Raw genomic sequence first — 72,089 nt, 5'->3', positions numbered from 1 at the left:
CAATTTGGGGAAGGTGTTGGATATTAAGAGGGTGAAACTTACTTTTTCCACTCCAATATAAATCAGCTCAGGGAAGGTGTTGGACACTAAAAGGGTGACATTTACTATTCCCACTCCAATCTAAACCAATTTGAGGAAGGTGTTGTACCCTAAAGGGGTGAAATGTACTATTCCCACTCCAATCTAAATCAATTTAGGGAACTTTCTTGACACTAAAGGGGTGACATTGTAATATTTCCAATCCAACCTAAACCACTTTGGAGAAGGTGTTGGACACTAAAAGGGTGAAACTTACTATTCTCACTCCAATTTGGGGAAGGTGTTGGACACTAAAGGGGTGGCATTTACTGTTCCTACTCCAATCTAAACCCACTTGGGGAAGGTGTGGGGCACTAAAGGTGTGACATTTACTACCCCCACTCCAATTTATACCAATTTGGGGAATGTGTTGACACTATAAGGGTGAAATGCACTATTCCTAGTCCAATAGAAATCAACTAAGGTATGGTGTTAAACAGTAAAGGGGTGACATTTCAAATAACAGGTGAAATATACATTATATAAATATGTATAAAATCTGATTTATTTCTGTTTTTGAACAATAAAAACGAAAATATTTTATTTACTTCACTTTAAAATTATTATTTGTATTTTTAAAATATATTTGACAAAATGTAAAAGTATACAATACAATAAATTGTCAAAAAATAAAGGTCCTTATCACAATGTTGGGAGGACCGTTGCAGGAAGGAACCGCCCGACCTCAGGTTGACGATTCCGGCTGCAGTATTTTGATGCAAACGCCCATGGTGCGGTGGCAAACATCCATTTGTGAATGGCAGCATGTGCATCAGGCGGAAAGGGCCCGCAGCAAAGGATTCCATTGAGAAATGGAGGTTTTGAAACATCCCTGCACCGTGTGGCAGGCACCATGTGCTGCTTGTCACACGGGTCAGGGATGCTTAGGGGGGCACCATAGGTGCCCCTCAGATCTCATTGCGGAGGGCTAGGGGGGAGGAGGCCCTGCTAGGGGCTTCCAATGTCGCTTTCCAACAGCCTTTCCATGTTGGAAAGTGTTATATCTTGGGTTTTGAGACCATGCATCTTCCCTGTTTCTCTGCCTCTGCTGAGAATGTGTTGGGTAGAATGTTCGTTTGGATGGTGATGTCATGAAATGTGTGGATTGCTGTGAGGTGGACTGTCAGTTGGAACCATGTGCTGATCTGCAGGGAGGTTGCTCCTGGTGGGGTTAAATACATCTATACCTCTGAACTTACTAGAAGACTACACTTGTATCAAAGCACCCTAAAACTATTCATCGTTAACCTTACTACGTCTACTGGAACTCCTTCCTACAATACAACAGAAAGGCCGACATCAAATGGCTGTCGGAAACCGACATCATAAACCCGACGGCGGCTCAAGGGATTATGCGGTCTGTCTGACGGGCTCCTTGAGTCCGTCGGAACCACGTCAGAATCCCCCCGCAGGTTGACTTCTGACTGCCACCATCCTCATACAGCGGCCAGACTGTACACCTACAATGTCGGGTGGAAAGCCTCCGAGGCTTTCCACCCGACATCGTAATAAGGCCCAAAATGTAACAAAATATGTGCAACATCTTTTCTTATACTAAATGTGGGGAAAATCTTAAACACTAGAGGGGTAACATTTACAATTCCCACTCCATCTAAACCAACACAGGGAAGGTGCAGGCCACTGAAGGAGGGACATTTGCTATTCCCACACCAGTCTAACCAAACTTGGGGAAGGTGTTGGACCCTAAAGGGGTGACATTTACTACTCCCACTCCAATGTAAATCAATTTAGGGAAGCTGGTAAACACTAAAGGGGTAACATTAACTACTCCCACTCCAATCTAAACCAATTTGGGGTAGGTGTCAGACACAAAAAAGGCGATACTTACTAATTCCATTCCAATTTGAACCAACTCAGGGAAGGTGTTGGACACTAAAGAGGCGACAATAACTATTCCCACCACAATCTAAACCCACTTGGGAAGGTATTAGACACTAAAGGGGTGACATTTAGGATTTCCACTCCGATCTAAACCAATTTGGGGAAGCTGTAGGACACTAAAGGGGTGAATTTAGTATTCCCACTCCAATTTAAACCAATTTGGATTAGGTGTTGGACATTAATTGGGTAAAACTTAATATTTCTACTCCAATATAAACAAACTCAGGAAAGGTGTTGGACACTAAAGCGGTGACAGTAACTATTCAGACTCCAATCTAAACAAATTTGGGGAAGGCGTTGCCGACTCAAGGGGTGACATATACTATTCCCACTCCATTCTAAACCAATCCGTGTGTTGGACACTAGAAAGGTAGAATTTTCTAATTCCAGCTCTATTCTAAACCAACTCAGGGAAGGTGTTGGAGACTAAAGAGGTGACATTTACTATTCACAGTCTAATCTAAACAAAATTGGGAAAAGTGTAAACAACTTAAGAATACAAATGTATCAAATTTAATTCAAAATCAAACTTTTTACCAAAAATAATATATTTTAAAAACCCAAAATACACAGTAAAATATTACACATTATCACACTTTAGTAAATTATGAAATTGTCAAAATATATTATAACACAATGATTAAAATGCTATAATCTACATAAACTTAAACTATATTTTTACAATAAATATTCCTGTCCACATATATTTGTAAACCCGATATACTTGACATGGTATTTCTGCAACACTATTCTTTTTTCCAATATTTTGTCCAAATACCTGTACACAACCCATGTAATGCACAAACATTTTCAGAAAGACTCTTGCCACAGGAAAGCAAGGAAGAACAGTGAAAACATAGAGGAAGTGACAAACGTCTCATGACAAAAGCAACCATCCCCTGAAAAAAACACCTTACAAACTACTGGGTGCCCCTACATGGAGCAAGGTTTTAAGCTGATACAGGACTGATTTCAACAAATCTATAACGTTCAATCATGTTGATATTTATTCCCATACTTCTGGATGCATTCGAGTAGCACTCTGAGTCCTACAGATGCTCACACAAGGTCTAATCTGCAGGTGATTCTGCACGCATTTAGAAATTAGCAATTCCACATCTCAAGATTGAATACTTCCTTAAGGAAATGGCAGTATAGTAGCATTTAGTGATAGTTATGGAGCTTGGGTGTCGCAGACTGAGGAAGAACTCAATAAATCCAGCAACATAATCAAAAAGGAGGCAGCTTCAGGACCCAGCAAGGAGCTAAGTGGAGGAGCCACCTGAATATATACTGCTGAGCAAAATACAGGCATAGTATACAAACATTTGAGGTGGCCACAAGCGCTTTCTTCCAGAGGATAGAAGAGGCAAATCTATGATGTGCCGCATATATGGCACAATGGAATTGGGGAGCAGTTCATACCCAGATGCCTCCTGGGAATGTGCTGCATATTAGTGCTGCATTTTAGGGAGCAGTTAAACCACTTTCCCACAGAGCTTTTGGTTAAAGTGGGGAAAACAGAATAGTGTAAAGAAGGGATGACTCCTGGGGCAAAATGGAGGATATTAGGGCAATTCAAGTTAATATAAACTATTAAGGCACACTGCCAGCCGGTATAACATGTGCATAAAGGGTCTGATGGCTGCCTAAACCTGTCATCTTTTGTTGGATTGCATGAGCCTGTAGCAGGCAGTAACACACAGCTTTCTTGTTCTTGCAGACACATCCTCTACTGATGTGTTTAGCCACCATGACATATTTATTATGACCATGAGAGAGCTGCAGCAGGGTAGATTACATTTACTTCACCTACAAACTACATCAATCAAACCAATTTCCATGTCCTAGATGTAAAGTAGGGTAACCCATGATTGCTTTAAAGTACTCTGCTGCCTTCAATGTCCAAACCCCGTCATAGCAATAACATTCCAACGAGGACATGCTAGACAGTGGAGATTCAGGCCTAAGGAATGGGAGAATCCAATGTACAAATAAATAGGTAGACAATTGGATTGTTCGCTCACTCCTTTGCTTCAAAACCATACCACATTGGACGATACTAAGTGGGGGCTAGGCCAAACCTGCCAGAAAGGTGTTACTTTTGGTTTCACCTTCCTTTGTCCTTTGCAGGGCAAGTTGGACTCCCTCTCTCTCTCTCTCTCTCTCTCTCTGCACTCTTGAGAGCCACTGTCTCGTGTTCTCTCAACGGAATGAGTAACACTTTTGCAGCAGAAGCAAATTAACCCGGTACCTATGAGATGAGATTTCCCAGGGCAACAGAGCCCAACTCCTTCTTGGAATGCATTCCTTATCCGGGATTTCTCAAGAAGTTTTCTGTGAGAATTGCACAGCCATGGGGAAAGTCTTGGGGAACTGGGCTTGCACTACCCATCTGAGAAGGAAGTAGCGGGGCTCCTAAGAAATGGCTTGGAGATCTTTAGGCATTCTCAGTTCAATCATAACATAACATTTCTCGGGTCTACGTTAGCATGAAGCCTGTTTGGAAAGAAAGAAAGAAAGAGTGAATCTGGGTCCCTCAATAAAGCCCCAAAGGGGAGCAATCCCTTTTAGGATGAATGCCCTCACCAACCATAAGTGGCATGCTTCATCATATGGGCTTCTCCTCCCAATGGGAAAACCTAGTCCCACTGAGGGCTACAACCCCCTCACTGTGAGGTAGGAGCTCTGGGATGTTTTTAGATTGTCCTAAGCTGTTGAGGATGCTAAAATCCCTTATGTGAGTGGTAGGTGTTGTGAGGGTGCAGCCCGAAATGTGAGTGAAAATGAAAAAGTGAATTTAAAACTACCTAGTGGGGACAAAAAACTCTTCATTGACTTGTCCGAACTGGCAGGGTTAAAAAGCAATGCAAAGCAGTATAGATTTCAGAGGATCAAGACCACCCTTCTTGACCACACTACCCTAGTGTACTTCAACCCTGCCAAGCAGACGGAAATCCTAGTCGATGCTAGCCCCGTAGGCCTCGGGCAGTACTAACCCAGGAACAAGAACCCAGAAGATGGGCAGCCCTGGCATACACCAGCAAGGCGCTCTCACCAACAGGGAGGCGCTATGCACAAATTGAAAGGGAAGTCCTGGCCATCCGGTGGGCGTGCCGTCACTTCCATTTGTACATCTGTGGCCAGCCATTCAGGGTCATTACCGACCACTAACCCTTAGTGCCGCTGTTCATGGGGTCTGCCCCACATCCACCCGAAGATCGAACGGTGGGCCATCGTGCTCCAGCAATATGAAATGGAAGTGGCCTATCGCCCAGGCTCCAAAAACCCTGCCGACTTCCTCTCGAGACACCCAGTACCCCAGGATGAACAAGAACATAAGTCGGTCGTCGGTGTGCTGGAAGCCCATTTGAACATGATCTCAAGGATCACATGTCTAAAAGCCCTGACGTTGGAAGACATCACCACTGCTGAAGCAGGGGATCCCGTGCTGTCCAAAGTGTGGGCAGCCGTCCAAGGAGGACACTGGCACCAGTTCCCGCAGTCTGCCAATGACTGGGCCAGGCCTGAGAGGGAGTGCCTTGGGAAGATGTGGAGGATCAGGAATGAACTGAGCATAACTCATGGAGGGATTCTACTAAGAGGATCCCAGATAGTCATACCAGCATCTCTACAACACCAGGCGACCCAGCTAGCCCATGAGCGCCTCGGAGAGACCAGCACCTGTCCAGACAGAAGAGCAGGGCAGAACTCCGTGGAGGAAGGTGAGCATCGATTTCGGGAGTTTCCCCGATGGTCAGACGATCGTGGTGATGATCGACAACTACTCCAAATATCCCCTGGTAGAGGTGGTCAGCGCCACCGTGTTCTCCCGGGTTGCCCCAGTGCTTGAAAAGACCTTTGCAATGTTTGGGTGCCCAGGGGACATTAAGAGCAACAACGGGCCTCCCTTCCAAGGGAATGAGTTCCATGACGTCATGAAGCAACACGGCGTACTGCATTGTTGCATCACCCCACAATGAATGCAAGCCAATGGGGAGGTCGAGAGGTTAATGAGGACCCTCAACAAGGCCCTGCGGATCGCCGAGGTGGAGAACACAGACCCTGAGCGACATTGACAACTATTCCTCCGGGATTATAGGAGCACCCCCCACAGGACCACCCAATGCACCCCATGGGTGCTGATGTTCAACGGGGTCTGCCGAGATACACTCCCTGTCTGCCCAAGGTGGACCCCAGCTCCATACCACGAGGAGGACATCCTCGAGCGGAAGAAGAAGCAAAATCTTGCTGCCAGCAGGACCCGGATGGCAACGCCCAGGGAAGTATGAAGAGGAGACTCTGTGATCATGAAAGACAGGAGGCCAGGAGGGAAATTCCGGACCAGGTACGAATGTGGCCACTGGATGGTGGTCAATGTGAAAGGGACCATGGTAACAGTGGCGAGGAGAGGAGAGAAAGTAACCTGGAACATCTCCTGGTTCAAAAGGTTGCCTGAACCCTACTCCACCATGGGGGCTGACAGTACCCAAGCTACCAGGGAAAACAATGAAGTAGACCAAGAAGAAACCCCTGTGAGTACTGTGCCACCAACAACCCCAGTGGCACACATTGAAGGGCACCAGGGACCTGAACCACCAACCCCTGGGACCTGCATGACGTCGATGACAGCCCCCGAGCAACCAGAGTCCTGTGTTGCCACCTGGGGTGGTCACCCTAGATATAGTTGGAACCCAGGCCGGGTAGGCGAAGCCAGACCCAATGGAGGCCCGGGTAAAACGCCATCCGGGTGCGGGAATTCCCAGCTCACCCCTACCTCCCATTTGCATACCGGCCAGGCCGGCGGGGCCAGGATTGGCCCGCGGCAGGCTAGGCGAGCCCCCCCAAAGCAGGGGGTGAGCGAGAGAGGGGGTTAAAAAGGGGCCAACAGCCTAAGTAAAGCACACTCATCCCCCTTCGCAGTAGGAAGGAGAAGAATCGCCGCCGGGATGCAGGACCAGGCTGTATGCAGCAGTACGTCGGAATACCGAGGCGGCGGCAACTAAATTCGGGCCACAATCGGTGGAACTGGGGCGGGGAAGCCGAGAACCATCGACTATCGACCAGCCAGGGGCGGAGTGGAAGGGCTGTTCACCCCCAAAGGAGTACACGCATGTCCGGCGCCTGCAGCCTGAACGGTGGTTCCTTGGACGAAGGAATAGAGTAAAACAGCCCAGCCATCATGCAGGACGAATCCGACCGGGCAGGTCTCGCACCACGCAGGGGTCGTGCGGGCGAGGTTGCCCCCGAAACCTCGTGATCAGCATAGGGCAAGGTGAGCAATGGCGCGGAACTGGGACCCCGGTAGCAAGAAGGGAACCGCATCGTGGGGGGAGGGGACGCCAGAGACTCCCGACGATAACGCGGGAAGCAGGTTCGAATCTCGTCGGGGCGCAACGAACGGGGAGGCTGGGGGAAAGTCTGTCGTAAGCTAGTTAGATTAAGCTTAAGTAAAGCACATCGCATCTGCATAGTGAGAAGAAAAACACCACGTTTCTGGGTAGATCAGTCCGGAATGTTTTAATCCAAATCTTGTTATGCACCGGCATTTAGCCTGTACATCACGGAGATATCGCACCTCACGGAGCTTGTGTAACCAAAACTCTGGTCTGTCCCTTGAGCAAAGTGTGCGCTTCTAAGGATCACACTTATAAATGTATCAACGTGCGCATTGCAGAATGATCTTCCGGATGCCGCTGCACCCCTGGAGTCTAATCACCATTAATAAAATAGTGTGCACAGTCACAGCGTAGATTCGTAGAGGGAAGTCAGTGCGCGGGGTGTCAGATGGAACGGCTCGTCTTGCTAGGAAGAGTGTGCACACCAGGAACTGTTAGGTCATATGCTGCAGAGAGCAGGTCTCGCCGGCAGGCTGCCAGAGGTAAAAAGTGCGCGCTTTTCACGCAGATGGCGTGCACCACTACCAACAAGGTTTTATACAATTTTGCAGTAAATAGTCACAAAGGTCGAGTGTAGGGATTTCTTCTAGTGAGGAGCGCAAGCTACATGCGTTCCAATGATCTTTGTGTATTGGGCCAGCACAGTTTGCACTTATGTTTCTGATGTGTATAAGCTCAGATCGCACAAAAGATAAAACCAAACGTTCTTATTGTCGGTCATTTTGTGCATATAGTTATATAGGCTCTGCAAAGACTCTTGCTTCAACTTCTCATCATAGCACTAAAGGGACCTACCACAAAAGGAACCTCTCATCCACGTGCAATTAACTGGTTTTACAATTGACTAGGTTTCTACAACAAATCAGTGCCCCACATACGGTGGTGTGTATTATTTTTAAACCCTCATCTTTAGGGAGCAAGTTAGTATTACATGAGGGAAAGTGTACAGATACCACAGATATTGCATTTCTGATCTGTTACCCTATACCAATTGCAGAAATGTCTCTGGCAGACGTGTGCTGCCACAGGGGGGATGCATAAAAGGCCTGTGATATCAAAGCTCAAACACATATTCTCCAATAAGGGGAAACAAAGATGGCCGAGGGGCGGGTGTGGACTCCTAAAAGATTCATAAAATATTTGATATCAGTTAATATCAAAGGCCCTTGAGCCTGGCACCAAATCAGAATACAAATTCCTGCAAGAAACTCCTGCAAAAAAACCATCTATGGTGCCTATCACTGTCCCGTGGAAATGGCCTTTTAGCAAAGCGACCAATGCATCATGACCTGTGAGGTGACCTTGGGATCCCACATCTATTGACTGTAATAGGTTTTTTTGCTATATGCCAGCACTCGAGCCAGTGTCTCTCTCTTCACTTGTGATCTGGGGGCCCAGACTGTGGTTATCATTTTCAATACCCAGCAGATGGGGTGATTGTCTGTGAGTGAGGTGATAGCCTGCCCCACTTAAGCCGGTGCTTTATTAATAAAAGAAGTGTCAGGGCCCAAAGTTTAGCACACAAGCCCGCATCCGGTTCTATTGATGCTAGGAATGCAGAATACCAAGGCTGCATAGTCTTGAGTCCACCTGATGCTATGCCGGAGCAGCGGAATGCCGTGCGCAAAGTGTTCAAAAACAAGTTAGGTGTAGGAAGCGCTAGTAAAGCAGAATTACAAGGCGATGGAGTTGGGCGCCGCCAGTTAAACACAATCCTGGGGCACTAAAGGTAGTCTTCCGCACAGTTCGGAACTGGAGTGCAGCAGAAGATTAGGAAAGAAAGGGTAACCCTTAGGCACGATGGAGCTTTCAGAAATAACCCTGGAAGCGTTGAGGGATGAGATCACAATGGCCTGATCCAGTAATTTATTAGCCTTGTAGGGGGAGGTCATTGTAAGCCAGGCACATGAGCATTGGGGCAGGAACAGCCTAATGTTTCTGTGTTTTGGGACCTCTGGGCCAAATGTAGGCTGGGGCCCCGGTCCAGAATAGTTTGACGGTATGAGCCACAGTCAGGCCTTTTTGTGCTCCCTTTGGCCAGGTCACTGACAGTGCGCAGGACACTCGCGCAAAGTCTAAGTGCGCGTATAGCTAATATTCAAATATAGTGTCAGTATGTTTGCAAGATTTGTGACAGGGCAGCAGCTTCATATAATTCCGCCAATAGCCTAGGCGTCACCCTCCCTTTGGCCAGGTCACCTACAATGCACAGGACACTCGTGCAAAGTCTAAATGCGCGGATAGCGAATATTCAAGGATAGTGCCAGCGTTTTGCAATGGTTGTAATGCGGCAGCAGCTCACTAATAGTCCTACCAATAACCTATGTGACACTCTCTGCGATTAAATGCTGGATCCGGATTTCATGGATTAGCCGATAAGCAAGGCAGAAGCGAAGGAAGGAAGGGAGTAGGTTTCTCCAAAGAGACATACAAGGGGTCACGCTTTCCCTTTAAAAGTTCCCGGGCAGCAAACACACAGAGATCCCTCGGCGGAGTCAGATTGTTTGGTGTTAAAAAAAATAAAATAAGGAAGCACACAGTTGATAGCACTTTCGACCACACGGTCTAGAAAACAGATCGGAGCGGAACAGGCACTACCAATTATTGATGGTATCCACTATCCATATTTAAGTGCACCAGGATAGGTTTTTGATTTAATAAAAATCATAAAATATACCCCTAGCGCGAGTTCTGGGGCATGTCTATCGGGTGAAAAGAACTTTGAAGACCACTGATAAATACTCTGGGGAGTATCACAGGAATGTTTATAGCCTAAAACGCCTCTTCGTCACGTAAAGCTCAGAGTGGGGCATGGTTTACAGTACATTGAGTTCTCCGTCTCCTGATGGAAAGTTGACTAAGTCTGTGCTCCCAATGAGACTAAAAGCTTCCAAATCTCCAGCCATATTCTGCAGAGATTCTACATAAAGTGGCAGAGGATGCCATAAGATGCTTTGAGAGAACTTTCACGTGCACCAGGTAGTTCTGCGAATTGCGCGAATGGTCTAAAATGTGAACATTACACTGGCACTTACTCATGTCTCACAGCTACTATTTCCTGACTTCATCTGCTACCTCTCACCCCTGTACTCCCTCCCACGTATTTCAGAGACGTATGCATTACGAAAGTTCTCTGGTATTCGAACTACTCCCATTTAGATTTGAGTCTCTTCCAATCTTTAACAGATTGCTGCTTATATCCTGTTTTATTATTGTGATTGCCCTAGCTTATCTAGTGATATTTCACCTCCGTATTGTAAAGCACTCTAAGTCCTGTGAGCCATGTTCACACTATATGAAACTGCAGCAAAAGAAATAGATAAAGCAGCAGGATGGCTGGCGACTATAACACATAGGAGTCTCCTTTCCCACGTAACATACACCTGTACCTATATCAGAGTAAACACGGATTAGTGATTTTTTTCCGGTACTATAGTCGTGCGAAGGGGAGAGCCTGCCGTAGGAGTCAAATATGTCCATTTGCTGTGCGAAGGTCACGTTCCGGGGGCTAGCGGGACCGCGGATAACACCCCCCCTGAAGCTGCAACTGGCGATGGGAAACACTATGCAAATAATGGAAATGGCCAGTGATAGAATCACAGCTCATTATATAGGCAGGGACGCTAGTAAGAGCCCATCCCTAACGGTCCCGGAGTGGCAGCATCCAAAGATTATGTTGCAAACAGTAGAAGCGAACCCGGCACCACCAATGGACAGAGACAGCACGGTCAAATACAGCACCGCATTGCTACCAACATTACACCACACCCCCGGGGTTGTAGGTAGGGAGTGGGTAAGTTGATAACCCGAGGTACAGGCGTGGGGGCTCGATTACCAGGCTCCCACCGGCGAGGATGTCCAACAAACTGAAGGATGCTTAGCCTAATGATGGGAACAGGGCGGGCAAGGCTAGCGCAGGTCAGGTTCCTGTAGCAAAACCCACGTGTCCTGCCGAGGCCGTGCAGGGCGGTGTCAGATTATTGCAGCAATCACATTACATAGGGCCCCTGTTATGGTCTTTCTGAATAGGCCTGGGCTACTACTTTACCAGATTTCGGTACGGACAATCCCCTTCTGTGGCTGTGTTTCCGCAGATCTACGTACTCAGGTCAAGCGAAGGGGTCAAGAGAAGGGAGAATCAACTGTTACAAGGCGAGAAGCCCCCCCCCCACTTTTTGAGTTGGGCAAACCTACTATCTTGCAGGCGGTAGGGGCCTACAACAACTCTTCTCTAATCTTTTTTCCCATACTGGGAAAGGTGCTAGATTTACTCTAGACAATGGCATGCAAACACAATTTTCCAGGGGATGCGCTAAAGCAGTATAGCCAGTAGGGGCCTACAACAACTCTTCTCTAATCTTTTCCCATACTGGGAAAGGTGCTAGATTTACTCCTGACAATGGCATGCAAACACAATTTTCCAGGGGATGCGCTAAAGCAGTATAGCCAGTAGGGGCCTACAACAACTCTTCTCTAATCTTTTCCCATACTGGGAAAGGTGCTAGATTTACTCCTGACAATGGCATGCAAACACGATTTTCCAAGGGAGGCGCTAAAGCAGTATAGCCGCACTTAATACAAGGCAAAAGTATGGGGCACTTTTAAGGCCTCCCGCGAGGTCCCCGAATTGGTCTGACATTGGCCAGGACTGTTGAATCGATAAAAACACTACCGCTCTCTCGGTATCAGCAGGCTTCACTGTAGGGCACGGGCTCAAAACCTGCAACCCCCGGGGTACCACCTGGGAAATGGGGTACACCTCACAGGGATGGGAAGGGGCATGTTCTTACAAACGTTGCGGGACACTAAAACAGAGGGGCTTCCAAGGGAACGAGGGAGAGGCCGGAATATGGGGGAGCTCCCTCCGATCGAGAAAGCGTAGGGAGCGTGGTGGAACAATCTCAACAAAAACTAGTAGAAAGAGATAACTTACTAGAAGGTAGATGGAAGGCGCCCACAGTGTCCTTGGGATGCCTCACGGCAGGGGCAACTGAGGGAGCCAAAGGGTGGCGTGCCGCCACAGAAAGAGTAGATGTGATGCTTCCGTAGGACCCTTGGGATGCCTCACGGCAGGGGTACCGAGGGAGAAGATAGCAAGGACACAGCCTCAAGAAAATTAGAGTAGATGCTCAAGTAGGGTCCTTGAGATGCCTCGGACGGCAGGGACCCCCGGGAGAAGGGAGGACCCACAAAAGGGTTACATGGCGAGCGGGACGGCACTTGCGTGCCAGGCCGGTCCAGATGGACACCCTCCAAATCGGTAGCAAGCTGAATCCTAGACCCGTGACACGGAAGCACAAAAAGGGGGCCCCTCCCCTCCCAGGTTATTGAGGAGGCTGGATCCAGAATGCAAGAAAAAGTTTAAGGATGATATAGAAGCAAAGTAAAAAAATAACATGGACAATAAACGTGTATATGACCATGAACCATTGAAATGTACAAAATATGTTTGATGAATAAACTGCGACCTTTTCATGCACCCAAGAAAATTGTCAGTGGTGATTTAAGGTAAAAGCACGCAGTTGGTGGAGAGGGACAGAGGGAGCAGGGTGGGGCGACTCGGCGCCTGGAGGGGGTTTGAGAGAGAACCCCGCATCGGCCACACCCCTTTGAGAGACTCACCAGTTTTTTCATCCCAGTTAAAGCCCTGGTGGCAGAAATGCCTTTGCTCGTATTAGGGCACGTGATGGCCTTGCTATGTCACTGGAATACCGTCTACTGAACAGAGTTTTAGGGGTATTAGAATCGTGCTCTGCTGTAGGAAACGGAGTGTGAACCTGGAGCTCAGAGTGCTAGGAGCTGGAAGACCAGGAAACATAGGACAAGTGACGTTTACAGATGAATTGCCAGTTACTCGGTGAAGTACTGCAGATATATACACTTTTTATATCTATATACCTCCAACCTCACCAACCAGATATGTTTCGAAAATGCTGAATAATGCATGTCAACTACCTTACCACTGGTGGTAGCAGTTTCTGGCTTTAGGGCAGTGCGGAGGGTGCAGCCGCATTGGGCGCTCTGACCTTTGGAGGAGTTGCTGACCTCAGGGGGGGCTGTGTTTAGCAGTAACTCAGTAACTTATGATTGGAGAGATGAGGGGCACTTGTCCCCCTGGTAGTTGTAATGAGTGTGCGGTCTAGATGTTCGTCGGCCGCCGGCGGATATGTCGTACCTAGTACGCACTCCCGCCGGCGGGCGGAGTGCGCAGAATAAAAGAAAGGGGAATGCCCGCTCGGGGGCAGTCAGCACCCACACCACAGCAGTGGTGTGTTTGTCTCCATTATTACTCAGAGCGCACCATAGCTAACGCGCGCAGGGCCAACCACCGCAAAGGCTACAGTAGTAAGAGAATCCGAGGAGGGGGTGTGGGTTGCCAAAAATGATTGTCCCACTGGGCGCCACCAGCGCTAAAACAGGCCTTACCGTGGTAGTAGTACTACTACATGTGGGGCTTGTTTCGCATATATCGGGGTCCGGAAGTTCTGCTGCAAGCAGGGTAGAAAGAAGCGATGCAAATCGCTCCGTTCTTCAGATATAAAGTAAAGCAGGACTCCGCGTTTGAGAGTGTGGTGCTGCGGAACGGACATAGTTGAGCAGAGCTACCTTTGTTGCCGAAAGCCCTACTCACGATCAATGCAGCTTTCTAAAGTGTTATAGCATCATTTGTGTAGCTATGATTTCCTTTTGATGCACGGGCTCATATTTTACTGACTTTAATGTACTTTGATTGGCAGACATTCAGGGCGCCGATACTGTATCAGGTCAAGTTCACATGGTAGCATCCATAGAAAGAAACAGGGGCCGAAGGGCCGATCAGTGAATACTTATCGGCGTAGTGATACATACAGTTTAGATGACCTCTATTCAATAATGAAGGTCAAGGAGGGTTAACAAGCTGTAAATAAATTCACCCACTTTCAAACTCCCCAGTTGCAACGTTTGTATCAAATGGACAATCATGGAAGCGGAGACTGACAAACCGCGCTATTGTAGTCATACATGATAATGGGACTATTTATCACCGCGGAGTTGTTAACGCATTCCGCGGTCTCGTTGCCGCTGTGGTGGCGTGAGTGATGAGCCAGACGCCACGCGAACTTTCTAAATAATGAAGGGGGTTGGAACCAGAGCTGTATTAAATTGAAACACATTAGATCGGCGAGCCCCAGGCTACGGCCATGCAAATGCGTTTTAAAAGGAAAACAGGTCAAGTGACTTCTGGATGAGTTTATCATTTCAAAGAGGGCGCTGGATAGAGGCGTTGGCACACTTGCAAATCCATTTTTCAGACATTTCTAGCTACTCCCACTGTATTCAGGAGATACGGACGATGACCGAAGACAGAACCTGTGATGTTCCTCAGAAAAGATTGCATAATTCATTTTTCCTAGAAATAATGCATTCTCTGAACAGAGACTGAAGACACCGCTATGTAAAAATACATATATATTCTTGTCTGAAGCGCCCCAAGCCTTGATTAGAAACATTTTCCTGTCTGGTATTCAGTTTAAAGACCGTGGTTTTATGACAAATAGGGCCCATTATTCGCTGATGAGGACATTAGTTGATGCTACTTTATTCCAAGTGTAGGTGGTGTCTGTAGTCACTGGGGCATATTATTTACAAACTGCGATAAATATCGCAAAACGCGCTTAGTGCATTTTACATTATCGCCCTGTATTGCTGAATTACATCGCCGTGTTAGCGGCGTATTAGCAACGCTTTGCTAACAGGCGAAGTACAATCCAGCGATAGACTGCGATAATCCTCATTAGCATGTGAAATCCAGCGATGATTTCACAGCACTAATGAAAAGCTTGGTAATAGGGGAGTGTGTACTTATCCATACAATCCACCTCCCATAGGCAATAATGGTAAGTCAGGTTTTATTCAGGCGTTAGGATCATGTGATAATGGGGGCTTAGAGCGCCTTTTCTCATCGCTACGCGGGTCCGGGTTAGCATTGATAATACAACGAAGTTGTTTTTGCGACGTTTTTCAATAAAGTTATTGTAAGGAACGCCTACTTTGCATCTCATTAGCAATGTATATCGCTAAGATGCGTAGAGTTAGAAAATCGGCTGCTAACATGCACTGATGCATGTTAGCGCAGCCTTGTTAATAGGGCGAGAAGAATATCGCTGCTTTAGCAGCAAAAAGTGCCGCTAAAGCGGCGATACTGCCCTTGATAATATGCCCCACTATATTTAATAGCAGGAAAACTGTATTTTACCATTTGTATAAAAAAAATGCGGAATTGATGAATTGAATGCATTACATTTTTTATTAGCATTTGTTGACAAAACATGCGGAAACGTCAAAAGAGATACAAGCTCCAATCACTGAAGGATCAAAGTGACCCATAGATGGGGCCACCAGCTTCTTGGGAAGATGGCAGTGGATTTGGAATTCCCTGGTGAAGGTTGGACAGGCATCATTTGGTGCCCCTGTACCCCAGTAGCGTCTTGCACAGGTAAGAGCGGTGGGGAAGGGCGGGTGGGGGCTGATGAAAGTCAACAGACGCCGGGATAAGTAATAATAAATATATAAAACCACTTACTTTGTGCTTGCCGCACAGCCGACGCAGTGATGCGGCGAGCGCAAAGTAAGTGGTTTTATTTATTTATTTTATATTACTTATCCCATCGTCTGTCGACTTCCACCAACCCCTACCCCGCCCGCCTCACCGCCCTGCCCCACTGCTCTTACCTGTGCAAGCCGCCACTGCTCTGCTCCCTCCTTACACTCTCTGTACCTCTCAGCCCGCACGTCTGGAATTCATGGACCACTGTTGGGCCGTCCATGGATCAATTCTCCTATCATATGCAGGGGTATTTGCAGCAGTCAGTAGCATCAGGTAGCTGTGGGGCTCCTCCCACTAGATCGGCGGCTGACACCACGGTAGTCTCCGGTGGTCTACATGCTGATATGTATGACATGGCAGAAAAAGCCTTGGTGGTCTGTCCTCCACCACAATCTGGGATTCTCCTTCTGGAGCAGCAGAAAAATTACCCTGAACCTTTCCGAGATCACAGTGTGTATGACCAACAGCACAAATGTCATCTGGGCATCTGGGGCAGAGCTAGCAGGTGTTTCATCATACAGCATCATGCACATCTTAAATCTGGTGCATCAAATGTATATGGGTGCAGGCCGCTCTTTCATCATTGTCCAATGGCAATCTGCACTGAAGGCTCGATATCTGGCAGAATCCCAGGGCTTGTTTTTTTAGCTCTCAATGCATTACTGTGTTTAAAAAAGTGTGATAGACCCTATGCCCTTGGGGCAAGTTCCTTGGTGGATTTTTATTTTATGCAAAGTTAACTTAAAGAGCAGGCATACCAAAAAGGTAGTCTTCTTGTGGGTGAGTATCTTAACTTAGAATATGTTTACATGACACCTTAAAGTAGGATCATATGAATGTGTGTTTTTTGCTTCATCTCTTTAAAGCTGTGCATGCAAAACTGCCACAGTTCCTCTATTTTTGTTCTAAAGCTGAAGGGGAATTACAATTTCTTCCTTTAGGATGTTAGGAATGGCTGCAGAAATTACCTTAACGCTCCTGTAAATTAAACCTGCTAAAACGTCCAGTTTCCACACTAACTGGGGTTCTGAAATTTGTAGCATATGTTCTCCAGCCCTGGAGCATGCAATATAGATCACGCCACACATGGAGCAGCAGTTGAGCATATCTTTATTCTTCAACATTCTTTCACACTGCCCAATATGTCATACTTCCCAGACCACACTCATACAACTCCCCCACATCTTAAGTAGTTCCTGTTCATAATCTGCCTAGTTCCACCAGGGTCTTAGTGAACATCACATCAAGAAGATACACCTCCCCCATCGTTAATTAAAAAGTGGTAGGCATCACTTTGAACACATTTCTTCAATCAGTCTGCGAAGAGCTTGAGCTTGCCTGCCAGCCTGGGGACTCGGAGTGGTTGAGGTCCACCCTTATCGGGCAACGGGGACACAGGTTCTGATTCTGGAGCTGGACATGCACGCGTGTTCACTTCTGAGGTAGTTTCTCGAGTGTGATGTGTCCAGAGTGATGTATTCCCTGGACAATGTGCTGTCAGCATGTGTCCCTTATGCACCACCACCTTTAAATGATCAGTGGTGTGTCAGGGACTGTCCGGGACTATGTGGGGAACACAGTCAGGGACCTTGGCAAGGACTGGCAACTTGGTAGAAAATGTACACAGAAAGAGGAGTACAGCGCTGCCCAGGAACACACAAGAAGTCAGAGGAAAAAAGGAATTCAAAGGGGAAGCCTGCACGAAGGTACAAGATGGCTAAGACTCGGAAAGTAAGGGCACTCACAAGGCACTTTAGCATTCAGACTAACTACACCCAGGACAGACGTGCAAGACATATATATATGATACAACATTAACAATAAAAGGGAGTGTGGGGTAAAGCACTCAGGAGCTCCACACGGTAAGACTGAAGCTCAGTAAGTTTCTCACCCACAATTGCTGTTACAGATACTGACAGCAAATACCCACATATAGGATATACATGCAAAGGCAGGGTCTGCAGAGCTTATACCTATGGTGATGTTATAAATGCAGCGCAGAGACTGCAAGGGGGTAGAACTAAACACAAGCACAATAGACAAGGAGATAGCAAGGAGGAGTGCTTAACAGGAAAAAAAAGCAAATCACAAGGCACGCTTGGCAGAAAACAGGTAACAAACATACAAGGCAACAGAAGCAAGACAGCAGTATAGAAAGACAGCAATCTAGGAACTGGAACCAAGGAAATGGGAAGAAAGGCAGGGACTGGAAAAGGTTATACAGAAGGGGAGGCTACAAGGGTATACTAGACTAGTGCAGGTTAAGGAATCAAGAGAACAAAGTAGCATAGAAGGCAGTGCTGGGGCAGGAACAAGAATTGAGCTAAGGCTCAGGAGTGAAGGTAGCACTGCAGGCAGTGCTGGTTCAGGAGCAGGGAATTACTAAAGCTTCAGGAGGCAAGGTAGCACTGGGGGCAGTGCTATTCAGGAACAGGGAATTACTAAGCTTCAACAGTCAAGGTAGCACTGCAGGCAGTAGTAGTTCAGAAACAGGGAAATGACTAAAGCTTCAGGAGTCAAGGTAGCACTGCAGGCAGTACTGGTTCAAGGGAACAGGAAATAGCTACAGCCCAGGAAACAAGGAGTGAAGAGAGCACTGCAAGCAGTGCAAATCGGGAACAAGAAATAGCTGAAGTCCAGGAACAGGAACAAAGAATAACTATAGCTCAGGAACTCAGGAAACAAGGTAGCACTGCTGGCAGTGCTAATTCAGGTACAAGAAATAGCTATAGCTCAGGAACTCAGGAAACAAGGTAGCACTGCAGGCAGTGCTAAATCAGGCACAAGGAATAGCTATAGCTCAGGAATCAAGGAACGAGGATTAACTATAGCTCACGAATCAAAGAATATCAAAAGCTGAGGGAGCACTGGAAACAAGGATCGGTCTCACCAGTATACAGTTACAATGACCAACCCTGGACTGAAGGGAGCTGGGGCTTAAAAGAGCTCGCAGTAATTACATGCATCAGGTGTGAGCAGGCTAGCAGCAGCCAGCCACAGGTGAGCTGAATTACCCCACCCATCCTTGGCCTGGAGGGGTGGAGACAAAGCAGTGAGCAGGGAATTCTGGGTAGTGGAGTGTCAAACATGAGCAGGCTGGCTTCAAGCATGAGCAGGCTGACTTTCACAAAACCTGGTATGGATTGGGAATGAATTTCAATTCCCCAATAGTGTCCAAATGGCTGGAAGTTAGAATATGCATGAAGGGGAGAGTCCAGTAGCTTATTATGACACTGGAGAATCCCACTATTTAGCCCCCTGGTGGTGGACACGGGAGTGCAGGGAGCAAGTTGTGACATGGTCAATGGGTGCCTGTCTTCTTTTCTGACTCTGCTTCACTAGTACCCAATTTCCCGTGTCAAAGGCTGTTTCCTGGACATTTTGGCACCAATCAGCATACACTTTCAGTCTGCCCTAATGAACAGCGTCCGTGTCACAGAGTTTGCCAGTGTTCACTGACCGATCTGAGGTCCGTTAAGGAAGTTTTGTTCTGATTACTTTTCCAAACAGCAATGTAACTGGACTCTTGCTCTTTGTGAAGTGAGGGGTTGGTGAATAGGCCCACAGGGCAAGGCACAGTTCTTGAATCAAGTTGATCTCTTCAATTGAGGCTCGTTTAATTAACCTTTTGAGGATGCTCATAAATCTTTCAACTACATCATTGTCTTGAGGCCAGAGAGGTGCACTCTTTTGATGTTTGATGTTGAGTTGTGTAAGGAACTCTTTAAATTCTTTGCTGTTAAATGGTATACTGTTGTCTGACATGACAATCTCTGGAATACCCCAGGTTGCAAAGATGTAATCAAGACATTCAATGACTTTGTCATGAGTCGTTGAGGAAAGCGATCCACCAAAGGGAAATGTGAATATTCATCTATGACTACCATGAGATGCTGTCCATCTCCTAATGGTCTGAAGAAGTAGATGTTCTGGAACTTGCAATGAAATTGACATATTTTTTAGCCATACTTAATGTCAAACTTATACAATATAGCAATGCTTGAGAGCAGTAATATGCTAGGTTTTGATCCTTCCCATGTTTGTGTACAATCTTATAGTCGTACTCCTGTAGCCTCAATCACCACCTTTCAATGCATGGAGGCATCTTGTCATTCGGGTTTCCAAATATGGTGAGCAATGCCTAGCGGTCCTTGATGACAGTAAATCATTTCCCCTAAAGGGAATTCATGAAAATGTTCTTAGGACCACACCACAGCCAAACTCTCCTTCTGAGTCTGAGAGTAGGCATGTTCTGTTTCAGATAGGCTGCGACTGGCATAGGGCACAATATGTCTCTGAGTATTGGGATGGTCACAGTATTGAGCAAGATTGGCCCTTAGCCCCAATGGGCTCGCAGCTACTGTGACATCAGTGTGTAGCCTGGGGTCAAAGTAGACGTATTCAGTCAAATTCTCAATTGTATATATCATCTCTTTGAAACTTAAATTGCATTCAGGAGACCACTGAAAGCTAACAATCCACTTTCTCATGTCTCTCAATGGGGCACTCACAGTGGTGAAATTGTGAATGTACCATGAGCAATAACTGGCGATGCCTAGAACGGACCGCAGCATGGCAACATTTATTGGGGGGGGGCAAGCGGATGACAGTGTTTTCTGCTTGTCTGGATCTGGAATCATGCCCGCATCAGAGAATATGTGTCCAGAAAACTTGAGTTTGGTTTTATGGAATTCACATTTTGCTTCATTTAAAGTGAGGCCAGCATTAGCAATTAACTGGCACACTTGGATAAGGGCTTTGTCGTGTTCTCTTTGGGTGCTTCCAAAAATCAGTATGTCATCACTGTAATTGGAAGCATGTGAAACAGGTTGAATTACTCTGCAGATAACATCTTGCAATATCTCAGCAGCCAAAGATACTCCAAAGCTTAATCTCTCATACCTGAGCACCAGGATTTCTCTCTCTCTTTATGGCCTTGTTTGGCTGGTGCATGTCAACACAAATACACACTGCCCCACCGCTGTCCTTTGGTACTGCTATGAGTAAGACCCATGGCGTGGGGCCTGTGGAGAGTTCAATGATGTTGAGTTTTAAAAGTGATGGCAACTTTTTTTTCTATAGCTTTGTTGGACTTGGCCCTGCTTGCAGGGTCATCCCAGAACTTTTTGCCTTCCCCCTAGCCTTTCTGCTGTGGTGGAATTGGTGGGTTCAGGATTCTGAACACTTTAGCGCTGGTTAGCAGTGCAAAGTGTGTGTGTTGTCTGCCTTACATAGGCTTACATTAGGGACCCCCATGGTAGAAAATGTAGATGCCATGTTTGGTGTGTCTAGAATGCAAATGTTAAATGCTGCGCAATGGTGTGCGCAGGAAATGTCACTTTTGGAAGTCATTGTTTCTGTCTGCTTTGTGCCTGCCTGCCTGAAGTAGGTTGCAGGTCTAGTGCTCAAAGTGACCAAGGCTGGCTCTGCCCTCTGGAGTGTGTCCGTCTCACACACCCCCAGCTTTTGGAGAAAAGCCTGGCAGAGAGGGTGCTCTACACCTCCCCCAAAACCAGTTGGGACCGGTTTCCCCAGAGAACCTTCTAGAAGCGTCTGGCCCTTTCCAGTAGGTGGGGTGAGGAATGTATATATAGAGAAGCTGAGACTCCATGTGTTGGGCTGTGCATGGACTTTGATTGAGAGGATACACTCTGCCAGGAGATACCACCGCAAGGGCCTTTGTGCTGGCCCCTGTGCCCATCTGTACCCCTCTGCTGTCCACAGGGCCAGTGAAAGCCTTTGCTGGAGTGAAGACTGCTATGTCAGGAGGAGTGCCACATTATGGGGGTTGACTGTTCCTAGGAACTGCTGTCCTGTCTTGATGAGTGCCCACTGCCTGCTGATCTAGCCCAGTATTGCCTGCCTGCTCTCCTGCCCTAGCGCCTCGTGAGCGCTACAACTTGATTCTGCATTCCTGGACTTAGCGCTATAACTTTATCCCTGCCCAAGAAGAGCGCTTTAATCTTACTGCCCGGAGTGAGAAAGAGCTGGTGTCTGCAGCTCTGGGTTGCCCATGCGTTTCGAGGGGATCCCAGCGTGTGGGATTCCACCCCTGCTTGCTTGCCTTTGCGGGAGCCCACCCCACGTTTATGCACACCTTGGCATCCTTGAGTTAAGCGGGTGCCCACCCCACGTTGGCGCCCGCCTAGGAGGAGAATCCATATTCCCCGTGGGGCTTCCGTGTGCCAGGGAGAGACCCGCGTTTCAAGGAAGAGCGGGTGCCCACCCCGCGTGCTGCCCGGGACCTGAATGCACTGTGGAGCGCTGAGAAGTGGAGCGCTGCCCGGGAGAACAGCCTAAGTAAAGATATAGCGGGAGCCTACCCCGCGCTTTAGTGACTTTAGCAGGTGCCCATCACGCATTGGCGATATTTTGGAAAGCGGGTGCCTACCCTGCATTTGTGCCGCGCTTTGCTTACTTACGGTAAGCCAAAGCGGGAGCCTACCCCGCGCTTTACTGACTTTAGCAGGAGCCCATCACGCATTGGCGATATTTTGGAAGGCGGGTGCCTACCCTGCATGTGTGCCGCGCTTTGCTTACTTACGGTAAGCCAAAGCCTACTCCGCACTTGTGGTTCTTTGCGGGTGCCCACCCTGCTGTCTACAATTGCCCGGAATCACCGCCGCAACCCGGGCCAAGAATGCGAAGAGGGCCGCCGCTCTGCCTGCGCGACCCAGAAGCCTAAGACTGGAGGTGGGCGGGGCCTGGAGGCTGTTGCTGGAGCCTCACGGGCTCCCCACCTAAGTCCCGAGTCCCAGGAGGGGGCCCAGGTGAAGTCAGGGGTGGCGCCAGTAACGTCGACCTTCAGGCGGTAGCCCACCACGCCTTCTGGAGTCCAGCGGCTGCTGCCGGAGACAGACACCGGAGGAAGCCATCTAGAGAGGTCCCGGCAGAGAAGGGAACGGTCGAGGCACATACCGGTGCCTGTCCCCTGCTGGAAGGAGTCCCGGTGAGTGGGGCCTATGGAGGAGTTGTGGGTGGAGAGGGCAACAGGGCACATGGTCGGTGCTCGCCTCCCCCCAGTGCCGCTCTGAGGGCACCGGTGTGCCCGTGCTGATTTTACAGCTGCCCCGTCTGACAGCGGGCAGCTGCAACGTTGAGGGGCACTGTTTATTTCAGGAGTCCCGGAGTTAGGCTACCACTTGTGCAATGGTGCCAGTACTCGGTTGGGACACCCAGCGGCATCGCAGTTGCGGCAGCTGCAACGTTGGGACAAGTTTTCCTTTAGAGTTCCGGCGGGGGCCCCCCACGTGACATTACTGATTTACCTGACGCAGTTGCCCTGCCGGACAGTGGGCAGCTGCCACGATTGGGGGCAATTCTGAGGTTCAGAGTCCCAGAGAGGGTGCTCTCTAGGCGCAGTGGGGCCAAGGACCAATCTCCAGTGTAGGGGGCACTGATTTTAGGTATTTCCGTAGTGCCCTACTGATTGGTGGCATAAGGTGTTTTCTACCTACAAAGGTATTCCTATGCCTAATGTAATGGGGAAACATGGTGGTCAGCTAGTTAGCAGGCCACAGGTCGCTCGTCGTCCAGGTCCCATTATGAGATCACTATGAGGTGCTTTTATGCGTTTGCCACAAAATCCTCCTGAAGCCTTACTGATAGAGGTCTATTCAAAACCGCCTCAAGCCTGAAGCCTTCCTTCCTTTTCTTTTCTTGTTTCTCCCGGAGTTCCCTCTGCTGCAGCTTTGCTGGTTTTGCTCTTTGTGGGGGGTCCCCTCTGGTGTTCGGCGGGGCTGCTTGGCACGCCGGCGGCTTGTTGCTCAGTGTTCGCTAGTGGATTTGCTCGTTAGAGGACCTCTGTAACATGATCGTGAACATGCTGGGCTGACTTTCCCCTCTCCTTTCTCCTCCCTGGTGGCTGGCGGGTGCTCCGAGTGATCCCTGTAGCGGGGAGGAGCCGCCGCGGCATAGTGGACTGCCGCCTGGCCGCCTGGCTGCCAGATTCAGATCTGTGCAAAGCAGCGGGGGTGAGTCAAGAGTCAGGAGGGAGCGAGGTGAGGCTGAGGCCAAGAATAATTGTGATGCTGGACTTGGAGCAGGAGCTCGGCTCTCCTCTGAAAGACTTGTAAGACGTGGTGAGATTCAGGAGGGGGAGGAGTTCACTGTCTATATTTGTTTAAAAATGTATTCCCTCTGTCGTCCCCTATGTTTTCTTTGCTCCTGAATGTACGGCGATCTACACTTTCCACTTCTAAGAGCGGCAGGAGCATTTGCTGAGCACCGTCATGCTTGGCTTTGCAAAGATTGGTTGACCAGTCCTTGCTTAAGTCCCTGCTTAAGTCCTATATAGAGGAAGAGTAGGGGGTACCCTTATGGCATAGATTATATTACTCCCATTGGAATCCAACCACAGTTGGATCTGGACAATGCGTTTAGAGGCATTCAAGGATCAGGGCATCTGGTTCAACGCCATGTTACTCACCCTGTAGAACTAATTAAGGTTAAGGGGTAAAGGAATGAAAACGTCTTCTGCCTTATGGAGCTAGCGATACAACAATCCGGCCAGCCTGAAAGTAGAGGGGTCCAGCCTATTGAGGGAGGCTTGGCCAAGCAGAATAAGCCAGAGGTGTCTCTAGGTAAGAGATACAAATTGAGATCACGTACCCTCCTTTACGGGGAGTCCTTTGCAGAACAACACAAGCAAGTTGGTCAAACTCCAGCAACTTTAGTAACAAATCTTAAGCAAAGGAAAGCGTGTAACAAACCTGGGAAGCCAGGGAAATCTACTCCTGAGAAGAGTAGGGAGAAAAAAACGCAGCACTTAGCTAACGTGACGCCTTCTCTTAAGTCATACTTTATGGCTAATTCTCAAGGTATGGGGAAATCTGTAATGCAGGCAGTGATGAAGCCTGTGCCTACTGAGAATCAGGAGTTGCTGACCGCTATTACTCTCTCTAACCAATTTACCCCACTAAGTGAGACCACTATGGCTTCTATGGTAAAGGGTGGCAGCCAGAACGAGTTAGACGAGCCAGGCGACACACCCCCGACTTCAGCAATACAAAGTCCAAATTCTATTCATGGGATGTTAAGGAAGCTATCTGTGGAGATTGGGGCTCATTTCTCCACTTCTGAATCCAATCAAAAGAAGATTCAGGACACTTGTACTAGCTTAGAGGAAAACCTATCAGCGTTGATACGTAGGATGGAGACCCTCGAGAGCAAGGTAGACGATTTGGGTTTATAGGTTAAAGACAACTCTAAGGAAGTGCGCAGGCTGAAAGAAAAAGAGAGGTATTTAACAGAGAGGCTGGGGAGGCTTGAAAACATCTCAAGGAGGAATAACATCAGGGTTTTAGACCTAAAAGAAGGTATGGAAGGGGATGACTTAAAGGCTTATGTTATAGATCTTTTGATTAAAGCCTTCCCCCAGATTGCAACATCTAATATCTGAGAAACTGAAATTCAGAGGATTTACAGGGATCCCGTTAGGCTGAATCCTACCCGGAAAAAGCCCAGAAAATGTTTAATCTACATCCAATCCTATCTGTTAAAGGAGCAACTATTGGGGGCACCCCTCAAAATTAAATCCATCCAGGTCCAGGACGTCTCTTTCAGAATTCGGTCTGATATTTCCCGGGTCACAGAAGATAGAAGATAGGAACTGGGCAAGAGAATGGATGCCTTGAGAGACCAGGGAGCTCAAGTTCAGTTGCGATTCCCTGCCTTTTTAAAAGTCGTTTGGGCCAATAAGACGTATAACTTCAGATTTCCAGAGGAAGTAGACAGTTTCTGGCACAGACCAAAACTAGTTAATTCAAACTAACCTAGGACAACCTAGTGTATAGTTTTCAGCTTAGGGGGGTCTATGGTGGCACTAATTACTATTAAATACTTTCCTCACTTTCCTTATCTTTTGTTTTTGGAGGCTGGAGGGCCCGACTCAAATAGGCAATAGTTTATTGCCAATGGGTACTCAGGGAGGGTTTCCGCGGGTGGGTGGGGGGGGTCGTGGGGGTTGTGGGAGGTTGTTTTGGTTTTCACGTTTGCTGGTGGGGAGCATTGGGAAAAACTAAAATAAAAAAAGTTGTACCAACTATCTCATATGACATAGTAGCCTCTAGTAGTTATAGCACCTGGTGGAGACAAGATAGCGATGGGGGATAGGCCTATACGGGGAGGGAAACAACACCTTGATCTGTTAAGCTGGAATGTAAATGGATTGAGGGTAAAAGCAAGACAGCGCTTGATTCTTCAATACCTAAAAAATAGCTCTGCCAGAATTCTAATGATCCAGGAGATACATCTTTCACAAGCTGAATGTGCGGCACTATTTGCAAAATTAAGATGGGTGGATAAGATTATAGCCGCAGATCAGCAATGTTCCTCGAAGGGGGTTGCAGTGATAATCAAAACAAATTCAGGAGTGGAGTTAGTTAAGTCTCAGGTTGATGATAGAGGGCGCTGGGTCATGGCAGCAATTAAGTGTCGGGAGATAAAATATACACTAGTCAGCTACTATGGACCTAATGAGCATGATATTACTCCCTTGAACAACCTTTGTCTTGCATTAGCTGACTATGATTCTTCTTTGATTCTGGGTGGAGATTTTAATGTACTTCTCAACAATAAACTGGACAGGTCTTCCCCCTGAATGCAGGTAGCAGTCCCACGTGTTAAAGCCCATCTCCTGACCATACTCAAGAATTTTAACCTTTGTGACGTATGGCGGAAAAAAATGGGAGAGAGAAGGGAATACTCCTTCTACAGCAAGAAGAATGCGCATTATTCCAGAATAATTATATTTTTATGGAATACTCTGATCTTGAAAAAATCAGCTTAATAGAATATCTACCCATACATATATCTGATCATGGTGCCATACTCCTGAAACTAGAACTCCCCCCAGAGTTATCCCCAAGGAGGTGGATTTTAAATAGAAGATTTCTCTTGCAACCCTCAACTCCCGATTTTCGGAAGTCAGAAACCGCCTGCTTCTTCCAGGAGAATCTGGGCTCCACCAGCGTGCATGTGGTCTTGGATGCCTTTAAGGCCTGGTTGAGAGAGACACTAAAAGGTGCGCTGGTGGGTAGGGATAGGGCCGAGAGGAAAGAACTAGATGACCTAGAAGCACAGATAGCAGGGGCAGAAGCTGATTTAAAGGCTAGTGGTTCTTCTGGGATAGACAATAATAACCTAATAAGGAGAGTTGAAGACCTGCAGCTGAAGTTTAGAATCAGGTCTCAGGACATCTTATTCCAGAAATGGGAAGTAAGGAAAATGAGGGACTTTGAGTAGGGGGAGAAGTGTGGTAAACTTCTTGCAATGAAGAATAGGGTCGACAGATCTAATAATTATATCACATTGATTAGACTCGGTACTCAAGTTGTAGAGGTAGTATAGAACAAGCCTTTGCATAATTCTTTCAGGAACTCTACCAAGAAGATCTTCAGGTAGCAGAGGAACATATTGATGGCTTAAAGAGAAACAACTCCCTACATCATCTGAGGTCAGCCAGGGAATCCTCACATCAGAAATAGCATGGTTTGAAATATTAACGATCATATATGCAGCGCAGAAAGGGTAAGCGGCAGGTCCCGACGCTATCTCGATAGAGGTCTATTCGATTCTGAGAGAGGAATGTTATCCCGGTCTGGCTGAAATTGTACAATGACATCTTAGATGGCACATCCCCACTGCCTGATTCTTGGAGCGATGCAGTTATTGCATTGAGTTTAAAGCCAGGAAAGGACCCTACTCATTGTCAGTCATACCAACCAATTTCTTTACTAACCGCTGACTATAAGGTCTTTGCCGGAATTTTGAACAATTGGCTTAGTAAGATCGCGGGGTCAATAATCCATACGGACCAAAAAGGTTTTTTACCAGGGCGACAAATGTCTGAACTGGTTCATTTCCTAATCGGATCGGTCGACTTGGCTTCATCACAGGATCTCCCTCTTTCAATCTTTACTGTTGATGCAGCCAAGACCTTCGACAGGGTGAACTGGCACTTTTTGGCTAGAGTCCTGAAGATCTTTGGTTTTGCCAACAGATATAGGGTAGTGCTGAAAAAAATATATAATTCCCCCCGGCTCAGATTTTGGTACATGGTAATCTCTCCCCTGTAGTTAAGATAGGGCGCGGTACTAGGCAGGACTGCCTGCTCTTTCCCATTTTGTTTGATTTATCTATAGAACCACTAGCCCAGAGTATAAGATTAAATCAGAAGATCGTCCCTTGTCAAACAAATGGGTATGTATGAAAATTAGCATTATACGCGGACGATTTGATTTGACTATCATCCAATGTTAGCACCACACTTCCGGAGCTTTTAGTAGAAGCCCAAACTTTTGGAAGTTTATCAGGCTACGAGATAAATAATGAGAAAACTGAGATCATGGCCTGGAAAATAGCCTATCAGGAAGGGAACTTTGCCAAAGAATTTAGATACCTGGGAGTTATAATAACATAGGATCCCGCCCAAATTCCTAAAACTAACTGTTAGACCTGACATCCTTGGCGTGGGTTTTTCCCCTATCTTTTGCCTCTGCTACGTGGATTTTTGATGCTGTGATGGATTGCGTTTTGCTGGTTTAGATGCTTTGGACACTCTGCCACTGCTAATCGGTGCCAGAGTGTAAGTGCTCCCTGTGTAAAATATCGTATTGATTGGATATACCTGATTGGCATATCTGTATCACCATGAAGTCCTTAGTAAAGTGCACTGTGTGTGCCAGTGCTGGTGATGACAGATGCTACTAGTGGGTCTGCAGCGCTGATTGCGCCACCCACCTGTGTAGCCCTAAAACAGTGTCTCAGGCCTGCCGCCGCAGGCCTGCCTGCAGTCCCCGGACTGCCATGTCCTCCTGGCCAGTGTCCACACTGGCCGGGCCTAACCCTTCCCTTTTCGTACACGTCAGTCATCCCTATGGAAGGCCCAAGGTACCCCCCTGGGCAGGGTGCAGTGTATGTAGAAGGTAGTGCATGTACTAGTGCAGGTAACATGTTCTGGTAGTGAACACCGGCCATTTTGTGTGTTCACTGCTGCAAGGTTATCTTGCTCCATAGGCTATCATGGGGGAGGCTGGTGCCAATGGCTATCCGCCTATCTTCTCATAGGAACAAGATAAGACATGAGTGTTTGATATCCCTGAGCTCAGCATTTAATAACACATCTTTTAGGAGAGGTTGTTTTTAAATCCTGAGTTGGAGAATAGTACTTTTTAGAGAGTAGCTGTTCTCTGGCCTGACCCTTCTGTGTGCCTGGGCGTGCTTGTGGATTGACTGTCTGGTTTGAGAGTGACAGGGGCTGGGGATCCCCCGGGAGGTTGGCTGAGTCAGCCCTCTGCTGAATGGCGACATTTGCAAGGAGAGTGGAGGGAGGAGATAGCACCTGGGATTGAATAGGGCTGTGCCTGCCTGCCACTCTGCTGGCTCCACCTCCTGCTGGGCGGCTGACGACTCTGCCCCTCACTCTGAAAAGAATGTAGAGGCCAGGAAAACAAAGTGCTCCAGCAACACCCAGAACTGGATCAGACCGGGCTCAGGACCCACTTGCACAAAGACTTCAAAGACTTTTAGGGGTATAAGTATACGACCCCTGACAACAGATTTTTAGATTCGACCATCGAGAGGAACCTCTGCTGAAAGACGGACCGCTGAAGAACTAAAGGAAGATTGCCGTGCTGTGTGCTCTAAAGGCTGACCTGTTCTGCTGTACAACTGAAGCTGAATAGGAGAAGGGGTCTTGCTGTGTGCTGACCCTACCCACTTGACCAAACAAGACTTTGCTGTGTGCTGTGTCTTCAACTGAATCTCCAAGGGCCTGAGAAGAGCTGGCCTCCTGTTTCGCAACCCAGGGATAGAAAGGTTGCCAAGAACTCAAGACTCTGCTGTGTCCCACCTGCGCTGCTGTGTGCCGCAGGGACCGTGGACTGTTCTACCAAGCTTCTCAACATCTGCCTGTGAGGTGGGCTGGCTGCTCTCTGTCTTGCTGGAGAGTACCGCACCGATCCGGGCCTGACACCGGTTGCCGCATCAAGAAGATCGACGTGCTCATCGGCACGTGCCTTGCCGCGACCCGGAGGCCTGACGCAGACCGAGAGTCGTATTTCCCTGCTCTACGAAGCCGCGCTGTAAGTGGCTGACTCCGGTGACGTCGACATCGTCACTGGGGGCTCGTCGAGGGAGTTGTGGGATCCTTGCACCGAACAGCCCAAGGAGCGCTCGTACAACGAGTGCAGCGACACCGCCGGAGCAACGTAGCTGCCTAAACATCAAGAGCCTACAAACTGATTCGTTCTCAGTGAGTATCGAATCACACAAGAGACTAGAGACTATCGTCTTACGATCCCGACCAGTGGGGAAGAGGGATTAGCTATGATGACCCTTGTCTCTTTAGGAGACCAAGAGATGGTCCAGGATACCTTGATACCTGCTAACACTAAGAAATACGGGCAAAAGGTGACCATCAATGGGAGGGAGATAGAGGCTCTGAGAGACACCGGGGCTAGTGTGACATCTGTCAGGTGTCAGTGGGTGTCTGAAGAGCAAGTCATTCCCAATGTGCTCCGCCCCGTAGTGGCAGCTGACACTTCAGTTCGCCTCTGCAAGATGGCGCGTGTTCCCTTTACATGGGGGGGAGTCTCTGGTACCTTGGAAGTCTGTGTCAGTGATGCCTTGCCGGTAGATTGTCTGTTGGGTAATGACCTGGAGAGCTCTCCATGGAAGGACGTAGAGCACAGAACTCACTTGGAGATGTTAGGACTGCCAGCGTGGATCTGTGTATCCACACGTGCCATGACAGCCAGTAAGGGTGGATTAGTAGAACTGGAGCCTGGAACAATGGCCCAGGAACCTGCCAGGAGAGGAAGGGGCAGAGGGCGCGGGAAACCGGCCCCCACTGTTCCCACGGTCCAGGAGGAAGCAGAACCTGAGGGGGATGCCCTGGAACCTACAGGGGAGCAGGTGGCCGAACTGGGGGAGTTGCCTGAGCTGACCCATTGGCAGCAAGAGGGAGGCCCCTCCAGGGAGAAATTCTGCCAGGCTCAGAAGGAGTGCCCTTCTCTCATCGGTGTGTGGCAGCAGGCTGCAGACCAGGCAGCAGGCCTAGGGTCCAAGGAACATTTGATTTACTGGGAGGATGACTTACTGTATAGTGAGCCTAAGTTCACTGAGCCCGGTGCAGCCCGTGTGCTGGTGGTACCCGAGCGCTTCAGGAACTTCTTACTGGGTCTGGCTCACGACGTGCCTCTCGCAGGACATCTGGGGCAAGACAAGACCTATCACAGGCTTGTCACCCACTTCTACTGGCCCCAGATGAAGAAGCACGTCGGTACCTTTTGTAAGTCTTGCCAAACCTGTCAAGCCAGTGGTAAGAGCGGAGGGAAGTGTGTGGCGCCCCTCCAGCCGTTTCCTGTAGCGAGTACCCCTTTCGAGCGGGTGGGCATTGATATCGTAGGGCCTCTGGATCCCAAGACCGCCTTAGGCAACAGGTTTATCCTGGTCTTGGTGGATCACGCCACTCGGTACCCGGAAGCAGTCCCTCTCAGGACAATCACAGCACCCGTGGTGGGCCGTGCATTGATGGGGATCTTTTCCCGTGTGGGGTTCCCCCAAGAGGTGGTCTCCGACCGGGGTACCAACTTCATCTCTAGGTATATGAAGTCTCTGTGGGAGGAGTGTGGAGTAACTTATAAGTTCACCACTCCTTACCACCCTCAAGGAAATGGGTTGGTTGAAAGGTTCAACCGCACCCTGAAAGGTATGATTATGGGCCTAGCGGAGCCCATGAGACGGAAGTGGGACGTCTTGTTACCATGCCTGTTGTTCGCCTACAGGGAGGTGCCTCAGAAGTCCTTAGGGTTCAGCCCCTTTGAACTGCTGTATGGCCACCCTGTTAGAGGACCTCTCACACTGGTGAAGGAGGGGTGGGAGAAATCCCGTGGGAAAACCCCCCAGGATGTGTTCAGCTATGTGCTGGCCATCCGCAACCAAACGCAGCGCTTCAGGAAGCTCGCTCAGGAGAACCTAGAAGCCAGCCAGGAGGAGATGAAAAGATGGTACGACCAGAATACCACTCTGGTAGAATTTCATCCTGGGCAGAAAGTGTGGGTAATGGCACCGGTGGAGCCTTGTGCGCTCCGTGACAAGTGGACCGGGCCGTATGAGGTGGTAGAGCGCAAGAGTGAGGTGACCTACCTGATCAACATGAAGACTCCTAGGCAGCCCCTTAGAGTCTTGCATGTGAACCGCCTCAAACCCCACTTCGAGAGGTCTGAAGTGACGATGCTCATGGCTACAGACGACGGTGGGGAGGAGGATAGTGATCCTCTCCCTGACCTCCTGGCAACCGAGGAGCAAGACGGGTCAGTGGATGGTGTGGTCCTCTCGCCCACCCTGACCCCAGAGCAGCAGAGAGACTGTCGCCAGGTGTTGGGTCAGTTTGCCTCCCTGTTCTCCCTGACCCCAGGTGTCACCAATTGGTGCGTCCATGATGTGGACACTGGAGATAGCCTGCCTGTGAAACAGAAGTTTTACAGAGTAGCTGACAAGGTCAGGGCCAGCATCAAGGAAGAAGTTTCCAAGATGTTGGCGTTAGGGGTAATTGAGCCCTCTAGCAGTCCCTGGGCTAGCCCAGTGGTCCTCGTTCCCAAGAAATCTGCTACACCCGGTGGTCCGTCAGAACTTCGGTTTTGCGTGGACTACCGCGGGCTCAATGCGGTCACCAAGACTGACGCGCACCCCATCCCCAGAGCTGATGAGCTCGTGGATCGGTTGGGAGCTGCCAGGTACCTCAGCACCTTCGATTTGACTTCGGGGTACTGGCAGATTGCCTTAACTGAAGGGGCAAAGGAGAGGTCGGCATTTTCCACGCCAGAGGGGCACTTCCAGTTTCGCGTCATGCCCTTTGGATTGAAAAATGCCCCTGCCACCTTCCAGAGACTGGTCAACCGGGTACTGACCGGGCTGGAGCAATTCAGCGCCGCGTACCTGGATGACATTGCTGTGTTCAGCTCCACTTGGGAGGAACACTTGCAACACCTCTGTGAAGTGTTGAGGGCGCTGCAGAAGGCAGGCCTCACTATCAAGGCCAGTAAGTGCCAGATAGGGCAGGGATCGGTGGTGTATTTGGGACACCAGGTGGGGAGCGGCCAGGTGGCGCCCCTACAGGCGAAGATCGATACCATTCTGGCTTGGGAACCCCCCAAGACGCAGACAGAGGTGAGAGCCTTTCTAGGACTCACCGGGTATTACAGACGGTTCATCAAGGGATACGGCACCATTGTTTCCCCCTTGACGGAACTAACCTCTAGAAATCAGCCCAGGAAAGTGAATTGGACCGAGGCCTGTCAAACTGCTTTGGATGCCCTGAAAACTGCAATGTGCACAGCACCGGTGCTTAAGGAACCTGACTTTTCGAGTGAGTTCGTAGTGCAAACAGACGCTTCAGAGCAGGGTGTGGGAGCAGTACTCTCACAGATGGACGACGAGGGCGGGGACCAACCCGTAGCTTTCATTAGTAGAAGGCTACTTCCCAGGGAACAGAGGTGGAGCGCTATTGAAAGGGAAGCATTTGCTGTGGTCTGGGCCCTGAAGAAGCTGAGGCCCTACCTTTTTGGGACTCACTTCCGTGTTCAGACCGACCACAGGCCCCTCAGATGGTTAATGCAGATGAGGGGCGAAAATCCATAACTGTTGAGGTGGTCCATCTCCCTACAGGGAATGGACTTTACGGTGGAACACCGTCCCGGTACAGAGCACGCCAATGCTGATGGTCTGTCCAGGTTTTTCCGCCTTAGTGATGAGAACTCCCAAGAGGGTGGGTAGTTCTCCCCACTTTCAGCTGGAGGGGACACGTGTTAGACCTGACATCCTTGGCGTGGGTTTTTCCCCTATCTTTTGCCTCTGCTACCTGGATTTTTGATGCTGTGATGGATTGCGTTTTGCTGGTTTAGATGCTTTGGACACTCTGCCACTGCTAATCGGTGCCAGAGTGTAAGTGCTCCCTGTGTAAAATATCGTATTGATTGGATATACCTGATTGGCATATCTGTATCACCATGAAGTCCCTAGTAAAGTGCACTGTGTGTGCCAGGGCTGGTGATGACAGATGCTACTAGTGGGTCTGCAGCGCTGATTGCGCCACCCACCTGTGTAGCCCTAAAACAGTGTCTCAGGCCTGCCGCCGCAGGCCTGCCTGCAGTCCCCGGACTGCCATGTCCTCCTGGCCAGTGTCCACACTGGCCGGGCCTAACCCTTCCCTTTTCGTACACGTCAGTCATCCCTATGGAAGGCCCAAGGTACCCCCCTGGGCAGGGTGCAGTGTATGTAGAAGGTAGAGCATGTACTAGTGCAGGTAACATGTTCTGGTAGTGAACACCGGCTATTTTGTGTGTTCACTGCTGCAAGGTTATCTTGCTCCATAGGCTATCATGGGGGAGGCTGGTGCCAATGGCTATCCGCCTATCTTCTCATAGGAACAAGATAAGACATGAGTGTTTGATATCCCTGAGCTCAGCATTTAATAACACATCTTTTAGGAGAGGTTGTTTTTAAATCCTGAGTTGGAGAATAGTACTTTTTAGAGAGTAGCTGTTCTCTGGTCTGACCCTTCTGTGTGCCTGGGCGTGCTTGTGGATTGACTGTCTGGTTTGAGAGTGACAGGGGCTGGGGATCCCCCGGGAGGTTGGCTGAGTCAGCCCTCTGCTGAATGGCGACATTTGCAAGGAGAGTGGAGGGAGGAGATAGCACCTGGGATTGAATAGGGCTGTGCCTGCCTGCCACTCTGCTGGCTCCACCTCCTGCTGGGCGGCTGACGACTCTGCCCCTCGCTCTGAAAAGAATGTAGAGGCCAGGAAAACAAAGTGCTCCAGCAACACCCAGAACTGGATCAGACCGGGCTCAGGACCCACTTGCACAATGACTTCAAAGACTTTTAGGGGTATAAGTATACGACCCCTGACAACAGATTTTAAGATTCGACCATCGAGAGGAACCTCTGCTGAAAGACGGACCGCTGAAGAACTAAAGGAAGATTGCCGTGCTGTGTGCTCTAAAGGCTGACCTGTTCTGCTGTACAACTGAAGCTGAGGAGGAGAAGGGGTCTTGCTGTGTGCTGACCCTACCCACTTGACCAAACAAGACTTTGCTGTGTGCTGTGTCTTCAACTGAATCTCCAAGGGCCTGAGAAGAGCTGGCCTCCTGTTTCGCAACCCAGGGATAGAAAGGTTGCCAAGAACTCAAGACTCTGCTGTGTCCCACCTGCGCTGCTGTGTGCCGCAGGGACCGTGGACTGTTCTACCAAGCTTCTCAACATCTGCCTGTGAGGTGGGCTGGCTGCTCTCTGTCTTGCTGGAGAGTACCGCACCGATCCGGGCCTGACACCGGTTGCCGCATCAAGAAGATCGACGTGCTCATCGGCACGTGCCTTGCCGCGACCCGGAGGCCTGACGCAGACCGAGAGTCGTATTTCCCTGCTCTACGAAGCCGCGCTGTAAGTGGCTGACTCCGGTGACGTCGACATCGTCACTGGGGGCTCGTCGAGGGAGTTGTGGGATCCTTGCACCGAACAGCCCAAGGAGCGCTCGTACAACGAGTGCAGCGACACCGCCGGAGCAACGTAGCTGCCTAAACATCAAGAGCCTACAAACTGATTCGTTCTCAGTGAGTATCGAATCACACAAGAGACTAGAGACTATCATCTTACGATCCCGACCAACCAAGAAAGCGAATATTGTGTAAACCCGTGATGTTTGATTTCAACTGCGGAAACTAGATAAAGCTATATTATTTTTTGATATAACTCACCTGTGTGGTCTAAGTTTGTGGTGTGCGGAGGGGGGATCATTGTGGTGTCTACGTGCAAATACCTTACACATTGCCTTGGGGATAAGCCTGTCTGCTCGAGCCAAGCTACCTAGAGGGTGAGCAGGGGTTATCTACCGTGTGTGTCCTTGTACCCTGACTAGAAGCAAGGGTCCCTATTTGGTCTAAGGTGAATACCTCTGCCAACTAGAGACCCCCAGATCTAACACTAACCTAGATAGAGTTTCAAGGGAGGTTGATGTCCTATTAAAAAGACGGCAGAATATTCCACTCTCACTTTATGGGCGGGTTAATCTGATCAAGATGTGCGTCCTTCCAAAGTACACTTACCTCTTTAATAATATCCCCTTAGAATTTGCAAAAACCAATATCCTCAAAATCCAGGGTATGATATCCTCCTTTATCTGGGCAAGTAAAGCTATTCGGCTATCCTGGAAAAAGCTTAGACGTAAACTTCAGCGAGGGGGTATGGGCCCTCCAGATCTTCAGCTGTACTGCTGGGCTTACCAATTAAAGAACTGTAGGATGTTATTGCTGTCCCCAGATAACTCTCTGATAGGCTGCATGTTCAAAGCTATGCGAGTTGGGGTAGGGGAGCTAGGTTTTATGTATACATTTGGCTCTCCTAAATTCTTCAAAAAAATTTGTCTAAAGTCCCTACGTATGGCAGCCAAGCTGTGGTCAGACTGCCGAGATTGCTTAGGACTTTCCTATTACAGGGATTGTGCTCCAGTCTGGGACTCTCCAAGTACGCCGACGTGTCTCTTAGACACTCTTGCTGTTCCTTTCAAAAAGGCAGGAGTCACATATTGGAGGGATCTCGTACTGGGTAAAAAATGCCATTCTTGGGAATATTGGAATCATATCACTACTGGAACGCTGTCAAGGTTTAAGTTCGATCAGCTTACTTCCTGGTGTAAGAGTCAATGCTGGCCTTTTTCGGGAGATAACAGAATGGAAAACGAACTACAAGACTTAGCCCCTAGGAAGAAAGAAGTGGTGCAATGGTACAATCACCTTTTGGCAGCAACAGACAGAAAGATGGGTCAGCCATATAGAGCCTGGGAGAAATACTTGCCGAGTGACGAGCTGGGAATTTTATGGCAAGTATCTCTAGATATTCTTTATCCCTTGATTAAATCTGCTGCACTCAGTAGAAACCACTTTTTCACACTCCATAGGATCTACAGGTCTCCTCTTAAGGTATCCAGGATAAAGGGTCGTGGAGAAGCCAGATGTCTGAGATGCGACCACCAGAATTCAGATAATGATCACGTATTTGCCTCTTGCCCTAAGATACAAGAATACTGGACAAGTGTGGGTAAGACTATCTCCTTGGCCCTGGGCAGCATTGTGGAGGTAAGCCCATCTCTTATAATATTTGGCATTGTTCCTGCATTGGGGGGAGTAGTGGGCCCGATAGTGCCCCAACAAAAACTGATGTTTTACCTGATATTGCTGGCTAGGAAGGAGATTTGTAAATTGTGGCGCCAGTCAGTTCCTCCCACTTGGAATGCTTGGTGGAACTACGTAAGATATTTTAGAACTTTATATCAAAGAGTAAATGTATATAGAGAAAGGCCAGACAAGGGGCTGTTTTAGAATCTACTGGATGATGCGGCTTCTGGTTGAGCCTTGGGATAGGAAAATGATCCAATGATTAAAACCTCTGGTCAGCTCAGGTTGTATGTTCCTGTAAAGAACATCAGCTGAGAGTGGAACCACTAATATGCACCAGAGGTGGTGCAGTTCGAACGGGTGCTATAGCTAAGGAGGTCATATGAGGGAAAAAACAAAATGATGCCTAACGCTTACCTAGATGGCTTTGAGTGCATAAGGTACCTAATACCCACTGTTGATGGGGGTTATGCCTATGTTTATGCATAATGTGTCTGTATGCTTAAGGTGTTGCTCATACTTTGATTTATGCTAATAAGGTATGCCCTATGCTCCCATGTTTAAGTGTAATATGACTACACTGCTGGTGTCCTGCATAATGTGTTTCTATGCCTGACCTACTGGGGCTATGCCTACTGTCGTGTGATTATGCCATAGGCCATGCAAAGATGTTTTCATGCAAGGCCCAATGTTGAGGTTTAGGCCTAATGTTATGCAGAATATGTTTTGTTTATTGCTGATGGGTTTACACTTCATGCCCAGGTGCATTTACATAAAGTGTGCCGCCAATGTTATGAGAAGGGCATTTATACCCGCATAATGTAGTTTAGGCTGATAATGCTGTTATGCTAATGATGTTGCAGTTATGCTGATATTGATTCTCCCCTAAGGCTTACACTGATGGGTTGGGGCCTAGGGCGTCTGATGCCTAATACTAATGCCATGCCATGCTGGGTTCAGTTTATGCCTAATGCTCATGTGATTTATACTAGTGTGATTTAGGCCCAACGTGCTATGCCCCGTGGGTACTGCATCCTGTAGCCATGCTTGGAAGGCCTGCTGTGATGTTCTAGGTTCAGGCCTGGTAATGGTTTTAGGTCTTAGGCTAATGGGCTGATGCAAAGCTCATTTCTTTTTACCCGTAGCTACTGGCTATTATACATGTACTGCGGATGGAATGACGTAAGGCCACTGCTAATAGGATTAGGCCTAATGTTATGCAGAACATGTGCTCTACTGCATGCCTAAGGGGATTTATGCTAATGTGCTAAGCTGAGTTAATTAATTCACCAGAAGCTATTGGCTGTTATTACTGGATGTTTTGCCTTTATTCTTTGTGCCTTGCGATGATTCTGGCAGTGGCCCAATTGGCCCTGCCCTGTAAATAACTTCCCCTGTAAATGACTACCTAGTGCCAGTTAGCACAGTAGTTTTACAACTATGATTTCCTTATAGCGTGTTTTGCATAAATACATATGCTGTTTTCACATAAACTGGTGTTGAGTCTCTTTTGTGGTGTGCCTAGTGTGTCGCCTGTGAGTGTGGGCTGCGCAGATGCTTTACACATTGCTCCGGAGTTTGGCCTACCCGCTTCGCACCACGCTTACCCGTTTCTAACATTGGTGTTCAGCGGTGGGATAGGACTTGGTGCCCCAACCGCAGTCTCAGTGCCTGGAGAGTTCCATAAGGGAGCCCCAGGTTGGGAGCCTAGGCTGTCCTGATAGGCCGTCCAGGGAAGGGGATCCCCTAGTGTCAGGACAATCCGGGGCGTCCGTAAACAAAGCTCCTGGGGTTCTGGTATCTGCTCGGTCGCAGGGTTTAGATCCTGGGCTGGGATGCCAGGTTCAGGGACTGCCTGACCTGGAAGGTGGGACACCTGTAGTCAGTGTCCCTACCAGTTTGACTTCCAGGGGTACTACTCCAGGTGGGGGGGTGCGGAACTCTGGAAGGGGGTGCAGAGGGAGGAAGGGCTCGCCTCTGGCACCGGCTCAGCCACAGGGCTTAGATCCTTGGTTACGAGGCCAGGGACAGGTACTTCCTGACCTGGCAGGAGGGACGTCTGTAATCAGTGTCCCCCCTGGTTTGTCTTCCAGGGGCACTTCTCCAGGTGGGAGGGTGCGGAACTCTGGGAGGGGGTGCAGAGGGAGGGAGGACTCGCCTCTGGCACCGGTGCAACCTAAGGGGTTAGACCCTGGGGTGGTGAGTCAGTTACCGGGTCCAGTTCCGGGACTGGTGGGAGAGTAGCGTTCTGAGGGTGCCTCGCTTAGGAGGAGAGTGCGGAACCCCAGAAGGAGAGGTAGACGGAGGAGAGCCTCGCCCATGACTTGTGGTCAGCATGAGGGTGCGGTCCCCAGGTGAGAGGACCGGTGGCAGTTTGGAACTGCATGGAGGAGAGGTAGAGTGACCAAGGGGTACGATGTGCCTGGGGCTACTGTCCCCTCACTTGGTGAGATGGTAAGGACCAGAGACATCTGGATGGCCTGGGGGCCGGTCCTGGCCGCAACCAATTAGAGAGTACCAGGGGGGTGGCTTAGTTGGTCCAGGGTGTTTTGATAGAGGGAACCACCTGGGTCCAGAGTGGCGGAGAACCTGCAGGTGCCCCTGCAGTTGCAGGCCCGAGTCCATGGTTTATCGCCCCCAGCAGGGAAGCGCATCAAGGCATTGATTGGTCTACCCCGGCTTTTGGCTGGGAGGGGGTCGTGTTGGACTTGGCCCTGCTAGAAGCGTCTGGCCCTTTCCAGTAGGTGTGGTGAGGAGTGTATATAGATAGGAGCTGAGACTCCATGTGTTGGGCTGTGCGTGGACTTTGATTGAGAGGAGACACTCTGCCAGGAGGTACTGCCGCAAGGGCCTGTGTGCTGGCCCCCGTGCCCATCTGTACCCCTCTGCTGTCCACAGGGCCAGTGAGAGCCTTTGCTCGAGTGAAGACTGCTATGCCAGGAGGAGTGCCACATTACGGGGGTTGACTGTTCCTAGGAACTTCTGTCCTGTCTTGATGAGTGCCCACTGCCTGCTGATCTAGCCCAGTATTGCCTGCTCTCCTGCCCTAGCGCCTCGTGAGCGCTAGAATTTGATTCTGCATTCCTGAACTTAGCGCTACAACTTTCTCCCTGCCCAAGAAGAGCACTTTAATCTTACTGCCCAGGAGTGAGTAAGAGCTGGTGTCCGCAGCGCTGGGTTGCCCGTGCGCTGCGAGGGGATCCCGGCACGTGGAATTCCCCCCTGCCTGCTTGCCTTTGTGGGAGCCCACCCCGTGTTTATGCACACCTTGGCATCCTTTAGTTAAGTGGGTGCCCACCCCGCATTGGCGCCCCCCTAGGAGGAGAATCCATATTCCCCACGGGGCTACCGTGTGCCAGGGAGAGCCCCGCGTTTCAAGGAAGAGCAGGTGCCCAACCCGCGTGCTGCCTGAGACCTGAATGCACTGTGGAGTGCTGAGAAGTGGAGCGCTGCCCGGGAGAATGGCCTAACTAAAGATACAGCGGAAGCCTGCCCCGCGCTTTACTGACTATAGCGGGTGCCCACCCTGCATTGGCGATATTTTTGAAGGCGGGTGCCTACCCCACGTGTGTGCTGCACTTTTTGCGGTAAGCGGCAGCCTACCCCGCACTTGTGCTCCTTCACGGCTGCCCACCCCGCTGTCTACAATTGCCCGGAATCACCGCCGCAACCCGGGCCAAGAACGCGAAGAGGGACGCCGGTCTGCCTGCGGTGACCCGGAAGCCTAAGCCTAGTGGTGGGTGGGCCCTGGAGGCCATTGCTGGAGCCTCGTGGGCTCCCAACCTAAGTCCCGGCTCCCAGGATGGGGCCCAGGTAAAGTCAGGAGAGGCGCCAGTAACGTCGACCTTCAGGGGGGAGCCTGCCACCTTCTGGAGTCCAGCGGCTGCCGCTGGAGATGGAGACCGGAGGAAACCGTGTTGAGAGGTCCCATGACCATGTCTGATCTGGGGTGGTGGAGTGACCTAAAGAATGATGATGGATTAAACCCAGATCAGTTGACTGGGGGTGAGTGTTTGATTTGCTCAAACGCTCCATCCATCATCCCCTTTGGTATCGCTTTGTTCGCCCTAAGTTGGCAGGGTATGCCCTGACGTGGGTCCCTTGCTCACTTTGCCAATGGATTCAAGATAGCCTGGCTGAGGAGTGTTATGAACCCGAAACCGGTCCCAGGATGCTTGTTTCCGGTCTAGGGAAGACATGGCTTGGCAGTTCAGGCTGGACTGTTCCCATGAGGCACAGGGTCAGACTGATTTGCATATGGCCATGTCTGAACTGGGATGGTGGAATTAGCTAAAGAATGATGATGGATTAAACCCAGATCAGTTGACTGGGGGTGAGTGTTTGATTTGCTCAAACGCTCCGTCCATCATACCCTTTGGTATCGCTTCATTCGCCCTAAGTTGGCAGGGTATGCCCAGACGTGGGTCCCTTGCTCACTTTGCCACTGGATTCAAGATAGCCTGGCTGAGGAGTGTTATGAACCCGAAACCGGTCCCAGGATGCTTGTTTCCGGTCTAGGGAAGACATGGCTTGGCAGTTCAGGCTGGACTGTTCCCATGAGGCACAGGGTCAGACTGATTTGCATATGGCCATGTCTGAACTGGGATGGTGGAATTAGCTAAAGAATGATGATGGATTAAACCCAGATCAGTTGACTGGGGGTGAGTGTTTGATTTGCTCAAACGCTCCGTCCATCATACCCTTTGGTATCGCTTCATTCGCCCTAAGTTGGCAGGGTATGCCCAGACGTGGGTCCCTTTCTCACTTTGCCACTGGATTCAAGATGGCCTGGCTGAGGAGGGTTGCGAACCCGAAACTGGTCCCAGGATGCTTGTTTCCGGTCCAGGGAAGACATGCATTGGCAGTTCGGGCTGGACTGTTCCCATGAGGCACAGCGTCAGACTGGTTTGCATATGGCCATGTCTGAACTGGGGTGGTGGAGTGAGCTCAAGAATGATGATGGATTAAACCCAGATCAGTTGACTGGGGTGAGTGTTTGATTTGCTCAAACGCTCCGTCCATCATCCCCTTTGGTATCACATTGTACGCCCGAAGTTGGCAGGGTATGCCAGATGTGGGTACCTTGATCACTTTGCCACTGGATTCAAGCTAGCCTGTCTGATGAGGGTTATGAACCCGAAACCAGTCCCAGGATGCTTGTTTCCGGTCCAGGGAAGACATGGCTTGGCAGTTCGGGCTGGACTGTTCCCATTAGGCACAGGGTCAGACTGATTTGCATTTGGCCATGTCTGAACTGGGGTGGTGGAGTGAGCTGAAAAATGATGATGGATTAAACCCAGATCAGTTGACTGTGGGTGAGTGTTTGATTTGCTCAAACACTCCGTCCATCATCCCCTTTGGTATCGCTTTGTTCGCCCTAAGTTAGCAGGGTATGCCCAGATGTGAGTCCCTTGCTCACTTTGCCACTGGATTCAAGATAGCCCTGCTGATGAGGGTTATGAACCCAAAACCGCTCCCAGGATGCTTGTTTCCGGTCCAGAGAAGTCATGGCTTGGTAGTTCGGGCTGGACTGGTCCCATGAAGCACGGGGTCAGACTGATTTGCATATGGCCATGTCTGACCTGTGGTGGTGGAGTGAGCTAAAGATTGATGATGGATTAAACCCAGATCAGTTGACTGGGGGTGAGTGTTTGATTTGCTCAAACGCTCCGTCCATCATCCCCTTTGGTATTGTTTTGTTCGCCCTAAGTTGGCAGGGTATGCCCAGACATGGGTCCCTTGCCCACTTTGCCACTGGATTCAAGATAGCCTGGCTGATGAGGATTATGAACCCGAAACCAGTCCCAGGATGCTTGTTTCCGGTCCAGGGAAGACATGGCTTGGCAGTTCGTGCTGTACTGTTCCCATGAGGCACAGGGTCAGAATGATTTGCATATGGCCATGTCTGAACTGGGGTGGTGGAGTGAGCGAAAGAATGATGAAGGATTAAACCCAGATCAGTTGACTGGGGGTGAGTGTTTGATTTGCTCAAGCACTTTGTCTATCATCTCCTTTGGTATCGATTTGTTCGTCCTAAGTTGCCAGAGAATGCCCAGACGTATCTCCCTTGCTCACTTTGCCACTGGATTCAAGATAGCCTGGCTGATGAGGGCTGTGAACCCGAAACCGGTCCCAGAATTCTTGTTTCCGGTCCAGGGAAGACATGGCTTGGCAGTTCGGGCTGGACTGTTTCCATGAGGCACTGGGTCAGACTGATTTGCATATGACCATATCTGAACTGGGGTGGTGGAGTGAGCTAAAGAATGATGATGGATTAAACCCAAATCAGTTGACTGGGGGTGAGTGTTTGATTTGCTCAAACGCTCCGTCAATCATCCCATTTGGTATCGCTTTGTTCGTCCTAAGTTAGCAGGGTATGCCCAGACGTGAGTCCCTTGCTCACTTTGCCACTGGATTCAAGATAGCCCTGCTGATGAGGGTTATGAACCCAAAACCGGTCCCAGGATGCTTGTTTCCGGTCCAGAGAAGTCATGGCTTGGTAGTTCGGGCTGGACTGGTCCCATGAAGCACGGGGTCAGACTGATTTGCATATGGCCATGTCTGACCTGTGGTGGTGGAGTGAGCTAAAGATTGATGATGGATTAAACCCAGATCAGTTGACTGGAGGTGAGTGTTTGATTTGCTCAAACGCTCCATCCATCATCCCCTTTGGTATTGTTTTGTGCGCCCTAAGTTGGCAGGGTATGCCCAGACATGGGTCCCTTGCCCACTTTGCCACTGGATTCAAGATAGCCTGGCTGATGAGGATTATGAACCCGAAACCAGTCCCAGGATGCTTGTTTCCGGTCCAGGGAAGACATGGCTTGGCAGTTCGTGCTGTACTGTTCCCATGAGGCACAGGGTCAGAATGATTTGCATATGGCCATGTCTGAACTGGGGTGGTGGAGTGAGCTAAAGAATGATGATGGATTAAACCCAGATCAGTTGACTGGGGTGAGTGTTTGATTTGCTCAAACGCTCCGTCCATCATCCCCTTTGGTATCGCATTGTACGCCCTAAGTTGGCAGGGTATGCCAGACGTGGGTACCTTGATCACTTTGCCACTGGATTCAAGCTAGCCTGTCTGATGAGGGTTATGAACCCGAAACCAGTCCCAGGATGCTTGTTTCCGGTCCAGGGAAGACATGGCTTGGCAGTTCGGGCTGGACTGTTCCCATGAGGCACAGGGTCAGACTGATTTGCATTTGTCCATATCTGACCTGGGGTGGTGGAGTGAGCTAAAGATTGATGATGGATTAAACCCAGATCAGTTGACTGGGGGTGAGTGTTTGATTTGCTCAAACGCTCCGTCCATCATCCCCTTTGGTATCGATTTGTTCGCCGTAAGTTGGCAGGGTATGCCCAGACGTGGGTCCCTTGCTCACTTTGCCACTGGATTCAAGATGGCCTGGCTGATGAGGGTTATGAACCCGAAACTGGTCCCAGGATGCTTGTTTCCAGTCCAGGGAAGACATGGCTTGGCAGTTCGAGCTGGACTGTTCCCATGAGGCACAGGGTCAGACTGGTTTGCATATGGCCATGTCTGAACTGGGGTGGTGGAGTGAGCTAAAGAATGATGATGGATTAAATCCAGATCAGTTGACTGGGGGTGAGTGTTTGATTTGCTCAAACGCTCCATCCATCATCCCCTTTGGTATCGCTTTGTTCGCCATAAGTTGGCAGGGTATGCCCAGACGTGGGTCCCTTGCTCACTTTGCCACTGGATTCAAGCTAGCCTGGCTGATGAGGGTTATGAACCAGAGACCGGTCCCAGGATGCTTGTTTCCGGTCCAGGGAAGACATGGCTTGGCAGTTCGGGCTGGACTGTTCCCATGAGGCACAGGGTCAGACTGATTTGCATTTGGCCATGTCTGAACTGGGGTGGTGGAGTGAGCTAAAGAATGATCAGTTGACTGGGGGTGAGTGTTTGATTTGCTCAAACGCTCCGTCCATCATCCCCGTTGGTATCGCTTTGTTTGCCCTAAATTGGCAGGTATGCCCAGACGGGGTCCCTTGCTCACTTTGCCACTGGATTCAAGATAGCCTGGCTGATGAGGGTTATGAACCCGAAACCAGTCCCAGGATGCTTGTTTCCAGTCCAGGGAAGACATGGCTTGGTAGTTCGGGCTGGACTGTTCCCATGAGGCATGGGGTCAGACTGATTTGCATATGGCCATGTCTGACCTGGGGTGGTGGAGTGAGCTAAAGATTGATGATGGATTAAACCCAGATCAGTTGACTGGGAGTGAGTGTTTGATGTGCTCAAACGCTCCGTCCATCATCCCCTTTGGTATTGTTTTGTTCTCCCTAAGTTGGCAGGGTATGCCCAGACTTGGGTGCCTTGCTCACTTTGCCACTGGATTGAAGATAGTCTGGCTGATGAGGGTTATGAACCCGTAACCAGTCCCAGGATGCATGTTTCCGGTCCAGAGAAGATATGGCTTGGCAGTTTGGGCTGGACTGTTCCCATAAGGCAATGGGTCAGACTGATTTGCATATGGCCATGTCTGATCTGGAGTGGTGGAGTGAGGTAAAGAATGATGATGTATTAAACCCAGATCAGTTGACTGGGGTGAGTGTTTGATTTGCTCAAACGCTCCATCCATCATCCCCTTTGGTATCGCTTTTTTGCCCTAAGTTGGCAGGGTATGCCTAGACGTGGATCCCTCGCTCACTTTGCCACTGGATTCAAGATGGCCTGGCTGATGAGGGTTATGCACCCGAAACTGGTCCCAGGATGCTTGTTTCCAGTCCAGGGAAGACATGGCTTGGCAGTTCTGGATGGACTGTTCCCATGAGGCACAGGGTCAGACTGGTTTGTATTTGGCCATGTCTGAACTGGGGTGGTGGAGTGAGCTAAAGAATGAAGATGGATTGAACCCAGATCAGTTGACTGGGGTGAGTGTTTGATTTGTTCAAACGCTCCGTCCATCATCCCCTTTGGTATCGCTTTGGACGCCCTAAGTGGGCAGGGTTTGCCAGGCATGGGTACTGAAGTACTGGGTATTTTAGACCCAGCGGTGCAGGGGCACACACCCTATGACTTCTGGGTTCACCCTGTTCCAGACCTACAGAAACACAGAGTCTTCTGGGTGAAGTCAAAGATTCGTTTATTGGCTGCAGACCAATGACAGGTATCCTAGAAGTACAACAGCGTGTATGTTCTCAGGAGACTGCTGAAAATCATAGGAACGGGCTTCTCCTTAAGTACAAAATATCATGCTCCAGGCACACATTCCTTGGTTTACGATATGGCCTTTACAAGTATACATTACAAACGAAAAAGCAGAGTCATGATGACCATCCCACATTCCAGTTCGGCCAGCCCACAATGATTTACACAGTAAGGTTCAGATCCCACATTTGATGTCAATAGACCCCCCAATAAACATGAGCATCTCCTGTTTTGGGAAACAAGTCATAAAGCAGGAACAAGCAGGTGTGGAAGAGATTAGCCGGGGGATTGTATAGAATGAAAGGGTATTATGATGGGTCAAGCCCTGATGCTAATCACAGGTGGACGGAGGAAGGGGAGCTCGTGAGACCGGTTTGACCTGGGGCAGCAGAGCCAGCTGCCCAGGTCACAGAGAAGTCAAAGGAGAAGCCCATGTACTGTGAGGCCCGTATTTACTCCATTATAGCCTATGTGAGGGCAATAACAAGATGGCCACTGCTTCCAAAATGGAACCCGCGTAGTGAAGCAGAATAACGTGTACACAGTGCATTCATAGCTAGAACGATATATAAAGCACTCGTACATGCCGCATTTACCATTTGCGGTTTGTTAATACCAAGATAGACAGGGGTAGGGCCCTGTCCCCTACGCGGTCCCGAATATTAAAGTACGACAGTACCTTGATCACTTTGCCACTGGATTCAAGGTAGCCTGGCTGATAAGGGTTATGAACCAGAAACAGGTCCCAGGATGCTTGTTTCCGGTCCAGGGAAGACATGGCTTGGCAGTTCGGGCTGGACTGTTCCCATGAGGCACAGGGTCAGACTGATTTGCATTTGGCCATGTCTGAACTGGGGTGGTGGAATGAGCTAAAGAATGATGATGGATTGAACCCAGATCAGTTGACTGGGGGTGAGTGTTTGATTTGCTCAACCGCTCCGTCCATCATCCCCTTTGGTATCGCTTTGTTCGCTCTAAGTTGGCAGGGTGTGCCCAGATGTGGGTCCCTTGCTCACTTTGCCAGTGGATTCAAGATAGCCTGGCTGATGAGGGTTATGAACCCGAACCCGAAACTGGTCCCAGGGTGCTTGTTTCCGGTCCAGGGAAGACATGGCTTGGCAGTTCGGGCTGGACTGTTCCCATGAGGCACTGGGTCAGACTGATTTGCATATGGCAATGTCTGAACTGGGGTGGTGGAGTGAGTTAAAGAATGATGAAGGATTAAACCCAGATCAGTTGGCTGGGGATGAGTGTTTGATTTGCTCAAACGCTCTGTCCATCATCCCTTTTGGTATCGCTTTGTTCGCCCTAAGTTGGCAGGGTATGCTCAGACGTGCGTCCCTTGCTCACTTTGCCACTGGATTGAAGATTGTCTGGCTGATGAGGGTTATGAACCCGTAACCGGTCCCAGGATGCTTGTTTCCGGTCCAGGGAAGACATGGCTTGGCAGTTCCGGCTGGACTGTTCCCATAAGGCAATGGGTCAGACTGATTTGCATATGGCCATGTCAGAACTGGGGTGGTGGAGTGAGCTAAAGAATGATGATGGATTAAACCCAGATCAGTTGACTGGGGATGAGTGTTTGATTTGCTCACACGCTCCGTTCATCATCCCCTTTGGTAGCGCTTAGAGAGGTCCCGGCAGAGCAGGGGACGATCGAGGCACATACCGGTGCCTGTCCCCTGCCGGAAGGAGTCCCGGTGAGTGGGGCCTTTGGAGAAGTTGTGGGTGGAGAGGGCAACGGGGCACATGGTCGGTGCTCGCCTTCCCCCTGTGACGCTCTGAGGGCACCGGTGTGCCTGTACTGATTTTACAGCTACCCTGTCTGACAGCGGGCAGCTGCAATGTTGAGGGACACTGTTAATTTCAGAACTCCTGGATTTGGGCTCCCACTTGCCCAGTGGTGCCAGTACTCGGTTGGGACACCCAGCGGCATTGCAGTTGCGGCTGCTGCAAGGTTAGGACAGGTTTTCTTTTAGAGTCCCGGCGGGGGCCCCCCACATGACAGTACTGATTTACCTGATGCAGTTGCCCCGCCCCGTAGCTGCCATGATTGGGGGCAATTCTGAGAATCAGAGTCCCAGAGAGGGTGCTCTCCAGGTGCAGTGGAGCCAAGGACCAATCTGCAGCGTAGGGGGCACTGATTTTTGGTATTTCCGTTGTGCCCTACTGATTGGTGGCATAAGGTATTTTCTATATGCAAAGGTATTCCTATGCCTAATGTAATGATGCCTAACGCTTACCTAGATGGCTTTGTGTGCATAAGGTACCTGCTACCCACTGTTAATGGGGGTTATGCCTATTTTTATGCATACTGTGTCTATATGCCTAAGGTGTTAATCATAATTTGATTTTTGCTAATAAAGTATGCCCTATGCTCCCATGTTTAGGTGTAATATGACTACACTGCTCGTGTCCTGCATAATGTGTTTCCATGTCTGACCTACTGGGGCTATGCCTACTGTCATGTGATTATGCCATTGGCCATGCAAAGATGTTTTCATTCTAGGGCCACTGTTGAGGTTTAGGCCTAATGTTATGCAGAATATGTTTTGTTTATTGCTGATGGGTTTACACTTCATGCCCAGGTGTATTTACATAAAGTGTGCCGCCAATGTTATGAGAAGGGCATTTATACCCGTATAATGTACTTTAGGCTGATAATGCTGTTATGCTAATGATGTTGCAGTTATGCTGATAATGTTTCTCCCCTAAGGCTTACACTGATGGGTTGGGTCTTAGGGCGTTTTGATGCCTAATACTAATGCCATGCCATGCTGGGTTCAGTTTATGCCTAATGCTCATGTGATTTATACTGAGGCGATTTAGGCCCAACGTGCTATGCCCCGTGTGTACTGCATCCCGTAGCCATGCTTGGAAGGCCTGCTGTGATGTTCTAGGTTCAGGCCTGGTAACGGTTTTAGGTCTTAGGCTAATGTGCTGATGCCAAGCTCATTTCTTTTTACCCGTAGCTACTGACTATTATACATGCACTGCGGATGGAATGACATAAGGCCACTGCTAATAGGATTAGGCCTAATGTTATGCAGAACATGTGCTCTACTGCATGCCTAAGGGGATTCATGCTAATGTGCTGAGCTGAGTTCATTTATTCACCAGAAGCTATTGGCTGTTATTACTGGATGTTTTGCCTTTATGCTTTGTGCCTTGCGATGATTCTGGCAGCGGCCCGATTGGCCCTGCCCTGTAACTAATTCCCCCTGTAAATGACTACCTAGTGCCAGTTAGCACAGTGTTTTTACAACTGTGATTGCCTTATAACGTGTTTTGCATAATACATAAGCTGTTTTCACATAACCTGGTGTGGAGTCTCTTTTGTGATGTGCCTAGTGTGTCGCCTGTGAGTGTGTGCTGTGCAGGTGCTTTACACATTGCTCCGGAGTTTGGCCTACCCGCACCAAGCTACCCCATTTCTAACAAGCTTCTTGCAGATGAAAAGCAACTCTGTGGTGCCACTGGGCAACAGGACGAATATCCTTCATTGATGTGATACTGTAATCTCGTCTTCTTGAGTCTTCCCAAGCCATGAAACAGTGACGGGAATTGCCTTGTGATGTCAGGCTGAGCACAGAGGTTGTAGTTGAGGAATATCCACCTCATGTTGGCCACTGTGGCAAAACTGATAGATATGGACTAGATGAGGTTCCTTGTAGAACATAAATGCTGGATCATACTGACGTTGTTTTGGGTTGAGTTGATGCTGTGAATGACCATTGTCTTTGTAATACTTTAGAGGCCGCCTAGGATATACTTTCATGTCATAATGAGGGTGGTGTGGAGCAGGCTGTTGAACTTGTCCACTGGCATGATATTAATTGACACCCCACTATCGATGATAACCATTATGGGGTAACCGTTTGCCTTCAGGGTAATTCTAGGGTAGTATTCTAGCGAGATTCTGCGTTTCATTTGGTGAGCTTTTTCTAGGTCTAGGTCTTTCTCACAGGCAGCTAGCCTCATATGTGCATGCTGTCCTTTGGTCATCATCTTCAGTAGGCACCCATCCTCTTCACTAGTAATTGATAGAGATATTGAAAAACCATTATGTGACAAACTTGGCTATGATTGATCTTTGCTTGGTCTCTTCCTGGCTTAGTCGATGTTGCTTTTTGGTCTTGTGTGTGTAATGAGAGTGCTTTTGGCTAACCCTAGCATCCATCTTTTTTTTTTGTCCTGGTGCACTTGACGTCTCTCTGGCTCGACACACAGATATGAAGTGATCCTCTTTCCCACAAACTTAACTGATTTGTTGTAGGGTTGGACATTTGCCCTCATGGGGAAATGTAAATCCACATTGCATGAATCGTTTTGTCTTGTTTGAGGACGTCCACTTATGCGCGTCTGCTCTGTGCTTGTGCTGACTGTGCTCTTCCTTCTTCCATGTCAGCAGCTTGTTGCTCTGCTAGTTCCTCTGCTCTCGCAGCCATCAGCATTTTTTCTGGACTGAGTGTCTCTCTCAACAAGCACCTTTTGAAAGAACCTGAAAGGCAGCCGTCACAGACTCTGAGACGCATGGCTTCTTCATCAGTGAAGTCACAGAATTTGCAATGTTTGATAAGGGAGTCAAGTCTGTCAAAAAACTCATCCATTGTTTTGGCAGCCTGTTGCTGTGCTTTATTGAAACTGTGTAGCGTTTTGTGTATGCATCTTGTTTCTACTGACTCTGTAGTTCCCATTATCTATTTTTAGTAGGGGGCTTCACACAGAGGGCATAAGCTGCACCCAATCTTAATGGATATACCCCACATCTGTTTTAGCTTAACTCTCTGCCACAGCCTGTAGAGGCATCAGATTTTGCCAGTTGCCAAATTTTCTAGTTCTCCAAATGTTGATTTCTGGTCCTTCAGTGTCGCCTCACCCTACCCCAGTTGCTGGTTCACTGCTGCTCCTCTGTGGAGGGAGGAGCATGAGCACGCTCAAGTCTCCACGAATATCAGCCAAATGGAGGTAGGATCCAGGATCCAATAACCAAGTTTTCCACGCTGCTCCTTCAAGCCCCCATGTAAGGGGGTACCGGTATTTAAGGGGAGAGTTTGTGTAGTTGCTCTGTAGTGCCATGCTATGCTGTGCTGCTGATTGTTGATAATTAATGCAGTTAATTCATTAATGTAGTTGATGCAGTTAGTGCAGTTGCCATTTGATGCAGTGGATGGTGTGGGGTGATGAACTGTAATTGCAGAAAAGTGCCTCCCCCGCCACCCTGCCACCATGCCACTTGTCTAGCTGTCTCCCACTAGATCCTTTTGAATAGCTGGTGGTTTGGGAAGCGGTTTAAAATCTCTGGATGCCAGGGGTTAGGGGGACTGAGTAGGGGCTCACCAGGTCAACTCGCAACCCGCACCTAGACCTGGCTGGGCTGCCTCCATGGGAGCAGGGCTCACACTGCAGGAGGCCGCTACACCCCCTGTGCTCAGTCATCTCACCTCACCTTGATGCAGTCGCCTCTGTCCCTTTCTCTCCGCCTTCTCTGGTGTCTGGGAGATACCGCTCCGAGCCCTCTGAAGTTTGCGGGTGAGCAGTTCTTTCACTCTCAGAGGCTCGTTGATGAGGGCTTTCTGCTCGCACTCCACTCTGAGGTTGGGCAGGCCAGAAGCAGAGGAGCTCAGCGTATCAACATCTGTGTCCTATCGGAAATGCACAGTGATTAGTGAACATGCTTCTTAGGAAGTGTTATTAGGAGAGTGACAGTCTTCTATGTGATTTTGAAAAAAGACTGAATTCATGCTTAGGTATAATCTGTGCCTGTGGAGGGAAAACCAAAAAGAGAAGCAAATCATTAAGGTTTTTAAACTTGCTCAAGCGCTGAAAATAAAATTCACACTACATGTTGAGATGCACAGCAGCATCCACCAGATGACTACAATAATATGCCCGCCTAGTATTGAGAAATATTGCTGAGAAAGTTTTGCAAACCGGTTTACATTTTGACATAGAGACAACAATACAAGGTGATATACGTATAAAACCTCCATTCCAAGCACTTTTGGCCACATGTACCAACAAAATTTATGTTCGCAAATATGCCAGTTCGCAGAATTGGACCATTTGTGAACACGAAAAAGGCTTTTTACATGTATCAAAACCCATTTTGTGATTTGGTAGCCTGTTACCGAATCGCCAAATGGGTTTGCAATTTGGTAGCTGGAAGGGGCATGTTTAGGGCATCCCTTCCAAATAAAGAATCCTAATGGTATGAATGAATGTTTTGTGACCGTGAATGCAGTTCCAAATATTTGCATCTTATCACCTACTTCAAGTAGGTGGTGACTGATTTGCAAATGGGAAGTGGTCCCCAATGGTTAAAAAAACATTTCTTTTGTGCAGGCAGTGGCCCCATGGACCACTGCTTGCTCTTAAAAAATGAAAAGAAAACTTTTCATATTTTTTTGAAATGCAGCCCATTATCCTTAAAGGAAAATGAGCTGTATTTAAAAAAAAAAGATTGCTTTAATTAAAAGCTGTTATGGACGTGGTGGTCTACTGACCTCAGCAGGCCACCATCCCTATGATTTTAGCGATTCCCAGGGGGTTGAAAATTGAGAACTACCTCATTAATATTAATGAGGTAGGTGGATTTGCGACCCACTAGGAATCGGTATATGAAACTTATGGAGTTTCATACATTGGAAATTGCGATTACCTAATTGCGATTCTCAGAAAATTGCAATTCGGTAATCGCAACTTCCAAATTTGATACACGTGGCCCTTAATGTTATTATCTGTACAAAAGCAATGCACAGCTTCAATGGAAGTGCATCCCTGAAAAATATCTCAGAGGCAACCCAGACTATGGCAAAATCAGTTCAGAATGGTTGGTATATTGTAAAATTACAGTTTGCCTGCTAGCTAGGCCAAACTGTTTCCAAGAGGAGTCTGATCTACCTAGTGTAGGCAATTGTTTAGAGTGTCATGGTGGCCAAAAATTATGGCTTGCCAGTGGCTAAGATTAATTCAAGCAATCCATCATCATTTGACTCCCTTAGATCAGGCCATCTTGCTCTATGCCATATGACATAAAGAGGATGTTTATTTTCTTCCCAAACTATGATGGTTATCTTTGCAAACCCTTTCAAACTCCTTTTCAAAAAACATATTGGCAACAGTTTTTCCTGTACGTCCTTCCCTGCTTTATCTACTCTTCAACTTCCCGTTCTTCCCTATTTAAGGAGCTTGAGTCTGCCACTCCATATGTCTCAAATGTTACAGTAGCAGTGGCAGCTGGTGTCTCACTACTGTTAACTTGCTTCTGGTGTTAGAATTGGGGGTCTCTAGTTGGCAAGGGTTTGCACCTTTGTCCAAGTAGACACTCTTCCTTCTAGTCAAGATAAGGGAGTTACACTCCTAAAATAACCTTTCTCACCCACTTGGTAGCTTGGCACGAGCAGTCAGGCAGTGTGAAAAGCATTTGCACATAACAAACTAAGAAAGCACTACAAAAGGACACCACACGAGTTTAGAAAAAATCCAATATTTTTATATACTCAAAACAAAACAAAAAACGCAAAAAATCCACCATAGAGTTCTTAGAAATCTTCAATAATCAAAAATAAACTTGTAATACAGTTCCTTGAAATCAATAGCTCCGTCTGGGGCTATCATGGCGTCATGAACAACAATTCCAAACAGTTGTGGCTTACCGCGGGATCGTGGGCCAGCTACGGTGTCTGGAAGACCCGCAAGACAGTACCTTTAGAAATGTTGGGCATAGGCGACCTCTCAATGAGCCCCAAAGGGCCGGCGTCTGCAGGCGTCAGTTCCGTAAGTTGGTGCAGGAGTTGTCGGGCCCTTGAAGTCACACGTGTTACAGATCGAACTCCTTGCGGTTGTAGTTGGGAGCGCCGGCATCTGTGGGCATCGGGCTGCGGTGCGAAGTGTAGCGGTGCGCTCGGTTAATGGTGCAGGCAGTGGCTTGGTGACGGTCGTCCAGTGGCATCGGTGAGACCAGGGATGCGGTGCGAAGTGATGCAGTGCTCGTTGCGGTGCTGGGAGGTCAAAGTGCAAGGAGCAGTGTCGTCATTGCTGAAGCGCTGTCATCGGCTGATGAACTCGAGTCGATGGCACCGGAATTGGTAGGTCAAGGCTGCAGTGTGAGATGAGAGCGGTGCCCCATGTAACTTACGAGCGGTGCCCTCGACCCACGGTGCAAGTAGCGGTGTCAATGTCAGCGTGGAGAAGCGTTGTTGGGGATAGCAAGGTGACGGTGTGAAGCGAGGCAGTGTGGATTGCGGTGCCCCCAGGTTGCGGTGCAAGCAGCGGCTCGGTGGCGGTTGCAGGTGGCATCATCGGTGAGACCAGGGTTGTGGTGCGGCTTTGCAGCGGTGCCCTCTGCTGTGCCTTCAGGACATGGAGTCGGCAGCGGCATCGTAGACGGCGTAAGGTTGCTTTTTCTTCTGTTGCAGTACAAGACACAGTCCCCAGTGCTGATGACAGAAGAAATTGAAGTCTTTGCTGTTTCTGAGACTTCTTGTACAGGGAGCAAGCTCTACCTCAAGCCGTTGGAGAAACTCACAAAAAGAAATTACAGAAAGTTCAGTCCAATCCGTTCACTGCCCAAGACAGAAGCAGCCACTGTAGGCCAACACAGCAAAGCACACAGCAAAGTGGTATTCTCCCCTCACAGCTTCTCCAGCTCCTCTTCTTGGCAGTCGTCTTGGTTCCAAAAGAGCTCTAAAGTTCTGGGGTCTGGGCCACACTTTTTATAGCCCCAAATCCTGTGTCCTCCGAGGGCAGAGAGTTTCTGTGCCCAGCCAGAACCAGTTTTGTCCTCCCTGGGGAAGCTTCCTGGCAGGAGGTAGAGACAGCATTGTCAGAGGTAGACCAGGCCCATTCAGGTGAAAGGAAATCTCCTCCCCCTACTCTCAATGCAACCCAAGTCTATTCAGACCATCCCTGACACAGCTAGACTCTCTGAAGCCACTGCTCCTCCCCAACCCCTGTCATCTCAAAGCCAGACAGTCAATCCACAAACCCAGCAGAGGCACACTGAATGGCTAAGCAAGAACATACCTACTTTTTAAAATTGGTATTTTCAAACATAGAATGTAAAAATCACCTTTACTAAAAGAAGCATCTTTTGATTCTGAGTTCAGGCATACTAAACTGTATTTTCCTACCTTGTTCCCTGGGGTAGTTATGTTTATAAAATGTTATAAGCAAACTTCCCATTCTGTCCTATAGAAACAGGTAGCCTTGCAATAGTGAAAAAATGAAATTGGCAGTATTTCACTATCAGGACATGCAACAAACATCAGGACATTTCCTACCTTTCACATACACTGCACCCTGCCCACAGGGGTACCTTTGGCCTACCTTAGGGGTGACTAATATGTAAGAAAAGGGAAGGGCAGGGCCTGGCAAGTGGGCACACTTGCCAAGTCGACATGGCAGTTAAAAACTGCGCGCAGACTCTGCAGTGGCAGGACTGAGTTACCTTTTCCGGGCTACTCGTGTGGGTGGCACATTCAGTGCTGCAGGTCCACTGGTAGCATTTGATTTACAAACCCTGGGCACACGCAGTGTACTGTACTTGGGACTGACTAGTACATCAAATATGCCAACTATGGAAACACCAATCCATAATATAAAATTCACTGAGAGCATATGCACTTTAGCACTGAATAGCAGTGGTAATGTGCCCAGAGTCCTAAAACCAACAACAGCAGGTCACACAAAAACAAGAGGTAGAAGCAAAATGTTTGGGGATAACCCTGTAAAAAGGGCCATCTCCAACACAACCATCTTCCAGCCTAAAGCCAGGGTAGATTTATCCATACCTCAATGGGCTTTCCTGCTTGGGGCAATAGAACATGGAACCTGGCCCACAACAGCAGTGGTTTATTCCTCTTCTGTGCCTTCCCGAACCTAGTTTATCTCTATATCCCTACTCTCAGGGCCCACTAAGCTGACCCATGGGGAACCCTTTGCCTCACCTTTGGACCCCATCTGTGCAGAGCATAAACTTACTTTGCTCACAGATGTGTCTCAACAGACAGACAGTACACACATGGCGAACACAGTGGTGTTGCCCAGTCCACCCTTGGGGTGTGACTCCTGTCCCCCTCACATGGGCAACTCTGTCCACTAGGACAGCAAGCCATAGTGGCCACTGACAGCTGTCAGTGATGAGAGCCAGGCTTTATTCCTTTCAGGCCTCTTTAACCTCTGTGGCATCAAAAAGGTGGGGGGCGGGTGCCCCAGGTGCCTTGCACCCTTTCTCCATTTTCCTTCTTGCCAAGTCAGGTATGGCATCCTGACACTGGACCACCAGCCCAGGGTCTGTACCCTGCGACTGGCCAGGAGATGGGGGTGGGCTCTGCCATACCCTCTCCCCCTCCATGGAGCACTGCATAACCCCACCAAAAGCAGTCCCCCTCAATTCCTGAATTGTCAGGGCACCTGTGGCATGTGTTCTTCACAATTCTCCTACCAGTTCAGAGATGCTATCCTGCAACTGGTGCTCCAGCCCAGGGTCTGTATCCTGCGGCTGGACAAGGGGCTGGGGTGTGCTGTCCCACACGCTGTCCTCCTACCTGGGGCTCTGTACCCTCCCACCTGGAGTGGCACTCCCAGAAGACAAACTGATAGGGGCAGTGTTAGCAGTCGCCCCTTCCTTTACGTCAGGGGGGACACCCTGAAACTGGTCTTCCAACCCAGGGTCTGTACCCTTAGACTGGATCTGTGCCTGGCAACCCAGGACTTCCGGAGGAGTACCCCAACCCCCCAAGGGAAACACACTCATCATGAACTTTGTGAGAGTCTGCCTGGTGCAGGTCTCTAGCCTCCTGTCCACCTGACAGAGCATGAAGACCACCCAGGCCAGAAGTGGCCTCACCAGGGTCAGTCCTGGGGTGCTCTGACCTAAGAGCTGGCAACCCCTAACCCACTGGTCCATCCACTGGGGACTGCAACCCCCCATCATCCCTCTCTGTGGACTCATGCACCCTCCCTACTGGAGCGGTGCTGCCAGACACCAGAACCTGTGGGATGCTGACGCCAGAGCACCCCCCCAAGTTCCCCAGACACTAGGGGATCCCGCTCAATGGATTGCCTTCCAGTACAGCCTAGGCTCCCCACCTGGTGAGCCCTCATGAAACCACTCAGGTTCTGGGACCGGGTTTCGGCCACCATGGGCCAGAAGCCATTTGCAGTCCTTCTCCGCGGAGACAGGACGTGAGTCCCTACACCCCTCCCATGACACTGGGACCTATCTGGGCTCCCACAAACCTTTCTCACCACCCTTGGTTGGGAAATACCTGAGCCACTTCCTTCAGGATCACCCCCAGATGCTTCTCCAGACCCTCTAGAATGCAACAATAGGTCTGCTTCCAATGCAAGCTCCCTGGGGTCAGAGCACTCACATTCCACTGGGTGTTGGCATAGCTCTGGAAAACAGGGACTTAAAATATGCCCTCCAACAACTGAATCATACAGCCCCACGCACCTGTCAACCAAACCACCCCTCACCCAACCATCCAGTGCCTCAGAAAAGTACCCCACATCATTCACGCAAGACTGGTGAGACAGTGTCTGACTGTTGCTGTCTCTCAACTCATACTCTTCTGACTGGTCTCCATACTCACTTACTAGGGCTTCTACCATGTGGGAACCCCTCTCTCTGCACCTCTCGTCTAGAGTCAGTAGAGTGTCCCTCCCTCTACATGGAATATGATCCCCTGTGTCCCCAATGCACTTCAGGGACACAGTGCTCCACTGGAGTAACCTCACAATCCTGAACCCCCTGGAGTACGTCAACCCCCTCCTTGAAGAAGGGCATCAAGTCTGTGTGCATGTGTACAGCTCCCTTGTTAGTACTGGACTTAACACTTTTACTGCCACCATCTGAGCTTGACTCCACCTCCAGTCAAGCTCATTTCCTGAGCTACACACTTTTTCTTTTCAGCTAAGGCTCGCTCTATCTCCTCGCACTCCCAGTCTAGCTGCCTCAGCATCCGGTCACAAGCACAAATCTGATTCCTCTCCTCATGAGCCAATCTTTTCCATTATGTTTCCTCCTCAGGGCGACTGCCCTCTTGGTATTCAGGCTGGAGACCCTCCCCCTCAGGTTCCTCCTCAGAGTCATCTGATAATGTTGCCTCCCATCATAGCTATGCAGGGCTGCCTCAAGATCCTGCCTTGTGGATCTTCTCTTCACAGGTAGCACCCTCTCTTTGCAAAATACTTTTAGTTCCCTCATCTTGTAGATGTGCAGGTGCCAAAAGTTGATTTCCATATTGCAAATGCTCCACAGGTGCAACAACTGACAAGAGTTCCACAACCAAATTCCGAAGGGAAACAGGAGAAAAACAGTATGTGGTACGTAATGGTCTGCGATACGGCAGTAGTTCAGAGCAATCACTGTAAGCCAAGTGCAAATGTAAGTCCTAACCTCACCGCTGACAACCAATGTTAGAAATGGGGGTCTCTAGTTGGCAAGGGTTTGCACCTTTGTCCCAGTAGGTACCCTTCCTTCTAGTCAGGATAAGGGAGTTACACTCCTAAAAAAACCCTGCTCACCCCCTTGGTAGCTTGGCATGAGCAGTCAGGCTTATCTTAGATTCAGTGTGTAAAGCATTTGCACATAACCAACAGTAATACTGTGAAAGCAATACAAAAGGACACCACACCAGTTTAGAAAAATATCCAATATTTTTATATACTCAAAACAAGACCAAAAACGATAAAAATCCACCATACAGTTCTCCGAAATCTTCATTAATGAAAAATAGATTCGAAATACAGTTCCTTAAAGTCGATAGCTCCATCTGGGGCTATCACAGCATCGTGAACAACAAATCCAAATAGTCTGGCTGAACAAGGCATCGCGGGTCAGCTACGGTGTCGGGAAGACAAGCAAAACAGTACCTTTATAAATGTAGGGCATCAGCGACCTCTTGATGAGCCCCGAAGGGCCGGTGTCTGCAGGCGTCAGTTCCGGAGGTCAGTGCAGGAGTTGTCGGGCCCTTGAAGTCACACGCATTGCAGATCAAACTCCTCACAGTTGAAGTCGGGAGGCCCGGCATCGGGGCTGCAGTACGAAGTGCACTGGTGCGGTACCATGAGGTCACGGTGAAGGCAGCGGCTTGGTTAGTGTCGTCCAATGGCATCGGTTAGACCAGGGCTGTGGTGCGAAGTGATGCGGTGCTCGTCGTGGTGCTGGCAGGTCACAGTGCAAGGAGCGGTAGCATCGTTGCTGAAGCGCGGTTGTCGGCTGATGAACTGGAGTAGATGGCGTGGCATCGGTAGGTGAAGGCTGCAGTAAGGGGGGCTGCGGTGCGTTGTGTAACTTACGAGCTGTGCCCTCGAATGACAGTGCAAGCAGCGGCATTGATGTCGGGTTGGAGAGGCGTCATCCAGGATACCAAGGTGACTATGTGAAGCGAGGCGGTGAGGAGTGTGGTGCCCACAGGTCACGGTGCAAGTATCGGCTCGGTGGCGGCGTCGTTGGTGAGACCAGGGTTGGCATCACCAAGGGGGAGTAGTAGAGGCCGGACTTTAGAATCCTGTGGCTGTGACGGTGAGTCTCCACAGGCTACGCTACATTTTTTTATATTTTGTATTTATTATGCAACTCCCCGGAAAACTTTTATTATCCTGATCTTAAGGAGGTTGAAATTTAAGGAGGTGCGCCCAGCTTTTATTCATGTACAATTGCTGTAGGAAGATTTTATTTTATTTGTTCTTAGTTTTTTTTTTAAATCAGCAGTGAAGCTTAGAGCTTGCCTTGATTAAATGATTGTAGCCATAAGGGCATGCTGTTTTTAATCTAGCCACTCTGGCGATACCTATAGTATAAAGGAGGCCTCTAGAATCACATTTTTGGTTGTATTTTATAATCTAAGATAAACACACTTTATAACGTACTGTATACATTGCACAAGAATTCTTAGGGCAGCCATATTTATATTTGTGACTTCGTATACATATTTAACATTTTTTTATCTTGTATGCTATTGTAGAAGACTTTTATGGCTTCACTTGTGAAAATTGAATAAAGTTTGTAAAAAGAAATCTGTGAATATGTTGGTAAAGTGCTTTCTATGATTTGTGTGGGTAATACATAGCACGTGCTTTAAGGGTTGATGTGGCAATTTTGTGCTTGTCTGGTGAAATGTGAAAGTGGAGTTTTTTCAATATGAATAGAAAAGAGGAAGACAAAGTCTGCCTAACAGGTTGCATGTCGAACATGCATAGAAAGATATTAATTTGTGTGACAATGTCTGTTTACCTTTGGCAACGTGAAAGGGGTACTGCGATTTTCTATTGATAATTATGAAACCTGCTATGTAAAATGTGCAGAGATTGAGCAATGTGAAATATGCAAAGTTAACAATGGAAATATTGGTACATTTCTTGAGACCAGTGTAGAAACTATCATTAACAGAGCATTGTGAACCTGGAGTGGAAATGTTTTGGAGAAATACAGAAACTAGCATGTCTGTGTTCTTAGCAGGGACACTGTGGAATGTGCACAGCACTGTTGAAACTGGTACTGCAGTGTGGAAAAAGAATGTTACTCTAAAACACAGAAAACGATATTTTTGGCACTACACCTAAATAGTTGAGAAACACGCAGGTATAGGTTGGAACTACTCTAGTGTATGCTGACAGCACATTAGCATACACTAGTGTTAACAGTAGTGTTATTTTTCTGTAACCTCATTTTGGTGGACTAATAACTGGAAACGTAATATGGGAATTTGCTACATCTACTGGTACAGGACCCAGTGGCGGCTCCTCGAGCGAGTGCTGCAGGGCAGGGTGGGGGGTAGTAAACTCCGGCATACGGCTGAACGGAGTTCAGTAAATAATTAAATAAATAAAACAATTTACATTGCGCGCACTGCAACTCCAACTCGGCGATGCAGCGCGCGTCCATGTAAATTGTTTTATTAATTTAAAATATTACTGAACTGAGTTTGGCCGTATGCCGGAGTTTACTACCACCCACCCTGCCCCTCCCCCACCCCACCCCGCAGCACTCCCTTGAGGAGCTGTCACTGACAGGATCAGAAAGGAGTCATTTCTACTGCTCTAGAATTTATGATTCACATTATTTCTGGTGTGGTAGGGACATGGTCTACTTTCATGTAACCTTTACCAGACTGTGCTTGTATAGCTGATTTTTCTTAGTGTAGCCATGGTAATAACAATTGGTATTATTATCCAATGTAACCACATTATATTTATAAACCTCTACAAGATGAAAGTCTGATTTACCGACATTTGATTCACAGGTATCAACCACAATGGGTTAACTTTCCTGCATATTAGGCCATTAAGGGATACACAACTATCTATGATTCAGTCAAAGTTCATTTAAGCACTTTTTAATATGCAAATACATGTATTTCTGCTCCAGTGACAGAGATTGTGAGCCCATCTCAGGTGTTCATCAATCTACAGCTTTTTGCCCCCCAGCCTTACGCTATGTCCATCCTAGGCACCCAAAAGATCACACAGTAACTGTATGCTGTGTATGACTGTGGGGTAATAATTGATGTCATCACTGATGTAATTTAACATGTCATGAGTGATATAATATGTGATGTCATAAGCAGTGCATGGTGCAGCAACCAGTTATTGTTAGCTCAGTAAACTACAACTTTTGAATTTCAGTGGTTTTTTTTGTTTTGTAAATGTTAGGTTCTATTTTATTTCAATGATATCACTTTAACCTTAGCGTTTTGAATGACATTTCTGTGTTTTTAAAGATCTTATTACCACACCTAACTATAATACCACTTTCCCCTCTGCTTAAAAAAGAAATGGAGATAAATACCCTTTATAAATGGCCCCAGCACTCACGGCTGGACTGGAAACCAAAACCAGCCTTGAAAAACAGCTCAGCTGGCCCCCGAGTGAGGGTGGGGTAGTTAGAAGCACCACTCCCATCTCACCGCTGCCGCGCTTTTGTTACGAGGGGCTGATATTTCAGCTATGTGGCCAAACCTGCCTAGTATCAAAAACGGCCACCAGGGATCCAGAACCAGCCCCTACCCTGGCGGCTCACCAAGAAAACGCCCGGTGCCCGCTACGGCCAGTCCAGCCCTGGCAGCACTTTTACTCATCGCATATTGTCTTCCTCTTATGTAGTGTGAGCCCTGGCATACTATAACCTACTAGCCTGGTATTGGCCTTTTAGAAGCAACTTGCACTTTATTACACTCAACATGTGGTCATCTTTGGAGGAATGATGTGGCACTGTGTTACTTGAGTTTTACACTTAGAAGGGCCCCTAAAATGAGGCAACATGACTTAAGAATATTGGTAATGTATTTTCTTAAAATAACTCATAAAGAACAGCCACCCCATCTTTTAGTCGCACCCGCATGACTGATACAATGAAGGAATTAATGTGTTTACCACAGGCTTTGTGGCAGTGCACTTCATGATTTGGTCTGAACAACCAATGTTACAGGCATTTATGAGATAACGAGCCCGCGATGAGCTCCTCGCGTTACCCGCGCACATGCCCAGCTGGCAGCCATCAAGCAGGCGGCGTGTCTGAAATGTCAGATACTTGAATTTCCTCTTCCCGTCAGATCTAAAAAGGCTGGTGCTAACAAGTGTAAGGAATATGTTCGGATATATTTACTGATACACCTTTTTATGTTAGACCTGTGAAGAAATCGGCCTTAGATGTGATCCTATTTTCAATTTAGAGAGCGGAAACTTCCTGTTTATATTTATAAAGCATGTATCTGACCCCTATTAGACATTGAACTTTCTGCTCTCGTTTTCACTTCACAGGAAGATATCTGTGCTTGCGGATAACAATCTGCCAAACATCAATACGCCACAAGACATTGATATAAAAAGCGCTAGAAATTTCCCTTCTTCCACTCTCCTTCCAAGAACCGACGATTACACTCACTGGGTTCCCTGCCATAAAAATAGAGATGTGCTGTGATGAAAAGCAGATCAAGTTGTTTTGTTATCTCTTTAATTCCAAGATGTCTGGCTTGTGTACAGTGTCTGTCATTCCGGGCTGCTTATTTCCAGGACTAAGCTAGTAAAATGCAAAAGCGAAAGCTTGTTTACTCGTTTGTACTAATGCACCCACGCCAAAAGTTCTGTGACAATTGGTTTTCTTTTATAGCACTGCCATTTTGTATCACAGTTTTATGAAATTGATGATTGGAGCAGGCACAACTTCATAAATATACTGCAGATTGTGCCTATCATGACAAACTTCTGTTGCCAAGCACGTTTGACAAGCCTCGACTGTCTATTATTCTATTATGTTGAGAAAAAGTACATTGAAATAATCCACTCTCGTTAGTATATAAAGAAATTTAATAGTGGATCATGAACTAACATCCATCACCACAGCGGTAACAGAACAAACTCCTTTCCAGGGAGTGCAGGTTAGAACGCTCGCAACATTCCACGAGCGTTCCAATTGTAAGGGGTGGGCGGAAGGAACCAAACTAAATAAGCTAAATACAACACATCTTCCTTCCAATACATTTTGGGAAACACAATAAAACAATCAATACGTGAAATAGTCTTTTTGCCAATTAGGTTTGAAGTGCACCTTACTCAGGTACATCTTCCCATCAGGAATAGTATTCTTGTTGTCGCTGTTCAGTCTTACATTACAATCATTGGGGATAGAATCATCACTCCTATCATGAACTATTCTGTCAATACTCCAATACTGCCCATCGTCCAACTTTACCACATTCTTAAATACTTTGCTCACCACCTATTTCCCAGAAAATTTTGAACAACCAGACATTACAAAATTAGGTATTTTCACTTTTACTGAGTCGCCTACCTTCAAAGCTCTAGGCGACCTCTGTATTCTTTCATTGTACCTATCCACATATTTCCTTTGATTTAGGTGTATCCTATCCATGATCATATCTCTGTTCACTTCCTCTTCTCTTCCACCGACAAGCCACAAAGGGCTTAACTTGGTACCCGGCTCTCTCCCTTTAAGAGACTTAAATGGTGACACGCCGGTGACTGAGTGAGGAGTGATAAGATAGGACCAAACCATGTCCTCCAGTGCTTTCCCCACATTGCTGCCATTTTGTACATTGAGTTGAATACAGTCCTTGATCAAGCGATTTATGCGCTCTACCAGACCATTTGCCCTAGAGCAATACAGTGGCGTAGGTTGATGTTCAACCGAAAACTTGCGCAGGAACTCTTTCATACATGCAGAGGTAAATTGGATCCCATTATCCATGACCAAAATCTGTGGCACCCCTTCTGAACGGAAAACACCTTGAAGGAAACTAATTACACTATCAGTAGTGATGTTTTCTACTACCTTGATAATGATCCATTTCGAATGGTAGTCTACTAATGTGATGATGAATCTTCCACCCAGTCCTCTTACATTTAGAGGACCAACAATATCCATGGCCACTTTGACCCAAGGAGCAGTTGGAACTTCCACTGGAGAGATTTTCCCTTTGCTCACAACTTTACTCTTGTCACTCATGGTACAGGGTACGTATTCTCTTACTTCCCTCTCCACCATGCTGTCCATTTTCGGCCACCAATAATGTAACCGAATTTTACTCTTGGTCTTACTGCAACCTAAATGGCCCTCATGTGCCAAATGTAGTAACTTGCCTCTTATACCCTCAGGAGGTACAAGTTTGTTTCCTCGATATAGATTTTGTCCTTGTACATGTAGTTCATTTCTCACTTCCCAAAACACATCCTCTCCATTTTTTAAAAACTTGGAACTGCACGGCCATCCCTCACAAATAAGCTGTTTCACCCTTGGGAACAACTCATCGTTAGATAAGGCTTCTTCCCACTCTGGTTTGTCCAACCCATCAAAAACTGTAGACACCACAATTTCATCCCCAGGGTCTTCCTCTAACTCCTGATTCTTTAGTGGTAGCCTCGACAAGCGATCAGCTGCCTGATTATTTTGTCCAGGTATGTACACCACCTCAAAATTGTATCCTTGAAGACCGAGAAACCATTTTGATATCTTTGGTGTGGACCTGCCTAGATTCTTTGATGAAAAAATGCTTACTAAGGGCTTATGATCTGTCCTTACAATAAAAGGTATGCCCCACACAAATGTCCTGAAATGTAAAATAGCCCAATAACATGCTAACGCCTCCCTTTCAATTACTGAATAGTGAGATTCAGCTGCAGTCAGGGCTCCTGATGCAAACGCCACTATCCTTTCTCCATTTTCTGTCACTTGACTGAGAGTGGCCCCAATCCCTTTCAAACTGGCATCTGTAGTAATGATGGTGCGTTTACTAGTATCAAAACCCCCTAGGAATGGTGCCTCTGATATACTGTCTTTGATTGTCCTGAAAGCCTCACTACATTTTTCATCCCATTCAAACTTTGTACCTTTCTTTAATATGCACCTCAAAGGATAAGTAGTGTCAGCAAAGTTTTTTATAAACTTAGAGTAATACTCTGACAGCCCCAAGAATGACTTTATCTCATCCTTGTTGGTGGGACATGGCGCTAACTTAATGGCGTCTACCAGATTAGTTTTATGCTTGATACCCTCTTTTGAAATCACATGCCCTAAGTAAGTAACCGAGCGGACTCCTATCTGGCATTTTTCCTTTTTCAATGTAAGGCCAGCTTCCTTTAAACTACTCAGAACCAAACGTAGCTTCCCATTATGATCATCTTCATTCTTGCCGTACACTAGCAAGTCATCCTGGAAACATAAAACCTGTTCCAACCCTTCTAAGATATTCTGTATTGCCCTTTGGAACACTGCCGCAGTTGAGGCTAACCCAAATGGCATTCTACAAAATCTGAATGCACCAAACGGCGTTATGAACGTGGTCAATGCCTTACTTTCAGGATGAAGTCTTATTTGGTGGTAGGCTGATGACAAATCTATCACTGACAAAAATTCAGCACCACAGATCTGATTCAGCATATCATTGATATTAGGCAAAGGGTACCTATCAATCCATATGTTCCTGTTTAATTCTCTTAAATCAATGCACAACCTGATGCTGTTAGTATTGCCTTTTGCTGTGATAACAATGGGTGCAACCCACTCAGCACACTCCACCGACTCTATAACCCCTTGACTAAGAAGTCTGTCAAGTTCCGCCTTCAGAGGTTCTCTCATCATAATTGGAATATTCCTACATTTATGGGAAACCGGTTTTGCCCCCACCTTCAATTTTATTTTATGTTGGTACTCTTTCAGGCACCCCAGTTTCTCTGTAAAAATTTCTGGAAACTCATCAAAAATCTCTGCCCCACACACACCTCTTCCCACCAACATGACAGGAATATCTGCACTGGGATCCAATTTCATTCCTAGGTCTCTCTGGTGTCCCCATCCTAGCAGGTTTGCCCCTTTCTTTGCAATGTAGACCTTCCCAACCGTGCTCCTATCCTTGAATGATATTCTCATAATGGCTACTCCATCTAAAGGAATCGGGTCCTTGTTATACCCTACAGGTATTACATCTGGAGTGTGTAGTTCAACTTCTCCCTCTTTGAATTTCTTACAACATGTTTCGCTATTCATGAAAGTAAATGGTGAACAGGAATCAACAAACATTTCCAGTTTTTCCCCATCCAAACCTATTTCACATTTTGGTAGCTCAATATGATTTACACTGCTTTCCTTCAAAACCTTCACTTGTAACACAAAATTCCTTTTGTATCCTTCACCATTCTCTACACTATTTACTGTTCTGCCAGACATATCTTTGCACGCTCGCGCAAAATGTCCCTTGCGATTACAATTCCTGCACGTGGCTGTTCTCGCTAAACAATTAATACTGTTTGCCAAATGCCCACTGCTTCTACATCTGAAGCATTTCAACCTGTTTTCATTGTACAACCTCTCCTTGTTGACCACTTCCTTTCCGTCTTTCTTTTTTACATTCTTTATAGCACAAACCTCTTTTAGTTCTTCACTTATCTCACTTACACTATTATCACCAGCTGTGTTCATTTCCTTCATGCATTCCACAGTATGCTCAACACTTTTGGCAATGTCAATTGCCAATTTTAAATCAGGATTACCAACTAGTAACTTTCCCTGAATTTTCTTATTATTCGTACAGCGTACTAGTTGGTCACGTATCAAGGATTCTGTAAGTTCATTAAACTCACACGTATTTGCAAGCCCTCTTAAACTAGCAATGTAGTTTCCTACTTTCTCATTCTTCCCTTGGACCCTTCCAAAAAATGTATGTCTTTCTAGAATTACATTTATTTTGTCCGCAAATTAAAGTTCTAATTTCCTCATACTGCAATCATACACATCTCCACCTTCTTCATCCGCTTCCTCAACCTCCACCTCTGGCAAGCTATCAAAGATCTTCCTTCCCTCTGCCCCTAAATTATGAAGCAGAATATGCTGTCTTCTGATTGCGGAAAACCCACTTGCCCCTATAGCAATGAGATAAGACTCAAAACTTTTCTTCCAGTCTTTCCATGTAACCAAAGGTTCCCCTGCTTCAGATAGGAAAGGTGTAGGCTGTAACATACTAGCCGCTGCCATAATGTATTCCCCACACAACTATTTATCCTCTTTTCTTTTTTTTTTTTTTTCCTCACGTGAAGTCTCCTAACCCAGGCACTACCTTAATTCTGCTTCACTGTACTTCCAACTTAATGTAATGTGCAGATTTACTTCTCTTCCACAACTTATTTCACTAGGTTATTAATGTCACTTTTCAGTCCCTAAATTCCAGTCAATGTAGAATCGGTCTAACTACACATCCTTCACTGTTCCTCTTACTTCCGTCGATTTGCTGTGTCTCACCGTACTTTCTCCCCTTTCAGTTCACACCTATGATCAGGACCTCCTCAGGCAAGGTTCTTCATACCCCAGATTCTCCCCGCTGACACCGCCAAAGCTTCCGTTAATAGCACGGTTCACAATTAGTCAGTTCTTCCAGTAAGCACCTGGATTCCTCCCCGCGCATACGGAGTCAGACGTCTACTATCCTGTCAGCCTGATCTCACACACTGCGCATGGCTGACAGGACGTCAATACTCTCTACGTGTTCCTCACACGCCGTCGTCTCCCTTACTGTCAGCTTCGTTTATACGCTGCACAAGGCTGCCTGAAGTCGATTACTCTTCTCGTCTTCACCGCGCATGTGCTCGCTCTTCACACTGTTCTCCTCGCAACTTCCTCCCTACATGCCTTTCGCCAAGATTTTCTACACTTCCCAGCCATCACAAAACGCGCCACACTTCCGAGATGTTCTCTGTGCATCCTTGTCCAGGCACTTGTTCCACCGTTATTTCTCCATGTGTCCTATCACTCCTCCATATTCCACCTCAGATTTCACTTCAACTTCACGACGCACGTACCTCCGAGATTCCCTCTGTACTTCGCGTCACCATGCACTTCAAATTACGGTGAGTTTCTTCATTCGTTCCTTCCTTCACTTGTTCCGTGACTCCGACCAGTTACTAGTAGTACTTCCTCTTTTTTCCCGCTGCGGCCACACACGGAGGGGATGTGAGTACCCCGTCCTCCACACGAACACTCGTCGCAAGTGAAATAATCCACTCTCGTTAGTATATAAAGAAATTTAATAGTGGATCATGAACTAACATCCATCACCACAGCGGTAACAGAACAAACTCCTTTCCAGGGAGTGCAGGTTAGAACGCTCGCAACATTCCACAAGCGTTCCAATTGTAAGGGGTGGGCGGAAGGAACCAAACTAAATAAGCTAAATACAACACATCTTCCTTCCAATACATTTTGGGAAACACAATAAAACAATCAATACGTGAAATAGTCTTTTTGCCAATTAGGTTTGAAGTGCACCTTACTCAGGTACATCTTCCCATCAGGAATAGTATTCTTGTTGTCGCTGTTCAGTCTTACATTACAATCATTGGGGATAGAATCATCACTCCTATCATGAACTATTCTGTCAATACTCCAATACTGCCCATCATACATACAACATACATGCATGACAAAACCACCGGAATGTTGTCTATATGTACCACAAAACCAGTAAGCAATCACTGTTTGCATGATAAACTCCTCACATTGTTCTTTATTAACCGTGTCAGTTTTTTAATTACCAGTTGTCATTATGTTCTTGTCTATAGGTGACACTGCCCCTGTCCTAGAGTCACTTTGGCCCTTTGTCAGTGACCAGTCTTTCAATCCCTGCTTCGGTGTCGCCATGGCGGCATGCAGGTATTCCTGTTCAAGTTTATGTGTCTCCTGTATCTAGCTTAGTGTTAGTCATTTCCATATCCAGTGACTTATGCTTCAATGTCTCATTAGCAGTGGTTTCCAGTCCCAATGTCACCGTACCTAATGTCAGTGTTTGTGTTTCCCTGCCCCAGTGTAATGGTGGTAAGGCAAATCTTTGTAGTTAATGTGGTTTAATGGTGGCGCATATGTGAACGGAACAGATCCCACTGTATATGAGCTCCATTGCTTTCCTATCAGATAAATTGTGTTCTATTTAGAAGCAGGGTAGGACTCTCTACAGAACCACTTGGAGATGGCTCTAAAACTTGTTATTCTTTAGCAATGGGATCTGTTTTAGCGACAAGAGAGTAGTGCAGTCCTTGCAAGCGCTGTGAAATAAAAGTTTGAAGCTGCAGATTACACTCCGTTCCAGGTGGTCCTGTGATCTCCAGTCGAAGACAGAGGAGCATTTCAGGGTACCATCAGCTACCAATGATTCAAATCCACGCTGGTGCATTACTTTGCCATTGCGCGTCTGCAATTGGAAGTGCGTCATTTCAGACAATTGCATGTTGTGTGACAAAATGTTAGAGCTGGATGTGTAATAGTTATCAATCTATCATCACTCAGTTATTCCTTACTGAATTCATATCAGAAGATCATCTGTTACTGAAATTGCTGATCATGTTTGTGCCATGTTGGATGAAATGGGTTAGAGATTGTTTTTTATTGGAAATAAAATATATTAGTATCATAGCAAATTGATACAGCAATCACCATTGTCCATTGACACTATTTTCCACTATTTCATTTTCATGAGAGCGTGGGATACATTTCAAAAACTGAATTCATCAAGCATATTTAGAATAAAAGAAGCATTAGCACAACCAATCTGTTGTGACCTTATCCTACATCTAGTGTGTAGCCAGATGTGAAATTGGACAGGCCCTGTCTTATTTTTGTATTTTTTTTTTTATTTTACAGAGTTTTATATAGCTCGAACTTGAACCAAATCGGGTATCAGAGCACTTCACATAGCACCAGTTGCATTACATGAGGACACATTCATTTTCGTTAGGCATGGAGAGATCAAGTGATTTGCAAAGAATCACAGGATGTTCAGCGTAATTGCTGAGACTCAAACCCAGTTCCCCAGATTCAAGGTCGACCGCCCTAGCTGCTAGGTCAACTCCTCCCCCCGGCTCCAATATCTTTCCTAATCTTTTTTAGCCTTAGGACCCGATGTAGCGGGCTCCAAAGGCTATTAAAGGCGCTTCAGCTTCAAAGGCCCGAGTCAAAGGCGAGGGCCTTTAACAAGGGAGCGGGCCATTATTGGCCAGTAGAGTCTGCTACAGAGGTGCTCTAAGGCTATTTGAACATTCCACCCAAGATGGCAGAATGTTCTAATTTGTAAAACAAAGACCTCATGGAACTCCGTAGGCCTTTGTACAGCGACAGCTGTGAACAACCATTGTAATTTTGATGTTCCGGGCTTCTACCGGGCATTAGAAACTCGAAGCACTCCATTGTCTTCAATGGAGCGCTTAACATACCAATGTTCTAATTTGCCTGGTATACATATCAATAGTTGCCAAATACAACCAACAGAGGAACACAAACTCCAGCCACTAGGATATTAGCTCTGGAGCCTCCTTCAACAGCCAAACCCAAAGAATCCCAGTCTAGCAGTATTAACTACAAAGAATAAGGTCCCAGCTTTTTTCAATGGCATATTAGACCCATGACCCAGTAGTACTATTTTAGGGTTGTACCTAACTTCTACCTTTAAAAGCTGACTGACGATATTGAATACCCATTTTATAAACTGAACTATTTGTTCACATGAGGCAAAGATATGAGGCAAAGATATGAGTAGTGTCGACACTGATCTGGCTACAGCAAAAACATTTAGATGTACCCATTAATCCCCATTTATGCAGCTTTTTCGGTGTGTTGTACAAATCATGAAGCATTTTAAAGGAATTAAATCTTAACCTATACACCTTCAAAATAATTAAAACAAGCATATTATTATGCCTTATATCTCGCATAGAGATGTTCGACTCAAATTATGGCTCCATTTGGCGGACATAATCTCAAACCTGTTGGTCTGATTCTTCAAACTCATCATTACTGAGTAGAAAAGTCAAATAGAGCTGCGCTTAGGGACCTTGATGAAGTTATTTAAAAACTTGTTGTGCCTTAAACTGATTTCATTAGAAGGAAAATGGGATTGTAATTTTTCAGCTTCAGGTAGCAAAATGAACCAAGTTTAGGGAGGTGATATTCCTTACTTATTTCCTGTAGTGTTACAAAATCCCATTAATATAGAGCTCACCTACATTCACTATTCTAGAATCAATCCACCACCTTAAATAGCTGTCCTGGAATGGTCTAGGTCAGTTAGGATTATTTCCACTGGATGTGAATTGATGGACCACCGGAATATGACAAATGGATCGAATATTCTCCCTAATCATATGATACACTGGTAGTCTTAAACTTAGCGTGTTTAAAATAGGCTGTGTTGATCAGGCCCTTATCTAGAATGAGCCTATGGGCAGGGAATCCGCATACAGGGTTTTGTAATTTAGGGCTATAATAGTA

This window comes from Triturus cristatus, chromosome 5_1 (assembly GCF_964204655.1).
Source record: "Triturus cristatus chromosome 5_1, aTriCri1.1, whole genome shotgun sequence".
Lineage (NCBI taxonomy): Eukaryota > Metazoa > Chordata > Amphibia > Caudata > Salamandridae > Triturus > Triturus cristatus.
The sequence above is the reverse complement of the archived record's forward strand: the minus strand, read 5'-3'. Positions refer to the sequence as shown.